Source organism: Chanodichthys erythropterus, chromosome 12 (assembly GCF_024489055.1).
Source record: "Chanodichthys erythropterus isolate Z2021 chromosome 12, ASM2448905v1, whole genome shotgun sequence".
In the NCBI taxonomy this organism is placed as follows: Eukaryota; Metazoa; Chordata; class Actinopteri; order Cypriniformes; family Xenocyprididae; genus Chanodichthys; species Chanodichthys erythropterus.
In genome coordinates, this window is record NC_090232.1 from 10,027,646 (window position 1) to 10,099,734 (window position 72,089).

The 72,089-nt window shown below is 38.8% G+C and overlaps 1 protein-coding gene and 4 pseudogenes across 2 annotated transcripts; all 5 read right to left on the minus strand.

Moving 5' to 3' along the window:
* Positions 1 to 5,164: 5,164 nt before the first annotated feature.
* On the minus strand, positions 5,165 to 8,640 carry LOC137031747 (UDP-glucuronosyltransferase 2A3-like; annotated as a pseudogene).
* Positions 8,641 to 10,200: 1,560 nt separating this feature from the next.
* LOC137031974 (UDP-glucuronosyltransferase 2A3 pseudogene) lies at positions 10,201 to 11,679 on the minus strand (annotated as a pseudogene).
* A 2,579-nt stretch (positions 11,680 to 14,258) lies between these two features.
* LOC137033109 (UDP-glucuronosyltransferase 2C1 pseudogene) lies at positions 14,259 to 31,485 on the minus strand (annotated as a pseudogene).
* LOC137033107 (UDP-glucuronosyltransferase 2A3 pseudogene) lies at positions 16,115 to 31,394 on the minus strand (annotated as a pseudogene).
* Positions 22,380 to 31,515, minus strand: LOC137033108 (UDP-glucuronosyltransferase 2C1-like). Of its 2 annotated transcripts, none has more exons than XM_067405222.1 (2): positions 31,380 to 31,515; positions 22,380 to 25,468 (listed from the first exon to the last, which is right to left on the minus strand). In XM_067405222.1, exon 2 carries the CDS (start codon positions 25,461 to 25,463, stop codon positions 23,868 to 23,870), a length of 1,596 nt encoding a protein of 531 aa, XP_067261323.1. In that variant the 5' UTR covers positions 25,464 to 25,468; positions 31,380 to 31,515; the 3' UTR covers positions 22,380 to 23,867. The 2 variants fall into 2 exon arrangements, with proteins under 2 accessions (XP_067261323.1, XP_067261322.1); XM_067405221.1 differs by lacking the exon at positions 31,380 to 31,515 and adding an exon at positions 25,890 to 26,015.
* Between the last annotated feature and the right edge of the window lie 40,574 nt (positions 31,516 to 72,089).

Below are 72,089 nucleotides of genomic sequence, written 5' to 3' on the forward strand. Positions count from 1 at the left end.
TGCTGACCAACAGATTTGCCATCTATGTGGTCGTGGTAAGCGGATATGGCAGCAGTATGGACTTTGAGGGTGGAGGGGGACAGCCTACGCTCCAACCCTTGCTGCAAGAAGGAAAGCACGACTCCGATCGAGCATCTTCGGGGGTCTTCTCGACGAGAAGAACACCACTCGACGAACAGGTTCCACTTCGAGGCGTAAGCACGTCTCGTAGACAGTGCACGTGCCGAAGTGATGGTGTTAAGTACCTCAGGGGGTAAGTCACCTAGAACCTCCGCGTCCCGTCCAGGGACCAGACATGGAGTTTCCAGAGGTCTGGACGCGGGTGCCAAAGAGTGCCCCATCTCTGAGAGAGGAGGTCCTTCCTCAGAGGGATGGGCCAGGGAGGGGCTGTCGCGAGGAGTGAGAGTTCTGGGAACCAGGTCCGGTTGGGCCAGTAAGGCGCAACTAACAAGACCTGCTCCTCGTCCTCCCTGACTTTGCACAGGGTCTGTGCAAGTAGGCTCACTGGGGGAAACGCATATTTGCGCAGGCCCCGGGGCCAGCTGTGAGCCAGTGCATCTGTCCCGAGTGTTCCCTCGGTCAGAGAGTAAAACAACTGGCAGTGGGAGGTTTCTGGTGAGGCAAACAGGTCTACCTGAGCCTCTCCGAACTCTCTCCAGATCAGCTGAACCACCTGGGGGTGGAGTCGCCACTCTCCGGGCAGCGCAGCTCGTGATAGCTCGTCGGCCACACGGTTGAGCACACCGGGGACATGAATGGCGCGAAGCGACCTCAGATGCTTCCGACTCCACAGGAGGAGATGGCGGGCGAGTTGCGACATGCAACGGGAGCGTAGACCACCTTGACGGTTGATGTACGCAACGGTCGCAGTGTTGTCCGTACGGACCAGTACATGCTTGCCCTGAAGCAGGCCTTTGAGGCGGCTCAGAGCAAGGCGTACTGCCAGCAACTCGAGGCAATTGATGTGCCAATGCAGATGGGGTCCCGTCCAAACCCCTGAGACTGCATGCCCGTAGTACGTGGCACCCCAGCCGGTGGCAGAAGCATCTGTGAAAACCACAGCATGCCGGGACACTTGTTCTAGGGGCACTCCTGCCCGAAGAAACAAAGGGTCCGACCACGGACTGAAGGTTCGGCGGCACTCCTGATTGATTGGCACCCGGAACGTGCCGCGTTGCCACGCCCATCTCGGGACTCGGCCGTGAAGCCAGTGCTGAAGCGGTCTCATATGAAGCAGACCGAGCGGTGTTACAGCCGCTGCAGCCGCCATATGCCCCAGGAGCCTCTGAAAGAACTTCAGTGGGACCGCTGTCCTGCCATTGAACGTATTCAGGCAGTTCAACACCGACCGAGCACGTTCCTCTGTGAGGCGTGCTATCTGTTCGACCGAATCCAACTCCATACCGAGAAAAGAGATCCTCTGCACTGGGGCGAGTTTGCTCTTTTCCCAGTTGACCCGAAGCCCCAACTGGCTGAGGTGACTGAGCACCAAATCCCTGTGTTCGCACAACTGATCCCGAGACTGTGCTAGGATAAGCCAGTCGTCTAGATAGTTGAGAATGCGAACACCCTGTTCTCTCATGGGAACAAGGGCTCCCTCCACGACTTTCGTGAAGACGCGGGGAGACAGGGCCAGCCCGAAGGGTAGGACTCTGTACTGATATGCTCGACCTTCGAACGCGAATCTCAGGAATGGCCTGTGTCGCGGAAGAATCGAAACATGGAAGTACGCGTCCTTCAGGTCGATCGCTGCAAACCAATCTCGGGGACGGATGCACTCGAAAATGCGTTTCTGCGTGAGCATTTTGAACGGTAGCTTGTGAAGGCTCCGATTCCAAACTCGCAGGTCCAAGATCGGTCGTAACCCGCCGCTTTTCTTGGGTACAATGAAGTAGGGGCTGTAGAACCCCGACCTTAAATCGGCTGGAGGGACCGGCTCTATCGCGTCCTTCGCCAGTAGGACTGCGATCTCCGCACGCAGAACAGGGGCATCGGCATCTTTCACTGTAGTGAAGAGGATGCCCCTGAACTTGGGGGGGGCGCCGGGCGAACTGAATCGCATAGCCGAGCCTGATGGTCCGAAGGAGCCAGCGAGACGGACTGGGGAGCGCTAGCCAGGCTCCCAGAGACCGCGCAAGCGGCACCAAGGGGACCACCAGCGTACCCGCCGCGGGGCAGCGAGGTGGAACGCAGGGACGCGGCCCGGGAGGCTCTCTGTGTAAGGCGGCCCGAAGCGGGGTCACAGTGTGCTGTGCAACACTTACCTGCTTCCACGGGTGGACAGAGGGAGCAGTCGAGGTTTTGCCTACCTGCTGCTCGCTGCTGTCCGCTGGCGACAGAAGAGGTGGATGAGAGTGGTGAGGTTCTAGCCCTCCCACTGCTCTCCGAGCCCTCTTCGGACCCGGAGATAGAGGAAACTGCTCTTTTATTGAAAATTTGGGAACAAAAAGGGGAAACAAAAGATTCTCCACCCGGCCCTCCTCCGGGGGAAGGAGCGGTGCGGTCACCACCTCCTGAAGAGCAGTCCCGTCCATCTCCGGGTCGCCCGTCCTAGGGCCGCTTGGACTTAGCCTTGCCACCCTTCTTCTTAGGGGGTGGCTGGACGGGCTGGGCACCCCGCCCGCGACCGGCTCCACGACGCCGCTTGGATGGAGGCTGCTGCTGCTGGGGCGTCGGAGCGGGGGCGGCTGCAGGGGGGCGCCCTCGGCGACGGGCAGTCTGAGGTGCCGCCGGCGGTGGAGGTGCAGCAGCTGACCGCCTCGGCAGGATGTGACTGATCGTCTCTGACTGCTTTTGTACAGCCGAGAACTGTTGGGCAAAGTTCTCGACCGCGTCGCCGAAGAGGCCGGTCTGGGACACGGGGGAATTAAGAAACCTGACTTTGTCGGTATCCCTCATGTCCGCAAGACACAGCCAGAGATGGCGTTCCTGGACCACCATGGTGGACATCGCACGACCCACTGACCGCGCCGTAACCTTCGTCGCTCGGAGCGCGAGGTCCGTCGCGGCACGAAGTTCTTGTAGAACTTGCGGATCGTGACCACCCTCGTGCAGGTCCTTCAGTGCCTTGGCCTGATGGACCTGCAACAACGCCATAGCGTGTAAGGCGGAAGCGGCTTCCCCACAAGCCTGATAAGCCTTGCCGGTAAGATCCAACGAGTACTTACAGGCCCGGGAAGGGAGAGACGGCTCCCCCCGCCAGGTGGAGTTAGGGCACAGTTGCATAGCAACGGCCCGTTCCACAGGGGGTATGCGCGTATAACCCTTAGCCGCTCCACCATCAAGGGTGGTGAGGGAGGAGGACCCACCGACACGGCTTCGGGCAGTAAAAGGTGCCGTCCACGTGCCAGTGAGCTCTTCATGCACCTCCGGGAAGAAAGGCACTGGGGTGGGGGGCTGAGAACCAGCCCTTGCCACCCCGAGATACCAATCATCCAACCTCGAGGGCTCGGGACACGGTGGAGAGTTCCACACGAGCCCGACCCTGTTGGCGGCCCGGGAAAGCATAGCCATCATTTCCGGGTCTGAATCGGGCACAGTCGTCACTCCCGAGGGAGGCAGCTGCGCCGAATCGTCATCCCCAGAAGCGTCAGGCTCACCCTCCGATGCAGCGATCGACATCCGGTCGTCTTGGGGAGCTCCGAAGGATACGGATGGTACACACCTCTGGGGTGGTCCACCGCGTTCCCCCGGCAGCTCTACTGGCTGCGGAGCGCAAGAGGGGTGAGGGTTCCTAGGGGGTTGGTTCCCCGAAGGAAACGCGCTCACCGTGATCCTCAAGTCACCAGCCCCGCCGCCCGAAGCAACCCTCTGAGGAGGATTGGAACGAGGCGTCGGGACCGGGACTCCACCCCTTTGCAGAAAGTGGAGTCTCGACCGCAGCTCCGCGACGGTCATCTTCCCACAATGGGTACATGACTCGTCCACAAACGCCGCCTCAGCGTGCCTTAAGCCCAAGCACGCGATACAGCGCTGGTGACCATCCCGAGGCGCCAGGTAACGACCGCATCCAGAAACACACAAGTAGAACGACATCTTTAAAAAGACGCGAACTACTCGTGTAAGCTCTTTCAAGGACTGACTCTTTTAGGTGCTGAAGCACGCAGGGGAAAAGCCGCTGCAGCACAGACAGGGAAATGTGCAGCCTGTCGTGTGCACTCTCCTTGAAGGCGCTCTCTTACCAGCTGTAATAACAGCTTTTTAGCGCTCTAGGCGCACCGTTTCACCAGCCGTGAGAACGGCCTTCACGCTGATTACAGCTTTTGCTCAAATAAAAAAGGCAAAGAAAAACAAAGGAGAAATCGGCCCCGCTGCTGCGCTGTCCGCCTGCACCGCAACCAAGAGACGTCTCGAAGAGCAGACTTGTTCACACTCGTGGTTTCAGTAGCTATCTTCTTCAGTGTTGAGAAGGTTTGGCTCCGAAGCGAAAAGCTGAAGATGCAACGCACCTGCTGCTCATTATATACCCGCGCTGCGAGGCAAGCAGCTGATGCATATGATTGCATGCCAATGTGCATTGGCTCGTTTAGTTACACTCGAAGTAGATTGGCCTCTCTAGTGAGATTCCTATTCGTCGGTCTGTCCGACGTACGTCGAACGTGACCGACTGAATGGGAACAGCATTTTGGTTCATTCCTAATCCTAAATAAATCAGCGCTTTGAATAAATCGGTTGAATGAATGATTCACTGTTAAAGACAGTCAATTGTTACCACCTAATGACATATCAATATGCAGCAGAAAGTGTTACAATTTTTCTCAATTGCTTTGGTTCATTTTTTTTTTTAACATTCTTAATATTCACTAAATGTAACTGTTTTATGGGACATCACAGCACAACTCTGTTGCATGTCTGTAAAATGTAGTACTCACTCAAAACATTTACAGGTTAGTAGAACCATTTCCTCAATACTTGTCACTGTTTCAAAACTCTTCACACAGTAAACAAAACATCATATGTGGGCTAAATTGTGGAATATCTTCCATTGCTTTGGCACAAAGTGCATTCAATGACTACATCATTCAAATGAGATGAATTATTTTCTCACTTAGACACAAACACAACCAAAACTCCATACCTTTAGGGCAGGCCAATTTGCACGTTTACATGATCATTTCAAAACTGTTAAACTTAAGTTTAAAACAACATGTTTTTGCTGTTCTTGTTGCATTTACATGGCTTTAACCAGCAGATGTCCTCAACATGCTATGTTTCGAGTGAAAAGCTAGTGTAATCGATCTAATCTAACAGTGAATTTAGCTGACAAAGTCAATATAGAAAAATATAAAACAACACCTAGCCTTTTCACTGCAACTTCAGAGGAAGCAAGAGCATGTTGTTGAAACTCTGGGGGTATGACCTATTGTTTTCCATATATCCATTTTTTAAAGTATCCTTGAAAAAGGGGTTTGCCTTGTCAAACGGTGGTGGCTTTTTCTGGACCTCGGCGATTAACTTCTCCACAATGTCATCTGCAATTTTAAATGTGCGAGATGTAGTAGAACTGTGTGAAGAGTTTTGAAAAAAGTGACCTTAGTCAGAGAAATGTCCTAGCAATTATAAAAAAACTGTAATTAATGGTTCAAAATCAAGTCAGTAAATTGTCCAATGAAAATAGAGCCAATGCATATGAGAAAAACTGTAATGAAAAATCCCACCACTTGTATACAGACAAACACAAACATGTGAAGTGATGTACTAGAAAAGCCTGCTTTAGGGGATCTAAAATTATATCCTAATCTGGGCTGCTTACACAAAGGTCATAGATGTGAATCATAAATTGGAGACATCTCCCACCACTATGCTCTTGAGCAATACATAATCACAATCACAGGTTGCCCCAATGGAACTGTCAGTACTGCTTGTGTCATTCTTCAGAATAAGACATGTTTATATGTCAAGTATTGAAATGTGTTTTTTGTTTACCATTGACAAAAATGCCTTTTGGGAAAGAAAAGGTATAACATACTGTAAAAATGCACATACTACAGCTAACTGAGCAGGTAGTAAAATATTTGTTATTTCCTAAATATATTTCCACATGGATGGATAGATAGATAGATAGATAGATAGATAGATAGATAGATAGATAGATAGATAGATAGATAGATAGATAGATAGATAGATAGATAGATAGATAGATAGATAGATAGATAGATAGATAGATCAAAAAATAAACCAAATGTTGTATAATGTTCATATAACACAATGCAAGGTTAAAAGATTTCATTGTATTTTCTGACAAAACGGAAAGTAGGAAAGTAACGCAAGAAACGCAAATGCTAATACATTGCACATTGCACTAACATTAACTTATGATCTGTTGTGTAAAAGCAAAATCACATTCGCAATCATGGTGTTTTTGTGAATATCAGAACGTATAGGCACAAGGCATACAGCGCTTTTGCAATTTGCTTGTGTAATATTGCTTGCTTATAACTTTAAAGGTTTAGTTCAAAAATGAAAATAATGTCATTTATTACTCACACTCATGTCGTTCTACACCCGTAAGACCTTCGTTCTTCTTCGGAACACAAATTAAGAAATTTTGGATAAAGTGAGGCCTTTATTGCCAGCAAGTTAATTTATACTTTCAGTAGCTTGTTTTTTGTTTTTCTCATGCATATTCTACAACAGAAATATCTGATAACTGCATATATAGTCATGATTATGAGTGCCACAGCAGAAAGCAGGAACAGTATGACATCAACAGAGTGATAAGAGTACCAGGGCATTTTGTACGACTCTGTGCGCAAGTGAGCGGCACCTTTGTGCCTCATTACAAACTCAATCCAGAAGATGGCTTTGTCCAGAGGCTTCACTGGGACGTCCTTGAGAGCCTCTGCATGTTCTCCCGATAAGAGGGCTCATAAAGGACCTCTTTGACAGTTTTAAGGAAGGAGTCCTTATCCACTGTGGCAAAGTCTACATTCTTGGCTACACCCTTTACTCTCATCTTTGCAAAATTATTAGGCTGGTCAAAAATCAGTCCAAATCCAATGATTGGTACTCCGTGGTAGATGGCTTCTTGAATTCCATTGGTTCCTCCGTGTGCCACAAAGGCTCTGGTCTTCGGATGACCCAGAAGATCATTCTGAGGCATCCAGTCCATCATTAAGGTGTTGTTCCCTAGTGCAGACGGTCTCTTTCCTTTGTACCTCCAGATGATCTTCTGTGGAAGTTCTGCAAAAGCTTCAGAAATTGCCTCTGCCACATCATCAGGAAGCTGACCAATGAGAGTGCCCAGAGACATGATGATGACACCATGCTCTCCAGAGCTCTGCACAAAGTCCTCCAGATCTTGTGGAAGAGGCTTTGATGGCTTGTACTGAAAACCTCCCATGTAGATGATGTTTGGCATAGTGGGACGTGGGAATTCAAAAACAAAATCAACTCTATGGAGCCACAGATCAGCACTCTGAACTAAGGTAAAGTAGGATGTTCCTGGGCCAATGAACCGTTCACAAAGTGCATTATAAGTTGGAGCAAACATAAAAGCAACTTGTGTTTCAGTTATGATGGACATCAAAACATTCTCACTCTTTCCAAGAAACTCATGCAGTCTGATAACTCCACCATTAGAGCAGGAACATAAGAAAGTGGAGAAGGAGCTATTGTAAAATGAGCCTCACTATAAACAGTCCAACGGACATTGTAGACAATGGGCAGTTTGAGATAATGACCCAACAGAACGCCTCCAAACTTGACTGGATCTGTAAGAATCAAATCATATTTGGCATCTTTTAAAGACTCCATTATCTGCTGGTCTTCAAACATGTTGATTATCATCTTGTTTTCTACTTCAAAAAAAAACTTTGCATCCCTAAAAAACTTTGCCACGAATCTATCTCTAGCTTCAGACGAGCCCAGATCGAACCAGATCTGGATGCAAACGTCTTTCAAACGTTCTTCACCAAATCCTCCCGCAGACTTGAGATTGATTGATGTGTAGTGAGGAGAGAATTCTTTGATGTACCAGCTGTCTGCCATCCGAATGACTGTAATATTGTGACCTTTGGCATGAAGTGCTTCAACCAAGATGTTTATGTTGACCCAATGACTGCCATCCACAGGAAAGACAAGAACCTTCCCGCTTTGAACAACAGGGACAGTCGTCAGCAGGAGGGTTAGCATGATTGACCCAAGCACCTGAAAATCCTGTCCATTCATAGTACCTATCGCAAAGGAAGGAAAGAAAATTTACAATTCTATATTAAGTAAAAATATGCTCACTGTGCTATATTACAGTATTTGTAAATTTAAATAGTTATGGTTAAGGTATATCATTCTTGTTTTCTTACTTTTAAAAGAAACGGTATTCAATGAAACTGAATCTATAGAGGAAATTTAGAGGCAAATTTCAGCATATGAAAATGTTAAATTAATTGTATTAACTCCAAAAACAAACAAACAACAACAACAAAATATCGACATCCTTAATTTACACAGGACCCATATTTATTTGCTTAAGGAAAATTCAAATATTTCACAGCAATATAAACATGAATTACAATACACACTCCATCCAAAATTATTCAATAATCACAAAGAGAGAGAGAAAAAATTTCTCACCCATCATTGTGTATAATGGAAAATCAACCAGGTTAACTTTGGTTGAAACGAGTCTGTCATCCAACGACAAGCACAGCCTTTGTCCTTGCTATTCATGCCAACAGCTATTTAAATGTACTGCATATGAGTGAAGGTTCATTTGAAAATCTTTAAAGGGCAAGGGACATTTACCTTGAAAAATCTAGTTAATGAGTTACTATTCAACATTATATTTATGGTACAAACTAGAACTCCCTTTACTGTTTGGGTTTTGGCACAACATGAAGTTTAGTAAATGATGACATTTAAATTTTTTGTTGGACTAACCCATTAATAATACTAATAATATAATATAATAAATAAATATATATATATACTTCCCTTTCTCTTGAATAATCTGCAAATGCATTAATCTAACAACGTCTGAGATCTACAAAGTATGAAGTTTTCAAGTATACCCTAAACAATGACCAATGTTGGAGAGTAACACACAGGCTTTTCACAGGTAACAGTAATTTTATTTATTCAGTAAATCACATCATCAGCTGTCATGTGACTCTCACTGAGGAAGGCTTATGCTGAAAAGTGTAGGAGAGATATCGTAACTTTTTGTATGTAGCTGTGAGACAAAAAAAATGCTTTTTAATTCATCAGTGTGCCATGGTTATCTAGCTTTTTGGACTAGTATCTCTTTAAACATTACTTCCATGAGTGCAACAACTAATATGCATATTTATATTCAATGCGATATAATAATATAGTTTTCCATTATAAACAAGGATGACATTGGGTTTTTTTAATGGCTTCTTGCATATGTAGTTGTTTTGCATTAAAGGTACCTTGAACACTTCCAACTCTTTAGAGCAGAGGTTCACAAACTTTTCTCATGTTAGGACTTTCCTAGAGAGGTACAGTATAATCCATATAGGGACCCTCTTATAATGTCCTGCTTAGTCAAGTTACAGAAATAAAAGATTAATTAGTTATTATTGTTATTACTAAATTCAACTGCAGTTCCTAATATATCACAATCATATGTATTTTTGTGCAATTTAGGCTTTAAATTGGCATTTTGTGTGTATGTGTTCTTGTATATATTGTTTATGAGGACACAAATGTTTGGGGTTTTTTTTATTAAAAAAATGTCAAAAGTGTTCTGTGATGGGTGGGTTTAGGGGTAGGGTTAGTGCAAGGGGACAGAATATACAGTTTGTACAGTATAAAAACCATTACGCCTATAGAGACTCCATGTAAACCAAAACCCTTAGCTTCTTTTATTGTTTATTGTAATCTGTATATACATAAATTCTGTGAATATTGATGAAATCTTCATCCTAAGAGAAAAGTAAGTTTGTTTAAGTGTATAGAACAGACACATAATTGTATAAAGAAAGGGTTTCACATACCCTCTAATGTACAGATTTGTTACAGGATTTTTAGCGTGTAACCCATCAAATAGAAATCATATTGTTGAATTAATTTAATTTACAAAAATTAAATAATAATAATAAAAACAACAACAACAACAACAACAATCATTCAAGTTTGTTTTTTGTTTTTCTCATGCATATTCTGCAGCAGAAATATCTGATAACTGCATATATGGTCATGATTATGAGTGCCACAGCAGAAAGCAGGAACAGTATGACATCAACAGAGTGATAAAGAGTACCAGGGCATTTTGTACGACTCTGTGCGCAAGTGAGCGGCACCTTTGTGCCTCATTACAAACTCAATCCAGAAGATGGCTTTGTCCAGAGGCTTCACTGGGACGTCCTTGTGAAGTCTTGAGAGCCTCTGCATGTTCTCCCGATAAGAGGGCTCATAAAGGACCTCTTTGACAGTTTTAAGGAAGGAGTCCTTATCCACTGTGGCAAAGTCTACATTCTTGGCTACACCCTTTACTCTCATCTTTGCAAGATTATCAGGCTGGTCAAAAATCAGTCCAAATCCAATGATTGGCACCCCGTGGTAGATGGCTTCTTGAATTCCATTGGTTCCTCCGTGTGCCACAAAGGCTCTGGTCTTAGGATGACCCAGAAGATCATTCTGAGGCATCCAGTCCATCATTAAGGTGTTGTTCCTTAGAGCAGACGGTCTCTTTCCTTTGTACCTCCAGATGATCTTCTGTGGAAGTTCTGCAAAAGCTTCAGCAATTGCCTCTGCCACATCATCAGGAAGCTGACCAATGAGAGTGCCCAGAGACATGATGATGACACCATGCTCTCCAGAGCTCTGCACAAAGTCCTCCAGATCTTGTGGAAGAGGCTTTGATGGCTTGCACTGAAAACCTCCCATGTAGATGATGTTTGGCATAGTGGGACGAGGGAATTCAAAAATAAAATCAACTCTATGGAGCCACAGATCAGCACTCTGAACTAAAGAAATGAAAGATCCAGGACCAACAAAGCGCTCACAAAGCGCATTATAATTTGGAGCAATCATAAAAGCAACTTGTGTTTCAGTTATGATGGACATCAAAACATTCTTCATTCTTTCCAAGAAACTCATGCGGTCTGATAACTCCAACATTGGTAAAGGAACATAAGAAAGTGGAGAAGGAGCTATTGTAAAATGAGCCTCACTATAAACAGTCCAACGGACATTGTAGACAATGGGCAGTTTGAGATAATGACCCAACAGAACGCCTCCAAACTTGACTGGATCTGTAAGAATCAAATCATATTTGGCATCTTTTAAGGTCTGCATTAGCTGCTGGTCTTCAAACATGCTGACTATCAGCTCACTTTCTGTTTTAAACATCTTTGAAATATTTTCCCACATCTCTATCTCCCACTTCAGACGAGCCCAGGTGGAACCTTCCCTCAGAATCTCCATAAGTCTGGATGCAAATGTTTCAATGAATTGTTCATCAAATCCTCCAGGGGAATTCAGAGTGATTGCTGTGTAGTGAGGAGAGAATTCTTTGATGTACCAGCTGTCTGCCATACGAATGACTGTAACATTGTGACCTTTGGCATGAAGTGCTTCAATCAAGATGTTCATGTTGACCCAATGACTGCCATCCACAGGAAAGACAAGAACCTTCCCGCTCAGAACAACTGGGACAGTCATCAGCAGAAGGGTTAATGTGATTTGACCACATATCAGAAAAATCTGTCTGTTCATGGTCCATGCGGTAAAGCAACAGAGTAACAATAATGTTCTGACAGACATTAAAGAACCAGTTGAATATGTCAAGTAATATTAGAAAAGTATAAATAATTCATAAAACTGTGACATTTTTTTAACATATTGTGAAGTGAAATGCTAGCAAGATTTGCAGCAGGGCAGTTGCACTGAAATAAGCCATTGCAAAAGAATCAGTACACAACTTTTGCTTATTTACCACGATTTGCAGTTTGGACACGTGAACGTCAAGTCAGAGCCAGATTTTGCAGAAAATGGTGTAGTATATGATGGACACAGATTTACATTTATTTTGTTGTTGTTTCAGACTATAATTGGACTACGACCGTAAAAAAAATGGTGAGCGTGAAATAGACACTTGGCGTCTCGTCGTGCTGCCGCCATTTTAAACTTAGTGTTCGGAATGTTTTGAAAGTCTGTGTGTAATACTCTGTCGTTTTGTATATGAAGCCCATATTTTGTAACCAAAGTTGGCAAGTGTATGATGTTTTAAAGTTTTAAAATCATTTTTTTGACCAGAGACAACATTTACGTCTAGTAACCAAAGACATATTCACCTGGTTTGTGTTAACTAGATGGCATTCAAACCTGCAATAAAGAAAGAAAAAAAAAAAAAAATCACCCATATGAACATGAAAAAAAAAAAAAAAAAAAGCTTTGGCAAGGCAAATGTCAGATAAAAATCTCCAACTTTCTAATTTTTCTAATTGGTGTGGAAACAGCAAACATGTCTTCTGGTAATATTAAGTAATATTGTTCCTTGTGATATGCTGTTCATATAAAAAATATATTCTTACCCATGAATATGTAGCAGGTCAGCCTTGAATGTAGCGTAACTAACAAAACTACAAGCACTTACTCTCTTTTGGCCTCGTTGTTCTTCGCTGATATTCATTTAACAGTCTTTAACAGGGCAAAGGGCATTTACCTGCACAACCCAGTTAATAAGCTACCATTTAAAACTGTGTAATTTTGCCTTGGTGTTGACTATGGTGCACTGAAGCTACTTAAATGGCCAAAACCTAATTCAAAAAAACAAAACAGACAAACAAACAAACAAACAAACAAACAAACAAACAAAACATGTAAAATGCCCCATAGGAAATTCAGATCAAACTGATTCAGCAAAATGAACTGAAAAACTCAAAGCTTTAAGAGTGAGGACATTCTAGAAAAGTGTGCTTGATACATCCATGTTACTGTGTCTCTGCTCGCTCAGTGCTATTTAATATTACAAAAACTTTAAAAATAAATTATTTTATCAATCTAAACAATCAAAAAGTATGGTGAAATATTTGTCGTTCATTTATTTTTTTTATATAAAAAAAAAACTATTGCTGGCAAAATTCATAACTCACAAGTTTTAATTTAATACTGTCATTCAAACAACATACAGTAACCTATTTAAACTTCATGCGTCTTGAGTACAACATAACACATTAGTCTAAGTAGCAAGCTTTATCTTCATTGTTCACTAAAAGGAAATGGCTCCAATGAGTCATTCATCTTACACTGGTCACAATGCATGTTACTGATTTACTTAAGAGAATCGACTCATTTGGGAATTTGTTAGACTCTGGCACTGTATGTGTTTTGATGAATTCCTGCCATAAAACTATATGGTAAAAATAGTAAGAGTACAAATGGTTACAAATTCAGCATTTGATTCACTAAACTGAAAAAGTGGGATACAGTGCTTTATGTTTTGATTCACTATGAAGAAACAGCTCATGAGAGTCATTCTTTTGATAATCCAGCTAAGCTGGTCATGCTGTATGTTTTGTGCTGTAAATCTGTGCTGTTGTAGTGAAGTTAGCAGTGTTGTTGCAAATAACAAGATTTTTAATTTTTTTACATTATTAAAACTATGTGAGTGGTGTTTGCTTGTACACATCATATACTTCAATATCTTATAAACTTAAAAATTCAAAGTTTCCATTTAATAGAAATGGGTGGTCCCAAGTCAGCATACTGTAAGGGGTCATTGTATTACTTGTTTTTGTTCTGATTAGTAACTAAGAAACAATTATGTACAGTTTTTAATAGTTATATATTAGTTATTAGTTATATATATATTATATATAATAGTTCAGAATTTCTGTTTCAATTCAAAATGTTGGTCACACTTTAATTTAGGGTTTGTTAACTATTAACTATGACTTTTGCCTCAATAAACTCCTAATTACTGCTTATTAATAGTTAGTAAGTTAGTTGTTAAATATACTTATTGAGATTAAGGGATGTACAATATGGTCATGCAGAATAAAGAATTAATATGTGCTTTAGAAGTACTAATAAACTGCCAATATCTTAGTCATATTCACGTTAATAAGTAAGTTAATAGTGAGAACTGGACCCTAAAGTTTAATAAATTTATATTCAACACATAAATATGAAACAGAAACACTAACAAACAATATTACAATCAAATGCATGGAGATGGTAAAATAATAACAAACAGAAAAAAAAAGGAAAACTTAAAAAAAAAAAAAAACTTAAATGATAACAAAATCACAAGTTTATTCAAGAGTTCAAGATATTTATTTTTATATGTAGCAGGTACAATGAAATTCTTATTTTGTTATTTTGTATTTGTTATAGAAATAAAAAGCATTTTTGAGCTGACATAATTCAAATATGAAATATAGAATATGTTCTAAAACAATATAACAACTAAAAACATGCACAAACCAAAAAAATCAACATCTATAGATCACCATTTGAAATGAATATCATATTGATTGAAAGCTTTGGTCATTAATACACAGGAAATGTCTGACCTGAGTAAAAATAAAAAAGAAAAGTCATTCAAGTTTGTTTTTTGTTTTTCTCATGCATATTCTGCAGCAGAAATATCTGATAACTGCATATATGGTCATGATTATGAGTGCCACAGCAGAAAGCAGGAACAGTATGACATCAACAGAGTGATAAGAGTACCAGGGCATTTTGTACGACTCTGTGCGCAAGTGAGCGGCACCTTTGTGCCTCATTACAAACTCAATCCAGAAGATGGCTTTGTCCAGAGGCTTCACTGGGACGTCCTTGTGAAGTCTTGAGAGCCTCTGCATGTTCTCCCGATAAGAGGGCTCATAAAGGACCTCTTTGACAGTTTTAAGGAAGGAGTCCTTATCCACTGTGGCAAAGTCTACATTCTTGGCTACACCCTTTACTCTCATTTTAGAAAGATTATCAGGCTGGTCAAAAATCAGTCCAAATCCAATGATTGGCACCCCGTGGTAGATGGCTTCTTGAATTCCATTGGTTCCTCCGTGTGCCACAAAGGCTCTGGTCTTAGGATGACCCAGAAGATCATTCTGAGGCATCCAGTCCATCATTAAGGTGTTGGTCCCTAGAGCAGACGGTCTCTTTCCTTTGTACCTCCAGATGATCTTCTGTGGAAGTTCTGCAAAAGCTTCAGCAATTGCCTCTGCCACATCATCAGGAAGCTGACCAATGAGAGTGCCCAGAGACATGATGATGACACCATGCTCTCCAGAGCTCTGCACAAAGTCCTCCAGATCTTGTGGAAGAGGCTTTGATGGCTTGCACTGAAAACCTCCCATGTAGATGATGTTTGGCATAGTGGGACGAGGGAATTCAAAAATAAAATCAACTCTATGGAGCCACAGATCAGCACTCTGAACTAAAGAAAAGTAGGATGTTCCTGGGCCAATGAAGCGTTCACAAAGTGCATTATAATTTGGAGCAAACAGGAAAGCAACTTGTGTTTCAGTTATGATGTACATTAAAATATTCTTCACTCTTTGAAAAAAGCTCATGCGGTCTGATAACTCCAGCACAGGAAAAGGAACATAAGAAAGTGGAGAAGGAGCTATTGTAAAATGAGCCTCACTATACATTGTCCAACGGACATTGTAGACAATGGGCAGTTTGAGATAATGACCCAATATGACCCCTCCATACATGGCTGGATCTGTAAGAATCAAATCATATTTGGCATCTTTTAAGGACTGCATTAGCTGCTGGTCTTCAAACATGTTAACTATCATCTCACTTTCCGTTTTAAGAATCTTCAAAGAACTTTTCCACATCTCTATCTCCAGATTCAGGCGAGCCCAGATTGAACCCTCCCTCAGAATCTCCATAAGTCTGGATGCAAACGTCTCCAGGAATTCTTCACCAAATCCTCCCGCAGACTTGAGATTGATTGATGTGTAGTGAGGAGAGAATTCCTTGATGTACCAGCTGTCTGCCATCCGAATGACTGTAATATTGTGACCTTTGGCATGAAGTGCTTCAACCAAGATGTTCATGTTGACCCAGTGACTGCCATCCACAGGAAAGACAAGAACCTTCCCGCTCTGAACAACTGGGACAGTCGTCAGCAGGAGGGTTAGCATGATTGACCCAAGCACCTGAAAATCCTGTCCATTCATAGTTCCTGTTGCAAAGCAAGAGAACAAGCACATTTTAAAATTAGTTGCATATGTCTAACATCTAATCTAATATTTATTTTTGTTGCCTATATATAAAAATACACTCTTCTGTAACCCTAATATTTTGACTGTAAGTGATGCCATACTAGGCTACAAAGTGTTCTCTTCAATTGAACTTGCTTAGTTAACTATGCTGTTTGTACAGTAGTAAAAGCATGTTTCTTTTAGTACTTCAGTAAGAACAAAGAAGTGGATATTGCATTCAGTAAATTTATTACAATGAGACTAATAGTAGAACTAAAGTCACAATCATATGATCTATTTAAACAATGATTTTATCAAGTTGCAACAAAAAATGAAAGCAATAAAACCTCCAACTATTTAGATATTAGAAACTTAACAATTTTTCACAATGTTAAGTCCAGGTAGGTCAAAAACAAAAAAACAATGCATCAATAACAACTTTGGGAGACATTTTTGCTTCAATCGTGTCTGTTTATAAAACTGCTAAATGCACCACAGATCTGGCCAAGACAGAGTTTGCACTACAAATAATCCTGATCCTCTACTTTGATAGACTGGACAGTAAATTTCCTGTCATGCTGTTTTTATCCTTTAGTAAACCACTTTAATGCTTAGAAATTTTAATGTGACACTGATATAATAAGAACTCTTTTGACAAGAGCTCTTTTTTGTTCTATCAAGTGCTGGATTATGGGTACTTGGCCTTTTCTTTCTACTCTGCTCTCACAACATAATGTGAAAGGGACAACAGGCACTGTGCTCTTCTGGTCACCCAGTTTAATGAACAATATACTATTAATTAATCCACTGCACTATAATCGGAACCTATAAATTACAGTTCAAGCATCTGTGGTCAGTACTATTTAAAGAAATTAATACTTTTATTCAGCAAAGTGACAGTCAAGAAATGTATTATGTTACAAAGATAACTATTTCAAATAATTGCTGTTCTTTTAAACTTTCTATTCATCAAATAACCCTGAAATATATATCATGGTTTCCACAAAAACATATTAAGCAGCACAACTGTTATCAACATTGATAATAATAAGAAATACACGGTAATAAATTACATTTTAAAATAGAAAATATGTCAATGCTTTTGCATTCTCTCTTAAATGTTTTTCTTTGTGTTCCCTCGTAAAGCTTTTCATTTCTTTGCGATAGAATGCAAAGTTTCTCAGAGGAACGCAAAAAGTTTTGAAATATATTTTTTCCTCCCGTCTCATATATTTTCCCACCATCATATCCCCTTTAGGGGCTCTGTATATAATGTAAATTAGGATTACTATACGTTCAGCTGTTTTTTATTACAAAATAAATGATGACAGGGTGATCAGTAGCAGAGAAGAACACTAAGACATTAGAGTAATATTAACAGTGAAAACCTCTGAGGTCAGTATCACTACAGTCAATAACTGAGACACATGATGGTGAATATTAGGAAATATCTGACCACTGAATGCTGTGATATACTGTATACAATAAATGACAGATATGTTTGTACAAGATTTGTACCTATAGAGAGTAAATATTATAGTGTAATGCATAAAATTATAATGATTAGAATTAATCAAAATGTAGTCAATCACCATATAAAAATGTAATTTTATTTAAATGGATAGTTCACCCAAAAATTAAAATTCTGTCATGATTTACTCACCCTCATGTTGTTCCAAAATCGTAAGTATGGCTGTGACGGTATGGGATTGTTTTTTACTGCGGTGAATAAGCAACAAATCACGCAGTTTGGCGGTTAACTGCTTAATATTATAATAAATATGACCTGCAATAATTTCATAGCGCATCACTGCTGACGTGCTGTGAGGATTATAAAAGATTAGGCTATTAGCTCCTCTTAGAAAATATTTAAACATTTTTTAGGTCTATTATACAATGAATTGCAGGCCTATAATTAAAATTATAAACAGTCTATAATATTAAGTGCAGTCATCAATGGAAATTAAGAGCAGCTTTACTTCAAGCACCGACTTTAAAAAACAACCTTTTTAACACGAAATACTATTATTAGTATAAATTACGATAGTTAGGATAGCCTACTGTTATCAGGTCTATGCCATAGACTGGTCTATGCGGCAAAATTAACCAGTGGAATGTTTTGAAATGTCTCTTGGCACAGCAGAGCAGCAGTTTTAATAAAAGGATATGTTTAAGCCCAGTCACTATTTTGCATACTTTAAAATTTTTGCAGATGTTCAACAAATCATTCCTTTCGCTGTTACTACAAACAAGCTGCAGCCACATAAAGCTGGTGAGTTCAGGAGCCCTTGGTTACCACAGCAAGGTGCGGTGATGACGGTGATGGATTTAACATTAGGTAGGAATCTCATTACTGTGATATTGCGGTAATGCAGTTATCGTCACAGCCCTACCCCTAAAACTTTCGTTCATCTTTTGAACACAAATTAAAGATGATAGAGAGGATTTTTTCTTTGACTGAGAAACCAAAGACTGTTACTGAATTTTTTAAATGAGCGCATGCGTAAGAACAGCCCCCCTCCTTCACAGCTCATTTCGAGGGAACGCCTCCCAAAACTCGTGCACGAGTATTGGAACACGAGTGTTTACCACACTGTGTCGTGTTCGTGGATTCATTATGTCGGACTCACTGCAGGTAACTCATAATCTGCAGTTGTTACTCCTGTCTCCTGACAAAAACATTGCATGTGGCGCCTGTGGAGTGTGGAAAGTTACTGGAGCGCGCAGCTGCGCTTGTCTCTCACAAGGAACATCACGGCAGTGATTGACAAGCCAGAGGGCCAATCGTTTACGCGATGATCGCGTAAAAAATTGGCTGTTGTTTTTAAGGCCTTACCTTGTGCAAAGATGATGTATATTAATATTATTACTTTCAGTGCACCTAATAAATAGTCTTTTATCAGTTAGTAAAGACAGTTTCAAGTAATATTGCAAAAATGTATAAAACAAAACATCCTCTTTAGCACCTTTAAGACTTTTGCTTTTGGCACTGTAATGAAATCTGAGAGGTTTCTGTCCCCCCATAGACAGCTATGCGACTACTACTTTGACGCTTCAAAAAGTTCATAAAGAGATCATAAATTTTTTTATTAAAAACAGGTTTGAATATAGTCTAACAGAAACAGATACAGCTACAGAGATTTTAATCCTAAATAAAAACACATTTTGTCAATTTATTTAAAAATCATTCTCTTTTGTTTTTTTGTTTTTCTCATGCATATTCTGCAGCAGAAATATCTGATAACTGCATATATGGTCATGATTATGAGTGCCACAGCAGAAAGCAGGAACAGTATGACATCAACAGAGTGATAAGAGTACCAGGGCATTTTGTACGACTCTGTGCGCAAGTGAGCGGCACCTTTGTGCCTCATTACAAACTCAATCCAGAAGATGGCTTTGTCCAGAGGCTTCACTGGGACGTCCTTGTGAAGTCTTGAAAGCCTCTGCATGTTCTCCCGATAAGAGGGCTCATAAAGGACCTCTTTGACAGTTTTAAGGAAGGAGTCCTTATCCACTGTGGCAAAGTCTACATTCTTGGCTACACCCTTTACTCTCATTTTAGAAAGATTATCAGGCTGGTCAAAAATCAGTCCAAATCCAATGATTGGTACTCCGTGGTAGATGGCTTCTTGAATTCCATTGGTTCCTCCGTGTGCCACAAAGGCTCTGGTCTTCGGATGACCCAGAAGATCATTCTGAGGCATCCAGTCCATCATTAAGGTGTTGTTCCTTAGAGCAGACGGTCTCTTTCCTTTGTACCTCCAGATGATCTTCTGTGGAAGTTCTGCAAAAGCTTCAGCAATTGCCTCTGCCACATCATCAGGAAGCTGACCAATGAGAGTGCCCAGAGACATGATGATGACACCATGCTCTCCAGAGCTCTGCACAAAGTCCTCCAGATCTTGTGGAAGAGGCTTTGATGGCTTGCACTGAAAACCTCCCATGTAGACGATGTTTGGCATAGTGGGACGAGGGAATTCAAAAATAAAATCAACTCTATGGAGCCACAGATCAGCACTCTGAACTAAAGAAATGAAAGATCCAGGACCAACAAAGCGCTCACAAAGCGCATTATAATTTGGAGCAATCATAAAAGCAACTTGTGTTTCAGTTATGATGGACATCAAAACATTCTTCATTCTTTCCAAGAAACTCATGCGGTCTGATAACTCCAACATTGGTAAAGGAACATAAGAAAGTGGAGAAGGAGCTATTGTAAAATGAGCCTCACTATAAACAGTCCAACGGACATTGTAGACAATGGGCAGTTTGAGATAATGACCCAACAGAACGCCTCCAAACTTGACTGGATCTGTAAGAATCAAATCATATTTGGCATCTTTTAAGGACTGCATTAGCTGCTGGTCTTCAAACATGTTGACTATCATCTCACTTTCCGTTTTAAACATCTTTGCAATATTTTCCCACATCTCTATCTCCAGCTTCAGACGAGCCCAGGTGGAACCTTCCCTCAAAATCTCCATAAGTCTGGATGCAAATGTCTCAATGAATTGTTCATCAAATCCTCCAGGGGAATTCAGAGTGATTGCTGTGTAGTGAGGAGAGAATTCTTTGATGTACCAGCTGTCTGCCATACGAATGACTGTAACATTGTGACCTTTGGCATGAAGTGCTTCAACCAAGATGTTCATGTTGACCCAATGACTGCCATCCACAGGAAAGACAAGAACCTTCCCGCTCTGAACAACTGGGACAGTCATCAGCAGAAGGGTTAATGTGATTTGACCACATATCTGAAAAATCTCTCTGTTCATGGCACCTGCTGTAAAGCAACAGAGTAACAATAATGTTCTGACCGACTTTAAAGAACCAGTTGAATATGTCAAGTAATATTAGAAAAGTATAAATAATTCATAAAACTGTGACATTTTTTTAACAGATTGTGAAGTGAAATGCTAGCAAGCTTTGCGGCAGGGCACTGCACTAAAAGAAGCCATAGCAAAGGATCCAGTACTCAACCTTTGCTGAATTTTTTACCACGATTTCCAGTCTGGACGCGTCAACGTCAAGTCAGAGCCAGATTTTGCAGAAAATGGTGTAGTATATGATGGGCACAGATTTACATTTATTTTGTTGTTGTTTCAGACATCTATATACTATAACTACGACCGTAAAAAATGGTGAGCGTGAAACATCACGCTGCTGCTGGTTTAAAAAACACACGGCTCATACTGAAAAAACAGACTTAGTGTTTGGAACCTTTTGAAAGTCTGTGTGTGTGTGTATGAAGCCTATATTTTGTAACCAAAGTTGGCAAGTGTATGATGCCTATAGAGTTTTAAAATCTGTTCAGATTTGAAGTCATGTAGTGTATTCCAGCCTTAAGGTGATTTTCTTATGAAAAAGTATTATTGATTAAATATTTTGACCAGACACAACATTTACTTCTAGTAACCAAGAACATACTCACCTGGTTTGTGTTAACTAGATGGCATTCAAACCTGCAATAAAGAAAGAAAAAGAAAAAAAATCACCCATATGAACATTAAAAAAAATAGCTTTGGCAAGGCAAATGTCAAATAAAAAACTTCAACTTGCTAATTTTTCTAATGGGTGTGGAAACAGCAAACATGTCTACTAGTAATATTAAGTAATATTGTTCCTTGTGATATGCTGTTCATATAAAAAATATATTCTTACCCATGAATATGTAGCAGGTCAGCCTTGAATGTAGCGTAACTAACAAAACTACAAGCACTTACTCTCTTTTGGCCCCGTTGTGCTTGCTTATATTCATTTAAAAGTTTTTAAAAGGGCAAAGGGCATTTACCTGCACAACCCTAGTTAATAAGCTACCATTTAAAACTGTGTGTAATTTTTCCTTGGTGTTGACTATGGTGCACTGAATCTACTTAAATGGCCAAAACTTAATTAAAAGCAAAAACAAAAACAAAACAAAAACATGTAAATGCCCCAAATTCAGATCAAACTGATTCAGCAAAATGAACTGAAAAACTCAAAGCTTAAAGAGTGAGGACATTCTACAAGAGTGTGCTTGATACAACCATGTTGCTGTGTCTCTGCTCGCTCAGTGCTATTTAATATTACAAAAAAATTAGAAATAAATTATTTTATCAATCTAAACAATCAAAAAATATGGTGAAATATTTGTCGTTCATTTATTTTTTTTTATTAAAAAACAATATTGCTGGCAAAATTCATAACTCACAAGTTTTAATTTAATACTGTCATTCAAATAACATACAGTAACCTATTTAAACTTCATGCGTCTTGAGTACAACATAACACATTAGTCTAAGTAGCAAGCTTTATCTTCATTGTTCACTAAAAGGAAATGGCTCCAATGAGTCATTCATCTTACACTGGTCACAATGCATGTTACTGATTTACTTAAGAGAATCGACTCATTTGGGAATTGGTTAAAATGTGGCACTGTATTTGTTTTGATGAATTCCTGCCATAAAACTATATGGTAAAAATAGTTTTATGGCAGGAAAACTATCCTTTTCCAATAGTTTTCCACCATTGGAAAAGGAATATAAGAAAGTGGAGAAGGAGCTATTGCAAAGTCATTTGTTCAAAAAGTGGGATACAGTGCTTTATGTTTTGATTCACTATGAAAAAACAGCTCATAAGAGTCATTCTTTTGATAATCCAGCTAAGCTTGTCATGCTGTATGTTTTGTGCTGTAAATCTGTGCTGTTGTAGTGAAGTTAGCAGTGTTGTTGCAAAAATGGTATAAAATTCTTACAACAGTAAAGTAAAAACTAGATTTTTACATTTTTTACATTATTAAAACTATGTGTGTGGTGTTTGCTTGTACACATCATATACTTCAATATCTTATAAACTTAAAAATTCAAAGTTATCATTTAATAGAAATGGGTGGTCCCAAGTCAGCAGTACTGTAAGGGGTCATTGTATTACTTGTTTTTGTTCTGATTAGTAACTAAGAAACAATTATGTTCAGTTTTTAAAAGTTTTGGTTATATGTAATTGTTCAGAATTTCTGTTTCAATTCAAAACTTTGGTCACACTTTAATTTAGGGTCCAATTCTCACTGATAACTATTAACTATGACTTTTGCCTCAATAAACTCCTAATTACTGCTTATTAATAGTTAGTAAGTTAGTTGTTAAATATAGATATTGAGATTAAGGGATGCACAATATGGTCATGCAGAATAAAAAATTAATATGTGCTTTATAAGTACTAATAAACTGCCAATATCCTAATATGGACGCTAATAAGTAAGTACTGGACCCTATAGTAAATTGTGAGAACTGGACCCTAAAGTTTAATACATTTATATTCAGCACATAAATATGAAACAGAAACACTAACACACAACATTACAATCAAATGCATGGAGATGGTAAAATAATAACAAACAGAAAAAAAAGAGGAAAACTTAAAAAAAACTTAAATGATAATAAAATCACAAGTTTATTCAAGAGTTAAAGATATGTATTATCATATGTACCAGGCACAATGAAATTCTAATTTTGTATTTGTTATAGAAATAAAACGCATTTTAGAGTTGACATAATTAATATAATTATACAGTACATAATTATCATAATTAATACAATATAAAATATAGAATATGTTCTAAAACAATATAACAACTAAAAACATGCACAAACCAAAAAATCAACATCTATAGATCACCATTTGAAATGAATATCATATTGATTGAAAGCTTTGGTCATTAATACACAGGAAATGTCTGATCTGAGTAAAAATAAAAAAGTAAAGTCATTCAAGTTTGTTTTTTGTTTTTCTCATGCATATTCTGCAGCAGAAATATCTGATAACTGCATATATGGTCATGATTATGAGTGCCACAGCAGAAAGCAGGAACAGTATGACATCAACAGAGTGATAAGAGTACCAGGGCATTTTGTACGACTCTGTGCGCAAGTGAGCGGCACCTTTGTGCCTCATTACAAACTCAATCCAGAAGATGGCTTTGTCCAGAGGCTTCACTGGGACGTCCTTGTGAAGCCTTGAAAGCCTCTGCATGTTCTCCCGATAAGAGGGCTCATAAAGGACCTCTTTGACAGTTTTAAGGAAGGAGTCCTTATCCACTGTGGCAAAGTCTACATTCTTGGCTACACCCTTTACTCTCATTCTTGCAAGATTATCAGGCTGGTCAAAAATCAGTCCAAATCCAATGATTGGCACCCCGTGGTAGATGGCTTCTTGAATTCCATTGGTTCCTCCGTGTGCCACAAAGGCTCTGGTCTTAGGATGACCCAGAAGATCATTCTGAGGCATCCAGTCCATCATTAAGGTGTTGTTCCCTAGAGCAGACGGTCTCTTTCCTTTGTACCTCCAGATGATCTTCTGTGGAAGTTCTGCAAAAGCTTCAGCAATTGCCTCTGCCACATCATCAGGAAGCTGACCAATGAGAGTGCCCAGAGACATGATGATGACACCATGCTCTCCAGAGCTCTGCACAAAGTCCTCCAGATCTTGTGGAAGAGGCTTTGATGGCTTGCACTGAAAACCTCCCATGTAGATGATGTTTGGCATAGTGGGACGTGGGAATTCAAAAGTAAAATCAACTCTATGGAGCAAAAGATCAGCACTCTGAACTAAGGTAAAGTAGGATGTTCCTGGGCCTATGAACCGTTCACAAAGTGCATTATAATGTGGAGCAAACATGAAAGCACCTTGTGCTTCAGCTACAGTGTATATCACTACATTCTTCACTCTTTGAAAAAAGCTCATGCGGTCTGATAACTCCACCATTGGAAAAGGAATATAAGAAAGTGGAGAAGGAGCTATTGCAAAATGACCTTCACTATACATTGTCCAACGGACATTGTAGACAATGGGCAGCTTCAGGTAGTGGCCCAGAATAACGCCTCCAAACAAGAGTGGATCTGTAAGGAGCAAGTCATACTTGGCATCCCTAAAGGACTGCATTAGCTGCTGGTCTTCCATCATACTGTTTATCATCTTATTCTCTGTTTTTGTCATCTCAAAACAACTTTCCCACATCTCTATCTCCAGCTTTAGACGAGCCCAGGTGGAACCTTGCCTCAGAATTGTCATGAGTCTGAATGCAAACATCTCAAAGAATTCTTCATCGAATCCTCCATCAGACTTGAGATTGATTGATGTGTAGTGAGGAGAGAATTCTTTGATGTACCAGCTGTCTGCCATCCGAATGACTGTAACATTGTGACCTTTGGCATGAAGTGCTTCAACCAAGATGTTCATGTTGACCCAATGACTGCCATCCACAGGAAAGACAAGAACCTTCCCGCTCAGAACAACTGGGACAGTCGTCAGCAGAAGGACTGACAAGATTTGGCCACATGACTGAAAAATCTGTCTGTTCATGGCACCTGTGGTAAAGCAAGGGAACAAGAGTGATCCACTGAAAAGACCTCAAAACAAGTTGATCATGTCAATCATCTACATTATAAACACCATTTTCATCAACATTTTCATTCAACTGTCAATGAACTTTTCAACACTGCTTCGGAAATGCACTTTGTGGACAAAGTGATCAGAAGATAAAATGCTAATGCTGGGGCAGAATAGAGGATGCATGAGTGATCATCTCATTTAAAAATCAATTAATAAAAAGACTGTTTACTCAAGATAACAAATATGTACACAAAAATGCATTTATTTATTTTTTTAGAAATAGTTTAAAGAAAGACTTAACTATTTGATATCTGACAGTCAAATAAGTCTGGTCAACATTAAGAGTTATTGTTACTTTATTCTATAAGCTGATAATACCAATAAACATGTTCTTACCCATGAAAATGTAGACTACAAAATCATTACCAGAATACCTCTGTTGAGTGTAAGTCAAGGTGGAAGCACAGCTTACTCTCCTTCAGCCTCAATGTATATGATAAGACACATACATACTATAGTATGTGAGTGAAGGGTCATTCAGTCTTTAAAGGGGAAAAGAGCATTTCCATGTAGAGGTCTAGTTAATGAGCTTCAATTCAATGTGGTACAGAATTAGATTCAGAACTCCTTCATCTCCACCTCTGCCCAAGTTCAATCAAATTAAAGTATTTTTACTTAAAATTTACATTTATGCATTTGGCAGAAGCTTTTATTCAAAGCAACTTGTATACATTTCACACTCTCCTGTTGCTCAACTCTACTTCACATTTAAACGGATGTAATAAATAAATAAAGCAGTACAAAATTAAATACTTTTACACTATGAAACTAATACACAAGCAGAAAGTATAACCAGTAGTAGCAAAGTCAAAATTATTGCTTATGAGTTCATTAAACTATCTGCAATAAAATGCATTAAATTCCCTAATTTTTGATGATGAGCGTAAAGGATTGGTATCCCATGGTAGATGACATGGTAGAAAAAAAAAAGTACTGTATGGAACCAATAAGCAGAACAACAAAGTGGATTTCAGCTATTGCACTGATTCATGAAAGTATGAGTCTATGAGAGTATCAGAAGTGATATTTACATGGAAATATGAATTAAATCAATTCAATTCTTTTTGCCCTTACTGGAAGCCTGTCCTGTTTTATTATATGAGCTTGCAACATTTTCTCTCAGAAAACACCCATAAAAACATGACATGCTAAATCATGGTCAAGTTGTAACATAAGTCAAAGTTTACTCTTCTTTGGCCCTTTTGTTCACTCCCACAACAGTACTGATGCACATATATACTACAGTGTGTGAAAGTTCATGTTTTCCAACGACCAAAGGGTATTTTACTAGAGAGATTGAGTTATATTTCAACATACTCTTTAATGTATTCAGTGTGCCCAATCTAAGAAAAACAGCCAAGGGAGTAAAGCATCAGTTTTTGTCTCTGAAGTCAGATCTTTAGTTTATAATTTTGTCTTTTACCTTGAGCATTTTTAAAACTGAAAATACACAGCTTTGTCAAGTTCACTGGTATGTAGTAGCCTTGATAGTTGGACATCTGCTTTGGAGGAACATTATTGTGTACACTTGAATATAATTAGCTAGATAATTGATAGATATTCTTTGAACAGCACAATATTGGTGGGGATTTGGATTAATTCCCATGAATACAATCCCTTGATTCTTTTCGCTAAAAAGATTAATTCCATTTTGTTCAATGAAATAAATCAGCCTGAATACACCAGTAACCAGCGGTACACCAGTAGGTCGTGTCGTGGCACATCTTTTTGAGTGTTATTAGTGAGTTTAAAACAAATGAATGAAAGAGTAAGTCATCATTTTGAGACTCCAGATTAAGTATATTTAAGCATCATATAGTGTTTTCTACAGAGCCCCGCACATGACATGCAGGAAAAAAATTGTAGGCTAAATTGTGCACACAATTTACTAATTAATACCCTCAATTTGCTAAATCATGCACACAATGTATAAATCGAGGGAACAAATTAGTAAATCGTGTGCACGATTTAGCAAATCGAGGAAATGAAATAGTAAATCGCATGCACGATTTAGTAAATCGAGGTGTACAGAGAACCTGAAAACCATGCTTGAATAACAGTACAGATACCTTACAGCGAAAATTGCTCCAATACAAGTTACAAATCACCAATTCTAATACGAATTGATTAAAAGTCTTAGAGTATCTGATTTTAACAGTAATTAAGTATTTTACTCGTACTGAATGTAGTAGGCTCAAAGATGCACTAATCCTCAACACCTAAGAGACATGCCAGTGAAAATAAGAAAAAGTTGATTTGTAAGATTAGAAATCATGCTTATTTTCTAAAATCAAAATAAAACTGAACACCTAAAAATTGCTATAAATCAAGGTCGACACAACAGCCTCTTAAACGTCTACAAACAAGTCTCAGATAAGCTCAAATGCACAAATAGGCCATAAGGAAACCGATATCCTTCAAAAAGGTCTCATAAATATAGCGGATAAATAAAATAATGTTAAAGGGGCTCTATGTAGGAATGACAGTGGTTGAAATAGGTACTGCAGTCCAAATTCAAAATATTGTTTGCCCCACCCCCTCGTTCATGCAGGTGGCCAGCTTGAGGACATGCAACAATAGGGAGCGCAATTGACAATGAAAGCTGAGGAGACTTACAGTACGCATTGTAAGCTGATGAGTTCATTTATCTGTGTTTTAATATGCTGTCCTTCATAGAGATCTTTAGATGGATGCAGAGGCTTTTTCGGTCAGGTAGAATCTGTGATTCTCTGACCCAGTTTGTTTTCTGGTTTCCATGGCTGCAATACGCAGTGTTTTCCACCAACTGGCAACCTGTGATGTCGAAATACTATTGTATAAACTGGCAGCACATGGTTTCGCACAGATCAAAACAAAGACAGACATTACGACACGGAACACACATTTCAAAGTAGAATATCTGGCTGTGGCATTGTTTTTCTGAGAAACAAGTAAGTGAACTTAGCATGTTTCCTAAATATCTGCAAACATATTGGGGAATTTTTATGCTATATTAACTCCCTCGGGTCGCCGGTCACGCCGGCGTGATCACAGCGTTTTTTTTTCTAACCAGTGAGACTCAAAATACTCTGTCAATGTTGCACATACAATTAAGAGTTATACACCATTTTAATCTGTGGAATATCTTCTTTTATTTGTGTACACTAAGAGTAAAAACAAAATGTTGTGCTTTTTGCAAAATAAAAAAACCTAACATGATGCGTGATCTCTCGTCTCCCTCTGAACGAACTCCAATATTATAGTTCTCAGAAAAAATTAACTGTAACTTAGTGAATACTAATCACAAAAAAAATTAGACATGTCTAAAAAAAACGTTGAAATGTCAGGTTTTAAATCGTGTAAGTCAAATTGAAAACAAATATTCTGTGTTTATGTAATCTGTATGAAAAGAGAGCCATGTCAAAGTCCGTGATTCAGCTCATTATTCGCTAATGCGGCCACGCCCACGGAGCCAGCGCTATTCAGACGTAAATTCAGTCAACACATGCATACATCGTCTTAATTGTGTATTTATTGTCTTGAAAAGTGTTTTGAATAGCCATAGTTAGCGATCTCTGGCCTCTGTTAGTTCAGTTAGTTCCTGGATTGCCTATTCTTCTTTAGCAGGCATTTGTGGACAAAAGGGGCAGAGCGCCCTCCGGCTGCAAGTATCAATTGAAAACAGTGTCCAGCGCTCATAGTAATGACAATAAATCCTGAATAAATATTACTCCTCTGTATAGAAAATTGACAAACATATGAGAATCACTTTGCATCACAGAAATACATTATATTTTAAAGAAAATAGTAGAATACCATTTTTTTAAATTGTAATAATATTTCACAGCATTGCTGTTTTTTCTGTATATTTGATTTACACCATGATGAGATTTGAGACATGATCAACAGAGGGTTTTTTCACAGCCTACCTGACTGAAAGAGCTCATTATTTATGCAGGTCATTAGAGCTCTTTATGCGATTCTTTTGTCTTCTCAGGTGAGAATCACCCATTATTCATGATGATTCACATCTCCACGCATACTGTGTTTCTTGACCAAAGATGTTTTAGAAAATTTAAATCTCTCTATTGTTTTATATGAACAAGCAGGCAGCATAATCTTTACCTCATTTTGAAGCAAAAACTCTAGTCTACAACCTCCAATACCCAGAAGTCTTCTGAACACAAATTTAATATATATATTTTTGGCTTTATTTCAGTGACTTAAGTTTTTTTTGTTTTTTTCAATAACTACGCATAAACGTTATTCCTTAAAAAACACAAACATGTACATACATGTTCCTCACATATTATGGTAGCCTAGTTTGTGCTGAATACAGTGTAATGACACTTTTGTCATTTATATGTTTATGAACAACTGAAAAAAGCACAAATGTCAGGGCATGTCAAAACTTCTCCAAGGCCCCAAAATTCCTCAGACCCCTGAGGGTTAACGTAAAAATCTTACATATAGCCCCTTTAAGTAAAATTAAATAGTCAAAATCTACTTGCACTAGATGTGCTGGTTTCAGCCCCATCACTGGCTGCTGTCATGACCTCATCTCCTAAAACACCTGCGATTCAGCAACCTTAGGTGCCAATTTATGTTTCTACCGGGTGGGTGCCCACACAATAAATACATGTTTGTAATGAGCACTTAACTCAAGAAAAGTTTTGCAAATGCACAGGACAACGTTTGAGCATGCACACGCAATATCTGAACGAGAGCAGAGCAATGAGACCACTGTATAATGTGCGCGTCCAGTTTTGTGCAAGAGTTCGGACATTAGTACATGGATGCACTCCCACGTTACAATCATGCGCTCTACACATTTGTCATTAAAATAACACCATTGAAACTGCCTGAAATTAACTATAAAAACAAGAAGAAAGTTGTGTCTGAAAGACGCAATTGATATTTTATTGGTTAAAAAGAATAAAGAATATCTCATATTTGTCTGCGGGTGCTCGACCATTTCGGTGCCTATGTCTCTAACTATTAATGCACTCACATTCACGTAAAGTAGCTTTGCTGGCAAGTTTGGGTGAGTAAAGGGAAAATGCACAAGACATAGTACCTTCAGTAGCCTTAGATGGCGATATGGCTTGTTCATAGCAGAAACAAACTGCTGCAGAAAAAGTTTGTAATGTGTTTGCATACTCATCACAAATGTATTGGGGTAGAAAGTACATTTACTTGTTCAAAAATGTAGTCAAGTAGAGAGTAAAAATTGTTAATATCAATTGTTAATATCATTGATACTCAGTACAACTAGTAACAAAGTGCAGTAACAAATTACATTTACTCAAATACTTTACACCACTGGTAAATCGTGCGTACGATTTTAGTTTTTATCCCCTGCATGTCATGTGCGGGGCACCGTAGTTTTTCCCACAAATGACAACAGAGAATTCAACTATACAATATAATTTGTTACTTTTGCACATGCATAATTCTTCCTTCAGTTTGCACACATATGTGAACGTGACATTCGATCAGCACAGTTTTGTCCTAACGTTAAGTGAAGCGAGTATCACCACAGCCCGCACAGAATGCATTAGTTCCTGTCATTCTTTTGAAACCGAACAGGAAAGGAGAGGCTGCGGCAAACTAAAGGTACGAGCGAGTGCATGAAAGTACACAAAAATGATTTGCTCAAATCAAAGATTCATTCAGAAACATCGATGCTTATCACAAACTGAAGCAGCGCAATTTGAAATAACTATAACACCTTGCGCGACCCCAAACAATGAAAAAAACTATTGTTTCCACATACCACCACTGACCAGCACACAAAGTTGCATTAACGCAGTCACTATGTAAAGACTTTATACGTAAAACACTTACTCTCATGTATGTAGCCTACAGCATGCGTAAGAAGAAAGTCACCAAATCACCGGAGGCGCGATGTCAGATACCCACACGTCCACAACGTCCAAACAACTCCGTCCTGCAGCTTTTTACTTAGACACGTTTCTTTTTTCTCCCACTTCAGCCAGTAACATAATATTTTCTTTTTGTTACTTAAAGTGCTTGGGGCACCTCCTCTGTTGGGTTTGAGTGATATGACAGATGTACAGGATATGTTCTGGTTACATAGAGGGTTATGGGAGGGACTGATAAAAGTCCATTCACTATTTGTCTTCAGATCAGAAGTTATTACATGCATTTACATGCATATCGGTAGTTTGAATTAAACTTTACACATACAAAGTCTGATCTGAAAAACAAATATGACAAGTTTGAACAGCTCCATTATTCAGCTCAGCACTGATTCATGCAGGTTCGTAAAGTGAATGAGATTATTTCATGGAAAGTCTGACACATCTTTGTAAATGTGGTACACAGAAAATACATTTATATATAAACCTCAAATTTGCACTCTGCACTTCTGAACTGTCCATTTCATTGATTATTATAAACTTATGTGGTAATGTTTGTACTTCTATATCAGCAACTATCCTTTGAAAAGGTTTCCATTTTTGCCATATGCTATGATTATTATTTTTGACTTTGCCCCTTGACAGATGAAAAATTATGTTGTGGTTTTGATGACAGATGCTCTGGAATTTTGGACACTATTTTGCCTTGTTGGAGCTCATTCAATTTGTTGGTTGTGGTATGTTGCTTTTTAAACCTCACATACAAAGTTTCAGACCCCTGTGATATCTTATACTAATTATTATAACCTATTACTGTAATCTAGATTTAGTTATTTTTTAATGTAATGTCATGTCATGCCATTTTTATTTTTGTCTGATTCCTCATTCCTCATGGATTTATATATGGTCAAAGATAAAATTTCATTTTTTTTTTCTTTCTTTCTTCTCACTCACATACAAATTCAGTAAGCATATCAGGCTGCATTATTTATGATTAGAAAAATCGGTCACAATGCACTTTTCAAACACACAGTGAAAGCTTTACTTGTCGCTTATTTTCAGCCCTAGTTTCACACAGTTTAGTGGAACTGCCATACGCCACAAGAGTAATTTAAATCAGTTCATTTAAATCAGACTGCAATAGTATGGATGCCTTGTGGAAGTTGTGAGTGCATGTGAAATCATCAATATATTACTAATTCTGATTACCAGTGTTGGTGATAACTCATTACAAGTGAGTTATGTAATCAGATTACTTTTTAAAGTAACTAGTAGCTAAAGTAATGCATTACTTTTTCAATTTACAACAAAATATCTAAGTTACTTTTTCACATTTATTGACTGACATTTCTCCTGTCCTCATGTTGAGAGAAATAAAGTCCATCGGCGTTGTGTGCCCTGTGTGTGAACATGATGGTTATTGTAGTTCTAGACTACATGTGAGCAGGCATTTAGGCATTGTAATTGTATCATTTCAGTAATAAATGCACAAGATTAAATGATATAGACCCCATGTTTAATATGGTAGTTTCTTTACAACTACTATAATTATTAATTTTGAGAGTATTTACATTGGTCAGTAAATACGTGGATCTGCATTAAATATTACATTGTCTTAATGGACTAGTGGTAGAATTTTTGTTCAGCATGCCAGAGGTTCTGGGTTCTATTTCACCCTCGTATAATGTATTTCATTTTTTCTCATTAAAACCAATGATGTTCATCAGTTAATGTATATCAAGAGCAGGGACAAGATTTTGTGCAGTTTGTTTTCTGATTTCACCGGAGTGAATTGAGAGTCTCCGCAACAGCGTAATAGATTGAAGCACTCGTCCACGTGAAGACTGCACACTGTGCATGAGCGCCAAGAGAACACTGTTGCTCCACTGATAACAGGGGCAACAAGCAGTCAACATGATTTCACAAATGAATGAATTGCTAATCAACTAGAGATGTTTCTTTTGTATTAGATAAATCCAAGCCGCGAGATGTTTCAAAAAGTGGTAGTGGACAATGTTGACCCTGGCAAAAAGTGGTGGGGATATGTCCCACCTGTCCCATCCGCAAATTATGCCTATGCGCAAAAGTAATGTAACTCATTAGTTTTCATAAAAAGTAACTTAGTCATGCAATTACTTACTTTTTTTTTAGGGAGTAACGCAATATTGTAATGCATTGCTTTTAAAAGTAACTTTCCCCAACACTGCTGATTACTGATTGACTCCTTGTGAGCATTTGCCCCATTGAAGCACCTTAGGCCGCAAAGTGGCATATTCATTTTGGTTAAGTTATGATTACTTGAACACTGAAAACTTTGAAATAAATAAATAAAGATAATTTCCTTAATCAGTATTTATGCTTTGTATTCCAGTAAGACAACATCTGAACATCCTTTAGGAAAAAAAAGAAAGAAAAAAATGTCATTTACTTGAGAGGAAAAATTGCATAAGACATTAAGGTTTGTTTTCATGTAATATATCTTGAATTTAGGCAAATTACCTTCCCATCCTTGCTTTAAGCATAAATCTGACCGAGTTTATTGAAATGTATGCTTTAAAAAAGCAGTCTGAGAGTGGGGTAAAATAAATAAATTTAATATAAGATATATTTTCTGAAAACAAGTCTTAATATCCTATGCTGTTTTGTTTCTCATTTACATATATCTTGTTTTAAGGATTTTTTAATGGGAAAACAAGTCAAAAATACTGATTAAGAAACTGATTTTTTCACTGAGTATATTATTTATGTAATTCTCTTTGGGAGAACCCTCTGCATGCCATCATTAATTTTGCATTTCATGTTAATCTCTTTTCTGTACTTCTACTTTCTCCTTCTGATATGTCAAAATAATGAGGTATCACTCATTTCCGATGATGTGATACTATCACCTACTAAGCTTGAAATTCAGCTGGCATCCCTAGCTATCAATTAAAACGGCATGATCTGCAGTAACCTCCGTTGATTAAGATTCTGCTGGTGTGTGGAGGGTTCCAAATGGCGTAAAATTGGTTGGGGGCAGGTGGTGGATGCTTCATTTGAGTATTCAACAGATCTGATGCTTCTCCATGTGCTGTTTACCAGAACACTGTGTCATCTTTTTTGTGCCATGCAGTCGAAACGAGTGGGCAGATTTCACATAAATGATATTAGATGCATTTTCGTATATATATATATATATATATATATATATATATATATATATATATATATATATATATATATATATATATATGTATATATTTGCAAATATAAAGCAAATCAGAAATGCACAGACTGTAGAACATTTTAACTAACAAAGAAAACCAACAAAATTTATAACAATTAAAACAACCCAGTATTTTCTTGCTGAAGTATTTCCTCCCCCGCTACCCCAAAGGGTGGTGCTCACTGTACCGAATGCCTGCTTCTTCCTACTGTGACTGGAATACAAATGAATATATAAGTGTTTGGTTATTCACCCATTGATTTCTGAAACAGGTGATGCAACCAGGAGGTCCTTGAAAGAAATTGTAGAACACTCCGTGAAGTATCGCTCACACAAAACAAACATGTACACACACTGTCGGCACGATTATAGCACCTGTTCTACCAAACGTGTGCTATCCCTGTTTTCTGCTAGGTTATTGAAACTGGATTTGATGATTTGTGGCTTACTGATGCAATTTTATGCTTTTCTGGGTCACTGCAATGTAATGGCCAGGAGACGAATACATATGAGTGTATGAGAGAACATAAGAGCAAAAATACAGTAAGAAGCTTACACAGACTGTATACCTCTCACAAACGACCCACAAATGTGGAATCAATGCATCCATATTTTATACTGATTCAGACATGCTGCTCTGCTTAGAAATGTAAATGCATCCACTCCTGTCCTTGCCAATTCCTTAAATCCTCATATTCTGTCATTCCCCTTTCTTTCCTCTTTCCCCTTGCTATCTCCAAAAAGAAACATTAAATGAATAGTCTACCAAAATTACTTACTCAAGCTATTTCCCAACCCATATGACTTTCTTCGTACACATAAGAATCTTTCAACACAAAAGACTCAGGCTCATTGGAAAGGTGGCAACATTTCTGCATAATGATATTATGTTGCTTATTGCACATTTCGTGATGCTTTCAAAGTGAAATGTCCAGTGAGTGGTACTAAAAGCGCTTTCAGTTTTATCCAAAACAGATGAATGTGATTCTGGCAACATTTTATTGTTTGTCCATTGAGTAGCACTAAAAGGTTAATGCTCCATAACATATGAAAATAACATACCAGGTACACTAAAGCAGATGTGAGGTAAAAGCACATTTGCTGAAGCAACCATGCCAGTAAGCTGGCTTCTTCAAGTATTTGAACTCTTTGTGACTCACGTTTCAAGGGACTCATACCAAAGCATGCAGTGCTGTACCAGGTGAGCTACAGAGCAAGTTTACTAGGCAAATTCGGGTTAATTTTTGCTTATCAAGATGACTGGATTAACCTGAATTAACCCCTATGTCAGAAAAGCCATACATATGGAGCTGGTTAGGTGATGCAGAAGTCAAAATTTATTTGTTTACAAACAGTGTTGGGCAAAGTTACTTTTAAAAGTAATGCATTACAATATTGCGTTACTTGCTAAAAAGTAAATAATTGCATTACTTAGTTACTTTTTATGAAAAATAATGCGCTACTTTTTCTCACCTGGGCTGGGCTTGCTTGTTTGTTTTTTAATAACATCAAAAAAGTTCTGTTTTTGGCAAATATAAAGGCCCTTTCACACCAAAAGTGAAATGAACAAGCCTCAGACTGAAAGAAATGCATATTTACACCTGTACAGTAGAGGGCGCATCTCAAACAAACCTTTCAGCTGTGCTGCTGTTCTGGATTAAAGAAGAATAGGATACATTAGAAGGAACGGTGCGTTCCAAACGGGATATATCGCCCTCTGAAGGGCACTTTGGAGTGCAAACAATCATGGCCGCCATGTTGAAGGGTCGTTCCAAACCAAATTGCTCAAAACTGGCCACTTCAAAGGGCCCTTCGGAATGAAGGATTTTGAAGGGTACAACTGATGGACACTTCGGGCCCCCATGATTCTTTGCACAGGGAAGATGTTTGACGTCACAGAATGGGTACAGGGGGCTCGGAGTTCGATTTTACCTATAAATACTACTATACTGTAATATTTATTTGAGTTAGATTTAGTACATTATTATGGTGAAAATGATATTGTACTTCAACAAAAATAGTGAACAGCTCCCTTTATGAGTCCATTCAAATGTTTCAAATACATAGACACAATATACATTATATTTAAATAAATAAACTAATGTTAAACAAAATGCATGTTTTTTGGATTAACCAACATACAAAATGTGCGACAAAGGAGCTTCCTTTATTGTCTCCTTAGAAGTGCATTCCAAAAGAATAGTTTTTTGACCCTACACCCTTCATCCTTTCGAAGCTCTCACTCCGGAGGGTAAACCCTTTGAAGGGATCAGGGCATAGAGATGAGCCCTTCCGAAAGGAACGCAGTGAACACTCTTATTTATAAATATAATCTAAAGTAATTTTTGCTTATTAGTATGGTTGAATTAGATAATTGAAGGTCAGCAGAAAAGACATAAAGTGAGAATAAATACATAGTATATTTGTGTAATTTAATATAATTAATTGTTACATGTTTGCGTAAAATTCTGAGATTGCATTTCACTGTTTTAATTCATTATGAGGAATACTGAATGTTTTTGTGCAAGTGAGATGAGTAAATCAATTTTCACATTTAGTCTAGAACTACAATAAACGTCATGTTCACACAGCACATACAAGCACTTTATTTCTCTCAACATGAGGACAGGAGAGCTGTCAGTCAATAAATGTGAAAAAGTAACTTGCATTATTTATTTGAAAAAGTAACTTTTGTTGTAAATTGAAAAAAGTAAAGCATTACTTTACTAGTAATCTGATTACATAACTCAAGTTACTTGTAATGCGTTACCCCCAACACTGTTTACAAATCATGCTAAAAGTGTTTTCAGGTCATAACATAGTATTGTGAAAGGAACTATGCAAAAATAAGTCTTTATTTATCGATCATCTGCCTTGTAAAATTTGGGTGAACAGGAATAAGTTGGTGTATTATTGCCACTAGTGTTCATTCCAGCTTGAAACTGCAGTGAATTGTATTTATATTTTATTAGTTTGCAAAAATGTACATAGAGGCATGTTTTTCCAATCAGCCAACCTTCACATTGATCTTTTCTATACAATGACCACAGGCTGTCAAGATCCAAAAAGCACATAAAACACCAAATTAGTTTATACGACTTGTACACTATGAAGCCACACGATAGATTTACATGATCCTTGGAAAGGATTTATCTGAACATTCTTCAAAATGTGAAAAATTTATCACTTAAAAATGGGGCCAAATGCAATAATGTAATGTGAACACAAAGTTAAAACCTTTCTTTTCCCAGCAAATAGACATTCCCTTCCTGCTGGCACTCTAGAAACCATTTGCTGAAATGCACAAACCGCTGTGAACTCATTAACCTGGCAATTAATTTGAAGAAAGTTTATCTACACTATATAAGGTCACCGCAAAGATGGCAATAATGTACCACAGTATGTCAAGTTAATTGTATTGAAAGACACCTCTCCATAAGCACCCTGTTCATTTAATTACCACCAGTTAAAAGGACAAAAGAACAGTCAGTGAATGGGAAAACAGAGAGAGAGAGAGAGAGAGAGTAGTGCGAAAGTGAGACGACTCTCGATAATACGATACTACATATTTCACTGATCTGAATCTGACACCCAATAATCTCTCTATTTCATTTGGATGAATGGATGGTTGGAATGAAAGACTGCAAAATATCAAATTCCTAATCATAATCAATCCGTTCCATAGTTCCCTTGCACGGAGTCAGACTTTTCTAGGGCTGCCTCATTGTCAAAACCATGCAGTGCACTGAAACATTTACTCCCTCGAATTTCCCAGAATGCACCATCACTTTTCGGCCTTTAAAAGAAAGATTCTGTTTGTAATCATGTTTTATCTCTAATGTGCATAAAAGAAAACAATCCTGCAAATTTATAATACGTATTATACAGAAATTAGATTAGAAGAAGAAATTAGAAAAAGATTGAAGATTGAAAAAGACTCACTTTTTTATTTTTATTAAATTTGTTAATGCAAGCATGCCATTATGTACAATATCTGTTTTGTTTAATAATAATAATAATAATAATAATAATAAAAAAACACAAAACAAGCTCATATTTCATAATGGCACATTTTTAAAGGTGCCATCGAATGTTTTTTTTACAAGATGTAATATAAGTCTAAGGTGTCCCCTGAATGTGTCTGAAGTTTCAGCTCAAAATACCCCATAGATTTTTTTTAATAAATTTTTTTAACGGCCTATTTTGGGGCATCATTAACTATGCACCGATTCAGGGGCTGCTGGCCCTTTAAATCTCATGTTCCCTGCCCATCGAGCTTGCGACTCTATAATACAGTGCATTTACAAAGTTCACACAGCTAATATAACCCTCAAATGGATCTTTACAAGATGTTCGCATGTATGCTGCATGCGGGTCATGTGAGTATAGCATTTATTTGGATGTTTATATTTGATTCTGAACGAGTTTGATAGTGCTCCGTGGCTAAAGCTAACATTACACACTGTTGGAGAGATTTATAAAGAATGAAGTTGTGTTTATGAATTATACAGACTGCAAGTGTTTAAAAATTAAAACAGCGACGGCTCTTGTCTCCGTGAATACAGTAAGAAACGATGGTAACTTTAACCAACAGTAGCCTACATTAGCAACATGCTAACGAAACATTTAGAAAGACAATTTACAAATATCACTAAAAATATCATGATATCATGGATCATGTCAGTTATTATCGCTCCATCTGCCATTTTTCGCTGTTGTTCTTGCTTGCTTACCTAGTCTGATGATTCAGCTGTGCAGATCCAGACGTTACTGGCTGCCCTTGTCTAATGCCTTTCATAATGTTGGGAACATGGGCTGGCATATGCAAATATTGGGGGCGTACATATTAATGATCCCGACTGTTACGTAACAGTCTTTGTTATGTTGAGATTCGCCTGATCTTCAGAGGTCTTTTAAACAAATGAGATTTATATAAGAAGGAGGAAACAATGGAGTTTGAGACTCACTGTATGTCATTTCCATGTACTGAACTCTTGTTATTCAGCTATGCCAAGATAAATTCAATTTTTAATTCTAGGGCACCTTTAACAGCTACAAAGATGCAGGTTTTTGTATCATAATACAGCAATGTCATTGATCAGTTTTAATCCAGCGTTAGCGTCAGTTCCGGCAGGTCACGTCAGTCAAGCTTGCGTCAGCTGACTCCCAGGTGACACACGACAACCTATACGACGCCTATCACAGAATCCTTATATAAGCTCCTCAGTATTATCAGTACCTATCACATTTCTCAGGAGCCAATTACCCTTCTCCATCCCCAGCTCATCCTCTCGTCAGTCAGGATTTGGCCTTATGATTCCCCTGAATCACACTAATTCTTGAAATATGTGTACGTTAAATTATTGACATTAATGCTAGGCTGCATGGATGTGCAGGGAGTTTTTGCCCAGAACAGAACCATACCGCCAACACAAACTCTATGCATTATCAATCATATTTGACGATAGTGGTCCTGACAAAACCATAATATGTTTGCAGATATTTACGAAACATGCTAAGTTCATATGCTTGTTTCTCCGCAAAAACAAAGCTACAGCCAGTTGTTCTAGTTCGAAATGTACGTTCCGTCTCATAATGTCTATTTTTGTTTTGGTCTGTCTGATCTTGCCCACTGCCAATTTACCCAATAGTATTTGACACCCCTGGGTTGCCATTTGTTGGAAAACACAGCTTATCGCAGCCTTGGATGCAAGCAAACAAACTGGGTCAGATATCGCAGATTCTACCCAACTTAAAAAGCCTCAGCATCCATCTGTCCAGTATGTCCAGAGACATTAATTGCGAATAAATCAACTCATCGCCTTCCACTGACAGTTGTGCTCATTTATGTTGTGTGTCCACAATCTGGCAACCCACATGAGTGTCCATTCTGTAGAGGAGGGGGCGGGAGAAACAAGTCTCTCTCCAATAATTTGAATTTGGACTGCAGTATGCATTTCAACCGCTAGCTGTCAATACATACCGTGCCTTTAAAACCTGACTTGTTTTAGTAAAGTAAAATAATCTAAACCTCCTTTAATGCATTAATTTACTTCAGAATTGAAATTTCCTGATAATTTACTCACCCCCATATCATCCAAGATGTTCATGTCTTTCTTCAGTCGAAAAGAAAATAAGGTTTTTGAGGAAAACATTCCAGGATTCTTCTCCATATAGTGGACTTCAACAGTTACCAATGGGTTGTAGGTCTGAATTGCAGCTTCAAAGGGCTCTACACGATTCCAGACAAGGAATAAGTCCTGGAATGTTTTCCTCAAAAACTTTAATTTCTTTTCGACTGAAGAAAGAAAGACACAAACATCTTGGATGACATGGGGGTGAGTAAATTAGCAGAAAATTTTAATTCAGAAGTGAACTAATCCTTTAACAAGTTTCATTTTCATAAAAAGGAAAATAAGACAGACATTCTTCATTCATTTGTATAGCTCAGATGTTGTCAGATATTCGATACAAATAAGCAAAGATGTGAATGCTTGGCCAATGCATTGGAAGCATATAGTTAAACAATACACGATAGAATTTCCTTTACATGTCTGTGCCATTAAACCAGATGTTTTGCTAACCCTACATGTTGGCAGTGACTAAGTTGCTCAGCAAGATTCTAGAGACTTGAGTATTAAAAATTACCTATCAATCACACAGAACATTCTTGCAAATGCATAAATATACAAACAGCCACCTAGAAAGACAAATGGTCTAGTTTCCCATCAACAAAGTCTGCTGTGATTCTGTCAAAGACAGGCTATTGAAATCTATTGAAATGGTTGCTATCGCAGATTTGTGATATCTCTGATGCCTATTTTGTGTGTGTATGACTGTAAAGGTGTCAGGTTGTGGAGACGGAGAGAGAGATTGCCACAGGGCATATTCCTTGGAGGCCTCTCAATCCCGGGTCAGTGTGACTTAATAGAGCAGATTTCAGGAACAGGAGGATCTGTATGTAGGCCACACAAATGGGTGGATCAGAGCAAGAGAGTTTTTCCTTTTTAAAAAGCGAATAAATACATAAATTAATGTCAACTACATGTTTCTTAGAAGAAGCTACAGTAAGTTACCGCTATAGTAAGTCGTTACCCAATTATTCCACCTTGAACAGCGATTAGAGGAACAAGAATATTCAATTGTAATGTTGCTGCTGTACAAGATCTAAATTGGAAAAGATTTGCTTCCAAAACTTTGATGAATGAGGTGAAAAGTTTCTTGGCACAATGTCTTTTTGAACTCATTTTAGAGGCAATGTAATATTTAGATCTAGGGTCCATGGAAAGCATCCTAGTGCACATAACCTCTCTTGAATTTGTTAAATACTGCACATGGAGTATTATCATCTCATAAAATGTGGACATAATGAAGGAACAGTGTCTGCTCCACAGCATGCAGTAGATTTTCTACAAAGCCATTTAAACAAGCGTGCCGAGGAACTTATTTCTGTTATATGTCTGTTCATTACATCAGAAATCCACAGTGATGGCGGATAGTTGGTTATAGACATTGTGGGTGTACTGTAAGATCTCCGGCCACCACTTCAAATGAATCCATATGTAGGAAATAAATAAAAAGCATCCATTATGATGGAATCCAATGCATTTATATATGCCAAACTTTGTTCAACGCCCAATTCTTTTCATGTCAAGTAATTCTATCAGTGATATCCTTATTGTCTAGAAAATTATAAGGAAATGAGTTTGGATAAAAGCCCTTTTGAAGACGCTTTAATCCTTGTGATACATCCAAACCCGTGTATCAATGTCAGATTACATTTTTACGATATCTGAAGAAAAGCATACAGTACATAATTCAGCCATACATTTGGTTAAGAAACAAGTAAGATTTCCATAATAGTTCTAATAAACTGGATGTCTTTTAAATACACAATAACCACGTTTGTATATTTATATATATGAATGACAAGTATGCAACACATTAGGTTTATTAGTTTATGATAAATTTTATATGCAATCCGAATACATAAATCTTAAATTTAGGCCTAAATATTTTTGAGTGTATACTGGCATACAGTACATGCCTCTATGATATTCTCATAGATATGGCTCAGGTACCTGCTTCAATACAGGTTTATAGTATTTTATTCTGCCTGATGGTTGTCTGCCAGACAAAAACCAACAAACAAAAAGATTGGGGTTAATAATTTTGTAATACATGTTTTATATCATGTGTAATGTCTCAAACTTATGACTCAAGTCTTATATCTGTGTGTTTGCAGATTTTCTCAAAGGGCCTCTGATTGGATACTTGAGAACCCGGGAGCACCAATCAGATCTCGGCAGCTGTGTAGGTAAGACATCCACATCTACACAGATACACGATTTAGACCTCTAGTCATGGCCTAATGATAGTGAGCACATTTGATAAATGATGACCAAAGGAGTAATACAATAAATAGGGTGCAAAAGAGACTTATTATTCAGTTTCATCTCATTTGCTGTAGACACTGCAAATGAGGAATGCTGCTGGAGGAAAATGAAATATATTTTCATTTTCTTTCTTTGTTAACAAGTATACACTGGTATTATGCTAAATCTGCTTTTATAAACTGAAAACACATAAAGAAAGTAATGCAACCAAATCCAAACACACGTAGTCAATAGTGCTGATCAGCCGAGAGCCAAGGCCAAAGGGTCAGATGTACAGTAATTTCCCTTAGTTTTGCTGTGATGATACAGCTGACACCGAGGTCAGAGCTAAACGTTTGTAGCTTCATTCTGTACTGCACCTCTGGGTGATGTGGTCTTTAACTTTAAGCTTTGATTTCAGGACAGAATGTTCTGGCACTGAAAACATTTACTTTATCTTACAGTCAGGCTTTTGATGTTCAAACACTCCACAGCGCTGGACTGTCCTTCACAGACAAATTATACACCCCCTGGTGATTGTTTTAGATGCCATGTGAAAACAGGAAACAGCAGTACAAGAACTGTTGTAAAGACTGTCAGGAATACTGCAGAAACTGAGTAAAACTTGAAGTAAAAAACTAAAGTGAAAAGGATTGCTAAAAGAAATTCTGTCATAACTGGAATCAAATAAGAATTACTATGGAATAAATGATAATAAATTAAATAAAATTTCAGGGTATCCTGTTCAATGTTACATGCTTATAATTTACATACTAATCACAATTAGTTCTATATTATAAGACCAAACCCACTAGCGATTCTGTATACATCTTATAGAAGTTTCAGACAATGAAAATGTAAATAAAAATTACCACAAAACAATTTTAAAACTTAATAGGATAGTTCACCCAAAAATTTAAATTCTCACCCTAATGTCGTTCCAAAACTTTAAGACTTTCATTCATCTTCGGAACACAAATGAAGATCTATTTAATGAAATCTGAGAGCTTTCTGTCCCTCCACTGACAGCTACGAACTTACAATTTCAAACCCCAGAAGGATAGTAAAGACATCTTCAAAGTACTCCATGTGACTCCAGTGGTTTAACCTCAGTTTAAAGGTGCCCTAGAATCAAAAATTTAATTTACCTTGGCATAGTTTAATAACAAGAGTTCAGAACATGGAAATGACATACAGTGAGTCTCAAACTCCATTGTTTCCTCCTTCTTATATAAATCTCATTTGTTTAAAAGACCTCCGAAGAACAGGCAAATCTCAACATAACGCTGACTGTTACGTAACAGTCGGGATCATTAATATGTACGTCCCCAATATTTGCATATGCCAGCCCATGTTCAAGGCATTAGACAACGGCAGGCAGTAGCTATTAACGTCTGGATCTGTGCACAGCTGAATCATCAGACTAGGTAAGCAAGCAAGGAAAATAGCGAAAAATGGCAGATGAAGCAATAATAACTGACATGATAACATGATATTTTTAGTGATATTTGTAAATTCTAAATGTTTCATTAGCATGTTGCTAATGTACTGTTAAATGTGGTTAAAGTTACCATTGTTTCATGGAGACAAGAGAGCTGTCACTATTTTCATTATTAAACACTTGCAGTCTGTATAATTCATAAACACAACTTCATTCTTTATAAATCTCTCCAACAGTGTGTAATGTTAGCTTTAGCCACGGAGCACTATCAAACTCATACAGAATCAAATGTAAACATCCAAATAAATACTATACTCACATGACCCGAAGCATGCATGCAGCATACATGACGAACATCTTGTAAAGATCCATTTGAGGGTTATATTAGCTGTGTGAACTTTGTAAATGCACTGTATTATAGTCGAGAGCTCGGGGGGCAGGGAGCGCAAGATTTAAAGGGGCCGCAGCCTGAATCAGTGCATATTTAATTATGCCCCAAAATAGGCATTTAAAAAAAATTATAAAAAAAAATCTATGGGTATTTTGAGCTGAAACTTCACATACACATTCAGGGGACACCTTAGACTTATATTACATCTGGTAAAAACTGGTTCTAGGGCACCTTTAATGAAGTGACGCACGTGCTTTGTTTGTGTAAAAACACAATTTATCACTTTAAAAAATATTAAAGGTGCAATTTGTGATATTTTTTTCCGCTAGAGGTCGCTAGAAGCCTATTCAAAACAAAGGCGTAGTTTGATGACGTAAAGTTTTAGAGTGGAAACTTGGGACATGTGGTCTCCATCTCAACGGACGGTGCAAAAGAATAGGGATTGGAGTCTGGAAGAACTCATGTTCGTGGATGCGATTATTAACGTTACTGTAGTATGAAGTAGCGCAGGACCGAGTGTTGCGGGAGCTGAACGAGGAGCTGGAGCGATTGATCAACACACGCCTCACGAGCAGCGGGACTTTTATTATGACACAGCCGCCGGCGCCGCTTCCGCTTTTCCGGTCATGAGTTTACGGGAGCTGTCCTTGTCGACAGAACGTCTCGGTTACGTATGTAACCCTCGTTCCCTGAAGGAGGGAACGGAGACGTACGTCAGTAGTGACCGACGAATTGGGATATCGCTTAGAGAGCCCTATCATCTTCGTGTAAACTAAAACAAGCCAATGGAATTGGCGTGCGATATTTGCATAATGCGCACCGCCCCCGACAGGTGTATATAAATAGGAAGCAGATGCAATCGCACTCTGTTTTTCGCTGAGGAGACAACTGGTGTCCGCACTACAGCGAGGGTACAGAAACTGTGGCGACGGGACGTACGTCTCCGTTCCCTCCTTCAGGGAACGAGGGTTACATACGTAACCGAGACGTTCCCTTTCAGTCGGTCACATTCGACGTACGTCAGTAGTGACCGACGAATTGGGATCCCAACTAAAGCGCCACAGTTACGAAACCCCTTCCAGTGCCCAGCACAAGCTCAGCCGCCCATAGCACCGGCTGGCGGTGAAGGGGGCGAGCTTACACCGAGAGAGTCTACTGCTGTCTAACCACTACCCACTAAGTAAACTAGACACACTGGGGAAGCGAACCCGTAAGGGACGCTGCGGAAACCACTACCTACCCAATGGGGGAGGAGTTTACGTGGGAATACACACATGGACTGGCCCGGGGGGGCAGTGCGCATATGGAGTCCCTGGGATGGCTCCACCTGGTTAGGGGGAGACTCATCTGACAGGTGACAGCAGAGCTGGCTCTGCTAAGGGAAAGACACGGACTCGGCCCGTAGGGAGTTTTAAACCGTGGAAAATACACATATGGGACCGCTCACGTAGAGGGGTCACGACATATGGGCCCCAGCCAACAGACAGCGTCAGCGACGGATGTAGGCCTGGCATCAGACACTCCGCAATGTCCGAGCCGAAGGGGGTGAAAGTATGCACGTATCCGGCCAGTGGCGGGAATGGCATTGCAAGCCGACACTTAGAGTGGGTACAACACGTGTACCGACTAGTGGATGCGAGTACACGCGAGGATACCGGCTCTACACGTAGGCTATAAAACCTAGCGAACGTGTTAGGTGTCGCCCAGCCCGCAGCTCTACAGATATCTGTCAGCGAGGCGTCATGAGCCAGCGCCCAGGAAGAGGCCACCCCTCTGGTGGAGTGGGCTCTCAACCCGAGCGGGCAAGGCACGCCCTGGGATTCGTACGCCAAGGTGATGGCATCCACTATCCAGTGGGCCATCCTCTGCTTGGAGACAGCCTTTCCCTTCTGCTGGCCTCCGTAACAGATGAAGAGCTGATCTGAGGTCCTGAAGCTTCGCGTTCTGTCCACGTAAACGCGCAGAGCGCGGACGGGACAGAGCAAAGCTAGGGCTGGGTCTGCCTCCTCCGAGGGCAGCGCTTGCAGGTTCACTACCTGATCTCTGAAGGGAGTGGTAGGAACCTTGGGCACGTATCCAGGCCGGGGTCTCAGGATGACGTGAGAAGCACCGGGCCCGAATTCTAGGCACGTTTCGTCGACCGAAAATGCATGCAGATCCCCTACCCTCTTCAGGGAAGCCAATGCAACCAGAAGAACCGTCTTAAGAGACATTAGTTTCAGGTCGACTGATTGCAAAAGTTCGAAGGGATGACCCCGGAGAGCTGTGAGAACCAGGGTCAAATCCCAAGAGGGTACGGAGGAAGGGCGAGGAGGATTCAGTCTCCTGGCCCCCCTCAGGAATCTGACGATCAGATCGTGTTTCCCCAGGGACTTACCCTCAACTGCATGGTGATGTGCGGCAATGGCGGCAACATACACCTTGAGGGTGGAGGGAGACAGCCTTCGCTCCAACCCATCTTGCAGAAAGGAAAGCACGGATCCGACCGAACATGATCGGGGGTCCTCTCGGCGAGAGGCGCACCATTCGACGAACAGGTTCCACTTCAGCGCGTAGAGATTCCTAGTGGAAGGAGCTCTAGCGGAAGTGATGGTGTCTACGACCGCTTGCGGGAGATCACTCAGAACCTCCGCATCCCGTCCAGGGACCACACGTGGAGGTTCCACAGATCGGGACGCGGGTGCCACAGGGTGCCCCGTCTCTGAGTCAGGGGGTCCTTCCTCAGAGGAATCGGCCAGGGAGGTGCTGTCACGAGGAGAATGAGGTCTGAGAATCAGGTCCGAGTGGGCCAGTACGGAGCCACTAACAGAACCTGCTCCCCGTCCTCCCTGACCTTGCACATGAGTTGTGCGAGAAGGCTCACTGGGGGAAACGCATGTTTGCGCAGACCCGGGGGCCAGTTGTGTGCCAGGGCATCCGTGCCGAGCGTGCCGCCGGTCAGGGAATAAAACCACTGGCGGAGGGCAGTTTCCGGGGAGGCAAGCAGGACTACCTGGGCCTCGCCGAAACGCTGCCAAATCAGCTGGACCGCCTGGGGGTGGAGCCGCCACTCGCCCGCAAGTAGATGCTGCCGTGACAGCTCGTCGGCTGCACGGTTGAGCACACCTGAGACACGAGTGGCCCGAAGGGACCTCAGATCCTTCTGACTCCACAACAAGAGATGGCGGGCGAGTTGCAACATGCGACGGAAGCGTAGACCACCTTGACGGTAGGTGTACGCAACGGCCGCAGTGCTTAGTGAGCGGACTAGAACGTGCTTGCCTGACAACAGCTCCTTGAAGCGGGCCAGCGCAAGACGAACCGCTAGCAACTCGAGGCAATTGGTATGCCAATGCAGCTGAGGCCCCGTCCAAAGACCTGTCACTGCATGCCCGTTGTACGTGGCCCCCCATCCCGTGGCAGAGACATCTGTGGAGACCACAGCGTGCCTGGACACTCGTTCGAGGGGTACTCCGGCCCGCAGGAACGAAGGGTCCAACCACCGGACAAGGGTGACCCTCGAACGCAGACCGACCTAGGAAGGGTCTGTGTCGAGGCAGAATCGAGACATGAAAGTATGCGTCCTTCAGGTCTATTGCTGCAAACCAATCCTGGGGACGGTCCAGGATTGGCCATAGCCCACCGCCCTTTTACGGTACAATGAAGTAGGGGCTGTAAAACCCCGACTTCATATCGGCTTGATTGTACCCTTCGCCAGGAGGACAGCAATCTCCACCCGGAGAACAGGAGCACTGTCCAACGACACCTGAGTGAAGTGGACAGCCCTGAAGACCGGGGGACGCCGGGCGAACTGAATCGCATAGCCGAGTCTGATAGTACGAATGAGCCAACTGGACAGGCTGGGGAGCGCTATCCACGCTTCCAGACACTGAGCCAGCGGGACCAAAGGCACCACAGACGCACCGGGGGTGGGGCAGCAAGGCAGAGAGGGACCCGACTCGGACGGCTTGAGGGCGGCCCGGAGTGGGGTCGGACTCTGCGAAGCAGCAGTGTGCATGGGAGACGGCGCATGGGACGCGGTCTGCCCCATCACACTGCCACCTGCTGGCGAATGGGGAGGGAGCTGACAGCAGCGAGGCGGAGCCTGGCACACTGGCAGACACCCCCTGTTGTGACCTGGAGTTTGAGGAAACTGCTCTTTTTGTGGCAAAGTGGGCGGTAGATGGACAGCCGCCACAAAATCCCCCCCGGCCCTCCTCCGGGGGTGGGAGAGCAGATGGAATACTCTCCCAAAGGGCAGGAACCTTCCGCTCCAGGTCGCCCGTCTCAGGGCCGAGTTTTCCCCGACCGCTTGCCACCTGGCTGGCAGAGACGGGCTGGGCACCACGTCCGCGCCCGGCACCTTGCTGTTTGGCTGGTGTAGGCTGCTGCTTTGCCAACTTAGCAGGGGCGGAGGAAGACGCAGGCGGGCGCCCTCGGCGACGAGCGGGCTGAGGCTGAGCCACGGGCGGCTGGGTGGAGGCAGCAGCGGACCGCCGTGGCATGACATGTCTGATAGCCTCAGCCTGCTTCTGTGCAGCGGAGGACTGTTGGGCACAGCTCTCCACCGCGTCGCCGAAAAGGCCGACCGGAGACACGGGGGAATCCAGGAACCGATGTTTGTCGGTCTCCCTCATGTCTGCCAAGGTCAGCCAGAGGTGGCGTTGCTGGGCTACCAGAGTAGACATCGCCTGGCCAACAAAACGCGCTGTCACCTTCGTTGCCCGGAGGGCAAGGTCAGTGGCAGCGCGCAGCTCCCCAAGCAGCTGTTGGTCAGGACCTTCCTGGGGCATCTGCGACAGCGCTTTTGCCTGATAGACCTGCAAAAGGGCCATCGCGTGCAGGGCAGAGGCAGCCTGCCCACAGGCACTGTAAGCTTTCTCAGTCAGACCGGCTGAGAATTCACAGGCCTGGGACGGGAGACGCGGCTCACCGCGCCAGCCAGCGGCCGTTGGACACAACTGCGTCGCAACAGACCACTCGACTGGTGGGATCTTCGCGTACCCCCTGGCTAGCCCGCCGTCCAGGGAGGTGAAGGCGGACGAGGGACCAGGCCCTGTACGAGCCCCATGCGGAGCTTGCCAAGACCTGGTCACCTCATCGTGTACTTCCGGGAAGAAAGGCATTGGGGCGGGACGCTGGATTTGACCAGCGCGACCCCCCGCCAAGTACCAATCGTCCAACCGAGATGGGCCGGGACAGGGTGGAGGGTTCCACTCAAGCCCGACGCACAAGGCGGCCCGGGAGAGCACAGCCGTGAGCTCGGGATCCGACTCGGGCAACGCTACCGTCCCGGGCGGCAGCGCGTCCGAATCCTCCCCCGAGGACTCAGGCTCACCTTCCGATGCAGCGATCGACATCCGATCCGCCGCCAGCACACCAAAGGTAACGGCTGGACAGTCCGTAGAGGGCCCAGCGGAAACCAACGGTGGCACGATGGGTTGCGGTGCTGATGAGGCGGCAGGGGCCCGAGGAGCGTTTCCGCTCGGCGGGGAAGCCCTGACCGTAATCCTCCGGTCACCCTTCCTATACAGCGCCGTACCGTCATTCCGGTTCCCGGGGCCGGAAAAAACGGTCGTACGCGGCATAGGAGAGGGGACCCCCGCTTCCTGAGACTTCAGGAAGGAGAGTCTCGACCTCAGCATCGCGATAGTCATGTTCCCGCAATGGGAACATGAACCATCCACAAAAGCTGCTTCAGCGTGCAGAATGCCCAAACACGAGATGCAACGATTGTGCCCATCAGCAGGGACCAGGGAACGACCGCACCCATTAACGCACAGACGAAATGACATACTGTCAGGGTTCGTCTGTAAAGCTCTTTTAGAAGGGGAAGTCAACTCACTCGTGCTGAAGCACCCAGGGAGCGACGCGATGTGTCAGGTACACCACTCCCTGACACACCGAGGAACCGGCCCAAATCGCTACACACGCACACACTCTTTGTGTTGCTGTGAAAACAGCAGTTTTCGAGCTTATAGCTCAGCTCCTCGGAGACTCGCGACCTCGCTGAACGTGCCCTTTCACCAGCACTGAAAGCTCGCTGTAAATCCTCTTCTGAGGCAATGTTTTAGAATAAAACAAACGAAGAAAGGAGTCTTCTAAAACAGGACACCAGTGAATGGCTCCGAAGCGAAAGACAGAGTGCGATTGCATCTGCTTCCTATTTATATACACCTGTCGGGGGCGGTGCGCATTATGCAAATATTGCACGCCAATTCCATTGGCTTGTTTTAGTTTACACGAAGATGATAGGGCTCTCTAAGCGATATCCCAATTCGTCGGTCACTACTGACGTACGTCGAACGTGACCGACTGAAAGGGAACCAGCGCCAGATGGTAAACAGTAATTATGTTCCATAAATAATTAACACAATCCACCATAAAACGTGCAAGAAGTAAATAAGGAACTGCTTGAAGCAAGCTAGTGGTTTGCTGGACGCTAGACTCTACTTCCACATTTGTCCACGGCACTGTTGTCATGTGGTTTCTACGTCAGTAAAGGCGGTAACAAAGGTAACTGCGTCATTGACAGGCGACTGCACTGCCCCGTGTCACTGTTTAGAATGGGGATTTTCTCATGATTTACAAGTAGTTGAAAACATTAGAGATATTGTTAGTAATCAGCTGAACAAAATATATAACACTAGCCTAGTGGTTTTTGGATATTTTACTGCAAAAATTTTACAAACTGTACCTTTAATCTCTAATACACATTTACTCAACAGCATCTGCTCTTGTGTCAACATAACACTCATGCCTTGTGGTGCTCTCGTGAACATGCGTTGGATATTTCTATTTTGTAAATAAAGTAGTTGCATAGGCTGTCAACGGAGGGACAGAAAGCTCTCAAATTTCACTAAAAAGATCTTCATTTGTGTTTTGATGATGAACGAATGTCATACGTTTTTGGAATGAAATGAGCGTGAGTAATTAATGACAGAATTTTCATTCTTGGGTGAACTAACAGTTTAAGAATTAATCAATTACTGAAATTTTCTTGTAAATAGTCAATAAGGGGCATTTAAACTTGGGCACATACAAAAGTGAAAAGTCAATGCTGTTTATGGTCAGTATTTTATTTGAAAACATAAAACATTAGTAACATTAAAACATCAAGAAAGATTTACTGTCACTATTTAAGCAATTTATTTACTATATTTACTGTTACTTTTGAGCAGTTGAATGCATCCTTGCAGAATAAAATCATTATTATTGTTATTATTATTATTAACAAAAAACAAAACAAACCTTTGCGTTACATATAATTTTCTCCAAAATATAATGCCATATTTTAACACTGGAAAAATACCCACTGTAAATTTCCACATCACATCACAACAAAATTTCTTTTGACACATTCACTGTAATGAAAATCCCTCATATATAATGAATGTTGACATGTACCCCATAGATCAGAATGTAAGTTATACTTATTTTCTTGCTAAACTATTGAGAGTTAATGTCGAGCAGATATCTTGAAATGCTCAAAAAAAAAAAAAAACACCTTGAAACTGATCAAAGAGCAAGATGGCCAATCACAATGGGCCTGGCAGGCTTGTGTAATTGTTGCGTCACTCTGTCTCAGATGACCTTGCTAGCTTGCTCTTTCCTGGTCCCAGCTGAATAAAGTTAGATTGAGATTCATGGGCTTTCTCCTGCACTCCTGTCCTCTGACTAATGCATATCTTTATCCATTCCTCTTTCCTCCTCCCCTCCAACCAGCCTGCTTCTCCTTCGCCAATAAAAGTTTATTTTATTTTTATTTTTTCTACAGAACAGCGGATTCATTTCGTGGTTGGAGAAAGAAAAATGGACAGAAAAAGAAATAGAGAAAGAAAGCTCATTTCTTTTCATTGGTCTCTTTTCCTCGTCTATAAACACACACAGATAAACACACTTTCGCAAGTAACATACAGTGGGTCCAAATGTCTGAGCATAATAGTGGAAATGCTTGCCTTTTGCATGGTTTTAATTTATTACAAAATGTAACAGGTTTTCAATGTGGTCTCAGACTTTTATACTCCACTACATACAGTCAAATCAAAATGTATTCAGACATCTTGAACATTTCATTTATTAATACAGTTTATTAAATACATTTTAAAAAATGGTAATAAAATATGACAAGATCTCACATAATTAAACTGTGTCAGAAAAAATAATATTAATTATGTCAGATAACGCTTAAGCAAAACATGGTCAGGTCAAAGTGTCTGAATAATTTTTGGTTACAAATTTGTATCAGTTGGTAGTCCACTGTATGAAGAAGTTTTGTGTATAATGTGCCACGGTTTACTTTATTTTGCTATCCTCACTTACATAAATTAACTATAGTGTCCTGCACCCACTACTGAAATATATAAAAAATATCAAAAATGTCTGAATATTTTGGTTTGACTGTGTATGATGTTCTGTTGTGTGTTTACTTCTAAAAAGTCTAACCAATTGGGAATAGGTTATATAGAGCATTAGGTTTATAAAATTACATTTAAAACATCACAAAAACTATGAAAACATATGAAAAAAAAATAAAAAAAATGAGAAAAAAAAATGCTTGAGGCATTTACTTATATGATAATGGCGGAAAAATTGAATAATGCAGGCAAATCAGACTAATATTTGTGAAAAGATAAAGTGTAAAATGGAAGGGTTAAACTTTATTTTAAGGTGTCCATATTACAGTGTAATTATACATTTGAGTACTGAGTAATAATAATTAACTACTCACTATAGGGTTAGGGTTAGGATGAGGGTTTGGTATTAATTGCATGTAATTATGCATAATTTCTAGTTATTGAAAAATGTGCACTGATGTTCAATAGTTTTATTTTTTTTTTTTAAGAATTTTTTTTTTTTTTTATTTAGCAAGGACACATTTAAAGTGACAGTAAAACGTTGTATATTTAAAATAAATGCCCTTTTAACTCTCTGTTAATTTAAATTTCTATTAATCAGCATTGATAAGAAATTTTCTTGAGCACCAAATCAGCATATTAGAAATATTTCTGAAGAATCATGTGAGACTGAAGACTGGAGTAATGATGTTGAAAATTCAGTTTTGATCACAGGAATAAATTACATTTTAAAATATATCAAAACAGATATTTTAAATTGCCCCGTTTTACTGTATTTTTGATCAAATAAATGCAGCACATAATTTCTAATTCCACTTAAGAAATTAAAAAGCAAGGATAAAGTGACTATTCTTAGTAGAAACTGAGTCATGTTGGGGAAAAAAAGCACACAAACCGCCGACAGTGAAGTAAATATCTATGCTGTCTTCAAAAACCGACTAGAATTCAAACATTGAATTCAGACGTGTCTCGAAGACTTCCTACTGCCTGTGACGACAGAATATGTTTCAGATTAGAGAGATGGAGAAAGTGGAGTGAAAGGAACATTTAAAGGCAACAAAACAGTTATGAATCAGGTTTATAGAGACCTCAGACTTTGACAATTTCTATTATGCTGGGCTGCGTTTGTTGTGCTGAAAGAGAGAGGACAAACAGATGCAATAAAACACAATTGTGCGTCTGTCAGTCTTAAGGTTAAGCCACGGCTCTGTGTTCCCTCACCTCTGTATGCAGCTAATAGGATTTAGAGGTTTGGGATTCATTCGCTTACAAAGCTTTGACTCCCTCAAGACAACATAATCCCTCCTTAGCACAGCTAATAGAAACCTAGCAAGAATTTACTCACCTCCGTCGAGGGGTGTATAGTTTGCCTGTCAATTTTTCATTCAAAAGTAAATACGATATATCAAAAGGTCCTGTTGAACACTGATGTCATGAGATGGGAAACAACAGGTCGGTTACAACGGCTGTATGTTATTCAAGTGAACGATGGCTGCCCATATCAGTGAAGCCGCATAATGAGGGGGATCAGCTGCTGATAGATGTTTAAGCTTAAGGCTTAAGGTTTGCTTTGGCTCTATCCCAACATAAATCTATGCAGATCCAAGGGAAAAATACATCCAATATATCTAAAGCATTTATTTAAGTAAAGGGCTTAATTTGTGTAAGAACAAGATCCAGAACCTGTGGATTTGGATCTGGAAGCTGTTATTGCATCATTCTCACCCACTTCAGTTACATTTGAACAACATTAACTATGTTCTTTGCCAGTGTTTCATGAAAATAAAAGTAATATTGTAAGTAATGTTGTCTATCAACCAAACTCAGAGTGTTTTCCATTTCCACTGAGTGCATTTACATGTTCGGTCGACAACATAGATATGAAATCAAGAGAGTTTGAAATCACATATTTTCTAATGTCAAAATGTGAACACACATGGACATGTTGAATAAGCCATGAGAATGATAGTAAAATTGTTCATATATAGAGCAAGATCATGGGCAAAAAGCACAAGTTTTGCTTAACTTGTTTACCTGATTAAGAAAAATAATAATAATACAGTTTAAAGCGTTTTAATGACCTACACATTAAATAATATTTTACTTTAATAAGTCTCTTATGCTCACCAAGGCTACATTTATTTAATCTAAAATGCAGTAAAATGCATTACAATTTAAATTTTAATAATTATTAGATCCCAGATGGCAGTATATACACTGCCCAGCCAAAAAAAAAAAGTCGCTGTTTCGATTTTAATTGGCAAATACTTAAGAATCTATAAATGGATCATTATTACAGTGATTATTATGTTTTTAGCATGTTATATGTTTGGCAATGGTTCTTTTAACCCTTGAAGATGGAGTGTGTAGCTTTTCATTTCTTAAACAACCGTAGGAAGACACATCATGGCCATATTCCAGGATGACAATGTCAAGATTCACCAGGGTTAAAATTGTGAAAGGATGGTTCAGAGAGCATGAAGAATCATTTTCACACATGAATTGGCACCTCGGAGTCCATACCTTAATTTCATTGAAAGTCTTTGGGATGTGCTGGATGAGACTTTACAGAGTGCTCACCTCTTGCATTGTCAATACAAGATATTGACCAAAAACTGATGCACTTCACTATGGAAATAATGTTTTGATGCTATTTCCATCATTTCCTATTTTATATTTTATATATGCTGGCAAAATGAGTTGTCGGAATGCGCATGGACTTATTTTAAAAAAAAATAGTTCATTAAGCCATCATTTAGCGATCCAAATGCTTCAAATAGCAACTAAACATCTAAAATTATCTTTATTTGTATGTTTTCTGAGAGGAGTACCTTTTCTTTGTCCATGAAAAATACAGTTTTTCTCTGCTCGCTTCACCACTCTTGCTTCCTCATTAGTCCAATATTGGTATCGTTTTAAAGCACAGCATTCCAACTTTGTGAATATTCATAGCAAATTTTTGATGGCATGAGTCTGAACCAATGAAATGTGATTTTTAAACTCATGCTGATATAAACAAAACTATCTTACTCGCGCTGAAAACCAGCACGATCCCGATATACACATAAACAGAATTACAGTAATTGAAAATATTGAAAAAAAAAGTTGAATATATGTATTTTCCTATAGCTATTTGGTTTTGACGAGGTGTGTGCCAAATTAGGTGTTATTAACAAGGATTTTACGGTATGGTTGCTAGGTGATTTTGTTTTAAAACCCACAGAAAACTGTTACCTCGATTTTTTTCAAAATTGACTTTGCTGACTATCAAATTCAAATAGGTGTAGCTCAGTCATTTTTTGTCAGATTTCAACAAATCATACATCATTTTGAATGTTTAAAAGAGATTGTGAAAAATAGAATTTGCACACATTACACACACACACACACACATATATATATATATACACACATATATATATATATATTTGTCAATTTATCTGCCAAAATGGGCGGTCTTGGCCAGGATAAGGACTTTTGATAGGACTTTTAGCACTTGACTTGTATTTCATTCAAACGGAGCGGATTTTTGCATTTGTACACTCCAGCATTCTTCTCCACTGTTGAGGTCTAGCCTTGACTTTTATCTGCATGACGTACACACTTTCTTTGAGATGTGAATTGCAGTGCCAAAAATACTCAGGTGTGAGACCTGGAAGCAGGGTCAAGAAGGAGACCCTCTGTTCAGGAGTAGAAACAAATATTAAACTGAGCTTATTCCCTGCGTTCCTAACAGGTGGCGGATTGTGCCTTCAGATCACGCTGTGCTGTACGAAAGCCTTAAGCACAGCACAGCGGACGGCATCTCTCCTCATCTATTCAGCTCATGTATTTACTGCTGAATTTGCTGTAATTATATGTTCTCACGATGTTGGCAGTGAGGTCATGGGTATAGTTTGAATAGCAGCATTATGATGGACAATATCACATTGAGACTAACATGAAGATTAACCCATGAGGTCTCTGCCCAGAGCACAATAACAATAAAAGTGCAAAAAGAAATAATAGCATTGTTATGGCCTGCATTGTGGTTGCTCAAGCAGGCAATAATAATAAGAGAAGATAAAGAAATCCAATATAAAAACCCAAAACCATAACAGCCTGAGAGGAGTCAAATTACACTCAACAAGAAAACAAAATAAATAAAAACACACAAAAAGGTGAAAATATATTACACAATGTACCACAGGGAGGAAAAAAGAGAAACTAACGGGCACAAGATCAAGAGAAGATCATAACCTGATATCAGATACTTCAACAACACAAACACTGAGCTTCATACTGCTGCTTACAATTACTGGATCAAACTATGTAATATTCAAATAATATTATGTTATTTTAAAAATCAAACAGAATGTTTAAACACAAAAACGTAATGTTCAGCTGAGATTATTCATTATTAATATCCATGATATAGGGTTAGTAAGTTTTTGAAAGAAGCTGCATTTATTTGATTAAAAATACAGTAAAAACAGTAATATTGTGAAATATTATTACAATTTAAAGTTACACCTTTTAATATATTTCAAAATGTAATTTATTCCTCTGATGCAAAGCTGAATTTTCAGTCTTCGGTGTCACATGATCCTTCAGAAATCATTCTAATATGCTGATTTGCTACTATTATTAAACATTTACTACTATTTTTAATGTTGAAAAAAGTTGTTCTGCTTGATATTTTTGTGATAAATTATTTTCAGGAATCTTTGATGAATAATACAATGCATTTTTTGTAACAACGTGAAAGGTCTTCACTGTCACTTTTGATCAATTAAATGCATCCTTGCATACTTTCAGAAAATATATGTACATTTAACTGCCCCCAAATGTTTGACCAGTAGTGTATACATATCCATTATATTATTATTAACTCTTTTTCTGCCATAGACAGAATTTTCCGTAATTTATGTTTTCACTGTTATACGGTAGGGGGCGCTATTAATCATCTCCTGAAAGAGTCCAGAATCTCTGGATCAAAACACAGGTGAAGAAGAAGCAGAAACAAGTGATAGAAGCACTGCTTATGCAAAAGTATAATAAAACAGCATATAAATCAAAACTAACATTACCAAATAAAATTTTGACCCAGGTTGAGCTATAGGACTGTGAAGCTTTAGGGGTGTTGATGGACAAGATCTACTTCTAGGGATGTCCAGATCCGATCACGCGATCGGAAATCGGGCCCGATCACGTGGTTTCAGACTCGATCGGAATCGGACGTTACCTCCCGATCAGGACTCGGATATATATGTATTAGGGGTGCACAGTTCTCAGTAAAAAATTATAGAACCATACGGTTCTCCACTTACGGTTCGGTACGCACTTGCACCGCGGTCCATCTCGAATGTCGACGCATCTATTGGTTAATATGGTTTGTTTAAAATAGCAACGTGGAAAACAGACAGAGTTCAGATAATGTATGTTTCAGTCGATGGATGCACAAAACGTTACAACAACGATAATCAGAAAGCATGGACAAAACAGTCAATGTTAACTGCGAGTGCCGTCTGCTCTAATGTCCAGTCATTTACACCGTCATCACACGGGTGTTGATAGCGCGCGAGCGCAGGTGAGACCTTAACAGCACACGTTGCTGTCTGTGTTTAAACTAACTCATTTAAGCCTTGCTGATTTAAACCTTCAAGAACAAGACGCGAAAGAGAGCTCGCGCGCTGTGAGAAGATTTGTGTGCGCTCATTCGAAGCGCGCACACGCTTATTCCAGTCAGCGCACAAATACTGAGTTCTCTTTCAAGTCTTGCGCTTCAGCGGACAAATTCATACAAAAAATGTGTCAACATGCCCGTCCTAGCGAGTATCCTAGCAAACATAGTCGGTTATGTCTTAAGTGAACGTAGGCTATAGCCTATTAGTCGAGAAAGACAGCACATGTGTAACAGTATAGGCTATGTACTGGATCGTGCATATCTTAAAGGGGAAAAAAAACTATTCCTGCTGCCTGTTTTTAATGTTAAATCAAACAACAAATAACAAAGGAATCACTCACTGCTCTTGACTGAATAGCTTTTGTAACTTCAATAATGATTAATCTTTATTTATTTTATACAGGAAAGATAATATGCAGTGATATTTTATATTTGATTACTATTTGATTACTGTTAGATACCTGAAAAACCTGAAAAGCACTGTTCCTGGATCTGTTTTTTCGCTCTTCTTTATTCTTTTTTATGTAGGCTATTATAGAAGTATCGGATCGGGACTCGGTATCGGCAGATACTCAAAATCAAATGACTCGGACTCTGACTCGATGGCAAAAAAACGTGATCGGGACATCCCTATCTACTTCATCTGTTTTGATCATCTTTCTGAATCCGATTCCGGACATAGTCTTTGACAAAAACGTGATCTTCAGCTTTTTGTTCAAAATGTTACTTTTTTTTAAAATGAAACTTACACACACACACACACACACAAAAAAGAATGCATGAAGCTAAAATTGTCATTTTAAACTATTTATTTATTTTTAATCAGAGGCTCTGCTTCTACTTTTGACATTTTGCATGTTCAGATATTCATAGAAAAAATATTCAGAGGGCCATGAAAGTTTTGTGAAAATGATCAAAAAGGCTTGCGCTGGCTGGATACTTTTTTCAATAATGCTGGTGGGGAAAGAGTTAATATTCAGCATTAAAGGGGTGGTTGATTATGATTTCACTTTTTTAAGTTTAGTTAGTGTGTAATGTTACTGTTTGAGCATAAACAACACACTGTAAAAAATGACAGTGATTTTAACAGTAAAAGACTGTAAAAATGCTGCGGTGAAAAACTGTCAATTGGTTTACAAAAAGTTTCCGTACTATATACGGTGAATAACTGTAATAGATCTAACGGTACATTTAATGTAATTTTACGGTAAAATACTGTTGTAAAATTTACAGTGAAAAAAACGTAAATTGACATTCCCACAATTCCCTGCGTGACACTTCACATTTGATATATTTTCATTGAAATAACTCTGTTTCTTCTTAGTTTTTCTCATTTTTTTTCTAATCAGTTATGTACATTAGGGTTTTATGTTACATCTAATGTTGTTAAATTAATGTTTATTGCATTTTTAAAATTTCATGCATGTTACCATGATGGTGTTTAGTGTGTGTGTGAATGACACTGTGTGCACCTTCTATATATTAGTATTGTCCTTCTCAGCTTGTGGAAAATCTGCTTGTGATGAACTTTGATTCATTATGTGACTCTTATCACCACTGTGTTTGGTGACTGTCAGTGTATTATAAAGGTACAAAACAGATATTAGTACTTCACTAGGTTGGTAAATTAACATTATATCAGTTAATGAAATATGTTATTTTACCGGCAATTTAACAGTTTTTTTTTTTACATTGCTACTGTATTTTTTACGGTAAAGTTCTGGCAACCACAGCTGCCGTTTTTTTACTGTAAATTTTACTGGGATTTTTTTTACAGTGCATCTGCAAAGTTACGACGTTCAAAGTTCAATGCAAAGGGAGATTGTCTTTGTTAAAATCGCTGTTTAAGGACTACAACGAGCTTCTTCCTGGGTTACTGACATCACTAACTCTAAAATTTACATAAACCCTGCCCCCGAGAACTCACTACAAACGGGGTGAGGCCATGTTGGGCTGTTTTCGAGAAAAGGAAGAGTTATTGTAGTAGAGTTTTGTTACTATGCCGTCATTTTACACCGGCCTGCTTCACAAATGATGGATTTGCTCAAAAGATTAACATGACGGCACATGAATCAACTCCACAGTAACTACATAAATTTATTCAATAACCATTCAGAAACATCCAGATGCATTCTAAAAGTTGGAACTTCTTCCTGAGTCTCTCCATCAGTGTCGACTCCGGTTTGAACAATGTAAGGCTGAACACCGTTACTGACTTCATTTTGGCTGCGCGAGATTGTCCGGCTTTGTTGTTGTTGAGCGACCGAAGTGTAAAAATCTTCACAAAATTTTCTAGGTTTTCATAAGAAAAAATGATCTAAATTTTAGTGTGACTTCAGAAGACCCCCCTCCCCCTCATTTAAATTACAGAAGTTTCATTTAAATGTCCCCCTCAGCTGTCTCTGCATTTTTCTTTATTAAAACACACCCTTTTAAAACTTCTAAGCTTTAAAAAGTCTAACACAGCAGAGAACTGAAATGAAGGGCATTAAAGAGACAGAGCCTGCATGTGTTTGCGCATGTGATTTTACAAAACCCTCATCTATTCTCTGCACATCCTTTTATCTTGTCAGTTAGCCTCTTTTATACACATTCTCATCTGGCTTGTGATGCTGAGCAGCTAAATGGTGAATGTCATGATGACCAGGTGTCAAGAGCATGGCAGACCCCAGAGGAAAAGGGGAGGAGGTTGATACCATCTGTGTCTTGAGCTGGTTGGTTAATTCCTTCTATGCTTATGTGAGAAATCCTTTCGTTTGCAGGTTTTGTGCATGTATATAAAGAGAGATATTGTCAGCTCTTATGCTTTAGATGTGTGTCTTTGAGTAAAAATGAAAAGCGGAAGAGAAGATTTGAAAGGAAGGTGTTTGAGCACTTCTTCTTAAACCTTGACGTCTTGTACTTTTCCTTTTAGACCATGTTTGGTCCTTGTTCCTAAGAGCAGTATTTCTCAGTCTCTCAGTGTCACGGTACACAAAAATGGATTCATTAGGCAGCTGAGGATAAAGGACTGTGTTTTCTTATTAGGGTTCTTAAATAACATACATGTTCCTCCATCTTCCTAAAATGTGTGAATGCAAAGATGTCTCGCTGAAAGAGTTTAAATAGACTTTCTGAAATAAATGTGAGCTCTTGCTTGTGCAAAACATGCTGCCAAGCCCAATTAATTTTAAAATGCTATTTTTTTTCTGGGTGGCTTCATGAAAAGTCAGGCTTTATAATATTTAGACTTAATTATTTTGGTCTGTCTGAATTGAATTAACACTGATTAAAAAGTTTTTGTTCATATTTTTGTGCTCATTTAAAATGAACATATTTATATTTCATTCATTTATTTATACACTACTGTTCAAAAATAGGAAATAAGAAATAATACTTTCATTCAGAAACTTGATCAGTGAAGATTAATATTTCAAATAAATGCTGTTCTTTTGAAATTTATATTAATCAAAAAATACTGAAAAAAAAAATCTTAAGCACCACAAACGTTTTCAAAATTGATAATAATGAGAAATGTTTCTTGAGCAGCAAATCAGAATATTAGAATGATTTCTTAAGGATCATGTGACTGAAGACTGGAGTAATGAAGCTGAAAACTTAAAATTTAAATTGTGATAATATTTCACAATATTACTGTTATTTTTGATCAAATTAATGCTGCCTTGGTGAGCATTAAAGACTTTATTCAAAAACATGAAAAAATCTTACCGATGTATATAACTATTTTTACAGTGCTCACTATCATATTTTTGTTATTGCTTTATCAATAACTGTGCTCCGTACATATCCTGAACAAAGGGGAAAAAACTATAGGTCACACTTTTTGTTTAGTGTCCAATTCTCACTATTAACTATCTATTAACTTTGACTTTTGTCTCAATAAACTCCTAATTACTGCTTATTAATAGTTAGCAATGTAGTTGTTAAGTTTAGGTAGGATTAAAGGGTTAGTTCACACAAAAATGAAATTTCTGTCATTAATTACTCACCTTCATGTCATTCCACACCCGTAAGACCTTCCTTCATCTTCGGAACACAAATTAAGATATCTTTGATAAAATCTGATGGCTCACTGAGGCCTGCATTGACAGTAAGATCATTAACACTTTTAATGCCCAGAAAGCTACTAAAGACGCATTTAAAACAGTTCATGTGACTACAGTGGTTCAACCTTAATGTTATGAAGCGACGAGAATACTTTATGTGCGCCAAAAAAACAAAATAACAACTTTATGACAATATAGTGATGGGTGATTTCAAAACACTGCTTCATGAAGCTTTACAAATCTTTTGTTTTGAATCAGGGATTCAGAGCACCAAAGTCACGTGATTTCAGTAAACTAGGCTTCATTATGTTATAAGTGTTTCGAAATTTCAATGGTTCACCACTGGGGGCGTAATTTTGGCAGTTTGATCGAACTCTGAACCACTGAATCGAAACAAAAGATTTATAAAGCTTCGAAGCTTAATGAAGCAGTGTTTTGAAATCACCCATCACTAGATATTGTCATAAAGTCGTTGTTTTTTTTGTTTTTATTTGTCGTCGCACAAAAAGTATTCTCGTCACTTTGTAATGTTAAGGTTGAACCACTGTAGTCACATGAACTATTTTAAATATGTCTTGGTAGCTTTCTGGGCAGTGTTGATTGAAAGTGTTAATTGTTTTGCTGGCAATAAAGGCCTCACTGAGCCATTGGATTTTATCAAAAAGATTTTAACTTGTGTTCCGAATAGGAACAAAGGTCTTACGGGTGTGGAACGACATGAGGGTGAGTAATTGACAGAATTTTCATTTTGGGCTGAACTAACCCTTTAATCCTAAAGTTAACAACTACATTGCTAATTATTAATAAGCAGTATTTAGGAGTTTATTGAGGCAAAAGTCGTATTTAATAGTTAGCTAATAGTGACAATTGAACCCTAAACTAAAGTGTTACCAAGCTATGTATTGCCTGACAAATTATTACACTTAAAAACATAATATTAATCTGTCTAAGATAGTGGAGAGATAAAAAGCTAGGGGAGAGAGAAAAAAAATGTTTGTGAGTGCGATGCATCTTTAACAATTATTATTTATTTTTATTTTTTTATCAGGCAGCAAACACATTATCTATATAATTCACATCCCACTTTTGAAAAGTGAGAAACAAAAGATTTTAGAGACAATGAGCATCCAACATGCATCTACAATCCTTGTGTGTTTGTTAATGAAATACTTTGGTTAATTTGATGTTTCAGATACCAATAAGAATAAGTTCAACACATTGTTTTGTGTTTATATATTGATTCTGCAGAATTAAGCAGATTTTCTCCTTAAAACAGCACAGTAAATATGAAGAAAATCCATCTGGGCCTATCAATGCAGACAGCAAGAATACAGACGGTATTAACAGACAGCAAATGCAGTCAGCTTGTAACAACAGTTGAGATTTACACAAAAGCCAAATTACAGCAAGCATTCATATCCTTCAGTAAATATATCCACACTGCCAAAACATCAAGCGGTAAGCTACGCTACTCTCTCCTGCGCGCGAACACAATTTAACTCTGTACCTCTACTGCAGCGTTTCCTACTGATTATCTTCTTCAAACACTAATACTGTATTCTGAGACAGCATCTTTATACACATCCTTAAACTGTCAAACACAAACTTTTAATATACACTTATGCATGCAGTCTAAAGTCTCCATGATAAAACAAACACACACACTTTCTTACTCATTATAGGTAATGTATTCTGCTTTAATTAGATGCTGACGGGGGGGGGAGCTGCCATCACTGTGAGGTCCAGCTGAGAAAGAGTCAGTGGGGAATCTAAACAGCATCAGCATGCAATATCAGCACACACCAAGAAAACTTTACTTCAGGTATTACGCAGCGCCCTAAACACGCTCCACTCATCATTATAAAATGCATTGTTCCGGCTCTCAACTCTGATTGAATGTGTTGAGAGAAATAGAGGGTTCATTCAGGCTGTGCAAATATGATTGTTTTCCATGTTTTTTAGCGACGTACAAAGTGCAACAAAGTTTTCTTCCAATTCACCCTGAGATTTATTTTTAAAAAGCTTCAATATGGCTGATGAACTAAAATTCAGTGGAATCCATAAATGATAACTCAAAATAACGTGGCTTGTTGTGGAGAGGTGTGCTGCTTTAAAATATTTTCAGCTGATTAAACTTAGAAATGAAAGTTCACCTGCTGCCTTAAAAATGTGAGCGAACTCAACTGAACATAAGTTGAAGCCAACCTTTGTTTCATCTCACAAACAGTCAAGACAATGGATTAATTTATGTTTAATCTTTGAACTTCTATAATTTTTTAAAAATTAAACTTAAAGTAATCCATTGTCTTGACTATTTGTGAGTTGAAACAAAGGTTATGTTCAAGTTGAGTTAACTTATGTTTAGTTGAGTTCACTCACATTTTTAAGGCAGCAGGTGAACTTTCATTTCTTAGTTTAACCAGCTGAAAATGTTTTACAGGGAATCGAGCCATATCACATTAAAAAATAATTGTTGGTTTAACTTAAAAAAGTAAGTTACATGGTTGCCTTAAAATTTTGAGTTCATTTAAATTAAAAATTTGAGTTAATACAATGAAGGCAATTGGTGTAATCAACAGAAAATCTAAATATTATGATATCTGAACCACATTAATTATCTAAGTTGATTTAACAAAAGAAAAAATGTTGTGATAACAAATCATGAAAATAATTTTTTTACAAGTGTACAAACCAAAAAAAACAAAAAAACAAGTAAACACTGTAACCAAAAGGGCACTCTGTATCTGGTAAATTTGCGCCCACTGGAATGGTAATATTAATAGCGCAGAATAGTTCGAAATCGAGGGTCCAAGGATTTTGACTGGCGTTCTCAGCGTTGTCAAAATAAAATTCCCACTTCCGTCACTTCCTAACAGCAAAACATACTGGCCAATGTGATATGTAAAAAAATACCAAATATCGGCCAATATATCGGTCGACCACTAATCACAACCACTGAAAACACCTTAGCAACCATAAAACCCTAGCTGCATAGCTACTGCATACATGACTCTTGTTATTGTTAACTAAAACTATTAAATATTGATTTTTGGTAACTGAAGAAAAAAAAAAAAATTAGATGAAAAACTTAAACTTTAAAAACTTAATTGAAAATTGACTTGACACCAAGTACTAAAATTGTTAAAAAACTAAAACTGAAATAAAAAGTAATTAAAATGTATTTAAAAAATTTATAAAAACCACAAAATTACTAAAATTAAAGAGAAAACTGAAAATATAAAAATAAAAGCTAATTCAAAATATTAATAAATACAATAATATAGAAATTATACTAAAATAACAATGCTAAATAGTAGCAAAAAATACAAATTATTATTAAAAAAAAATTATTAAAAAAATATATTATAAAATACTAGCTCAGTTTCACACGTCTTCAAATATTAATCAGATTCCCCTGCCTTGCAGCTTCAGTTACCCATTTGTAGCAGGATGTTTTTGAAATGTAATAGTATTAGTTTTTTTCCTGTGTTCATGATCTGTACTCTGCAAAAGCAATGGAACAGATTTCTGGAGTGTGAAGGAACGTCATTAAGCATCAAAATTTCCCAGGGCCAAATTCATGCTTAAGCACCCTCACTCTCACACAGATTCACAAACACATCTACAATGAAGTGACGCTTTAATCCAGTGCGCTTCACATCACTAATCTGCAGGGCAATACATGCTACATATTAATGAATCAGACAACGTTTACACAATATTTGACTTCACATGAAGTGAAACAATCTGCCCTACATAGTACATCATCCGTGTTAATTAATGCAAATTTATAAATAAATGACATATTGCACATTGCATACTGAGAATTGCAAAAGACAACAACACTCATTTATTACCAATCCAAAAATATTACAGCATAGCAAGTAAATGATGACAAATTTCAGAACTATCTCTTTGATGTTGTATGGTAAGTCTTTAGCGCACTGTGCAGAGGGAATCCTTGGTGGTCTCATCAGGGAAGATCTTTGGTCTTGCACAATCTTCACTTTATATGTCATGGCTTCTGTTTCCCCCTCTCTTGTTCCAGGATAAACTCTATATCAATGGCTGCCAAGTTCAAAAATAGCTGCATGCTGTGGAGAGACGTGCAAATTTATGCAGCTTTCTCAAAGTTGGCAGTGAAAAGACCTGACACTTTCACTCTGAGCCAATGTACAGTCTAATCTCCTAGTATGAGCGCATAACCACACCACACACGGCATACAGACGAAAGCACAGAAAAAAACCATTCACACCCAAATAATGGCAGTTATTCTCACAATGACGTTCTTCATCTGCAGCATGAGAAAAGCATGCATCTTAAAGTCAACAATTACAATGGATTCAAGCCACCTCCAATTCAGTGTTGCGTGCAGCAGGTCAATTGTTTTTTTTTTTTTTTAGCAATTTCATCTTTGACCCTGAAAGCACAGCAAATGAATATCAGACAAGCCACATTACATGGGTGGTGCTGCATAAAAATCAGAAGATGGAAGAGAGACTGATCTTGTGCTTAGAGATGCATGAAATTTTACCAGACAGAAAGCAACCAAAATTCTTTTCATATCTTTTTGGGTAATCATTACAAAAATTTTATTTTTTGGACACAATGAGATGAAAATAAATGCAGCATACTGTGTGAAAAGGTGACTCTAAGAAGAATTTTTGGGTGAACTAACCCTTTGGGTGAACTAACCCTTTTTTTTAACATAAAAAATGCAATTTTTTTGCTGTGAAAACACAAATAATAGCCATTTCCACAAGGGTGTTGCACAAAGGATTTGATTTGTAAATCCATAACTTGTCTTGTACTTTTTCTTTGTCAAGTTACATTATAAGTGAAATTAAAATCAAAAACTATTTCACACTTATTCCCATTCCAGACAGACTGTCTAGCACCAACCTTTTCCTCTTATTCTTCTTCAAAAAACTGTTACGTATACGTAACACATATAAAAGTACTCAAAGTCATGTGATACAACACAAATAACACAAAATATACATTTATCGGAAAACATAATCACTCTTAATAAAAAAAACCCAAAATATTACAGAATTCTTAATGTTGTTATGGCTCTAACACTCATGCACAACCAACATACAGTATACCCCAATTTCTTTCAACATAAATAAGGGAAAGGTTTTCAATTTTACTTTTTAATTTCCATAATATTTATATCATGTTCTGACTGCTTAAAATGTGAGCTGATAGAATGTATACCTTTAATGCAATATAAATAGCTTTGGATAAAAGTGTCAAGTCACCTTTATACAGATTGTTTTAAAGCAGCTTTACAGTGATAAACAAGAAAATAATGATTAAATGATGCAAACAGAATAAAAGACAAAAGTTAATGATCATTATTCATTTGAAATCAGTTTAGTGTTCATTCAGTTCAGTTCATTAACAGTTCTCATGCAGTCAAATCAATAATATTACTGAATATTAAGTGCTTAAAGGTACAATTTGTGATATTTTTTTCCGCTAGAGGTCGCTAGAAGCCTATTCAAAACAAAGGCGTAGTTTGATGACGCCAAGTTTTAGAGCGGAAACTTGGGACATGTGGTCTCCATCTCAACGGTCGGTGCAAAAGAATAGGGATTGGAGTCTGGAAGAACTCATGTTCGTGGATGCGATTATTAACGTTACTGTAGTATGAAGCAGAGCAGGACCGAGTGTTGCAGGAGCTGAACGAGGAGCTGGAGCGATTGATCAACACACGCCTCACGAGCAGCGGGACTTTTATTATGACACAGCCGCCGGCGCCGCTTCCGCTTTTCCGGTCATGAGTTTACGGGAGCTGTCCTTGTCGACAGAACCAGCGGCAGATGGTAAACAGTAATTATTTTCCATAAATAAGTAACACAATCCACCATAAAACGTGCAAGAAGTAAATAAGGAACTGCTTGAAGCAAGCTAGTGGTTTGCTGGACGTTAACTCTACTTCCGCTTTTGTCCATGGCACTGTTGTCATGTGGTTTCTACGTCAGTAAAGGCGGTAACAAAGGGTAACTGACGTCCTTGACAGGCGACTGCACTGCCCCGTGTCACTGTTTACAATGGGAATTTTCTCATGATTTACAAGTAGTTGAAAACATTAGAGATATTGTTAATAATCAGCTGGACAAAATATATAACACTAGCCTAGTGGTTTTTGGATATTTTACTGCAAAAATTTTACATATTGTACCTTTAATAGTCCAAAAGTTTGGGGTTGGTAAGATTTTATTTTGCATTTATTTGTCCAGATTGTCACATGATCCTTCAGAAATCATTCTAATAGGCTGCTCTGGTGCTCAAGAAACAGTTGTGATGTTAATATATTTTTTTTTGTGGAAACCACATGAATTTTTTTTTCAAGATTGTGTGATGAATAGAAGGTTCAAAAGAACAATATTTATTTTAAATAAAATAAATCTCTTTTTATTAGAGATGCATCGATGTATCACCGATGTATTTTGATCAATTTATAATCATCGGCATATTGGCTATAGCATGAAAAAGGCAGAAATAAGTGCTACATCTTAGGCAACAGTTTCTCCTTTGAATGTGGTTTTAAGCCTTGCAAATTTAAATATTTAAGTGCAAAGTTTGCACACATCCATAGCACATGCCTGGAAAGCTATGCCTCAGACAGCGTGCAAATACTGAATGAAGTCGTCTTTCGCTTCTAATTCACACAAAATATCAAAATGGTCGTCTTGGTGAGTATCCTTGTAAACATAGTCTGTTATGTCTTAAATTAACGTAAACAGCTGAGAAATAAAATGCCTGTGTAACAGTGTATTGGATCAGTGCAGCTCTTAAACCTAATATTCCTGCTGCGCTGCTGTCTGCCTTTTAATGTTAATCAAACAACAAAAGACTAAAAAATAAATCACTCATTATTCTTGACAAAATAACTTTTGTAACTTTAATAAGGATTAATATGTATTTAATTTATACAGTGAAGAATATGCAGTATTATTTTACATTTGTTTACTTTCTGTACCTGAAAACTGCCGTTAAACCTAACTAAAAAGCAATGTTTAAAGTTCTTAGACTATGGGCACTTTCATGTCATTTGATCATATTTTATAAAAAAAAAACATTTAATTTTGAAAAATCCACACTTTCATAGGTAAATTTACAATGAAAGTACTTTAGGAACTTTTTACCGGTAATCTATAATGATTTTTTTTCACCTTTTTAAACATCATTATACATGCAAATATTGCTGTTTTGTGCTTGTCCCCCACCCAGACTTCTGATCTTCAATAATAAAAAAAAGGAGTGTAAAAAAATTATTTATCTATTTTTTTTTAATATGACTGAATAAAGTATCAGTAAAAGAATCAAAACATAATTGAGGTTTTTAAGGTCAGACAACTATTAATGTGATTTTATATACAAAATGTAGTTGTCCCACAGTATTGCCATCATTTCCACCACAACGTTGTAATGTCCCTTTAAAAAGTTTTTTTGAAAGATTGTTTGGGTAGTTTCTATGGAGATGAACAATGACATCACAGCACATGTCTGACATGGAGGAGATTTTAAATTTCTTCAGCAACTTAGAGAAGAAAACTCAAGATAAATATTGCTTGAAATGAAAATATTTTTATTGTATGTCATTTCCAAACATGGCGTAACATCAAATGAGTTTGTAAATAAATAGATTTTTTTAACACAAATGTATTTTGCATGCATGCAATGCTTGCTACCAATTCATAGCTAATCTGTAATACTAGCTTGGATTTTTTTACAAAATACTGTAGGATTGTCATTTCCACCACCGTCATTTCCACCACATTACCTTCTTGGGTGGAAATGACAATGGTGAGGTGGAAATGACATTTATGCTTACAAGGTGCAATTCATAGATTGAGTGGCTACAAATCTATGGTAATTGCAATATAGGTATAAATTGGTAAAACTATGTGTGAAAGTGGTCTTACACTGTTAAGAAATTATGTATATCATAATAAAATTTTAAATAATAATCAAATATTTACATGTGATGGAAATGACATTTGTTCAGTACGGATCGGAAAATAAGTTTTTGAACTTTGCTAATTTAAAACATGATCAAAACACTCTCTATTTTAATGACAAATATCGGTATTGTCCAATAATTGTTTGTTAAAGGTGCTCTATATAAGAATGACAGCTAGACTTTAAGACTCGACGCTCTCACGGGTTGCCAATTCGAAGACACGCAACAGGACTGAGTTCACTTGACATTGGAAGGCGAGGAGACTTACACACTGTAAGATTGTTAGTTGATTTATTTATTTATTTATGATGAGTTGATATCGCGTTTTAATATGCTCCTGTTCATAGAGATTTTTAGATGCATGCTGAGGCTTTTTAGGTCAGGTGGAATCTGCGATCTCTGACCCAGTTTGTTCGCTGGCTTCCATGGCTTCAATTCGCTGCATGTGTTTTCCGCTAACTGGCAACTCGGGGTGGCAAAATACTATTGGGTAAATTGGCAATGTGCGGTCTTGCACAGACCGAAACATATATTCCAACATGGAACGCACATTTCAAAGTAAAATTTAAATTTGCGTTCCGTGTTGTTTCAAAGTAAAATTGTTTAGTTAGGTTAACCATGGCTGTAGCAATGGTTTTCAGAGAAACGAGTATGTGAACTCAGCATGTTTAATAAATATCTGCAAACATATTATGGTATTTTTATGCTTTAGTAGTCAAAAGCTTACATAGAGCACCTTTAACATCTGTATAGACCAAAAAGTGCATTCCGAGTGTGTACTGTCACTTTTGATTAATTTAATAATCCTTGCAGAATAAAAGTATTAATTTCTTACCATTAACTTTTAAACAGTATAGTTTAAATGTCAGTAATGAAACTAAATTAATAGAAAAGTATCTTGTATATTCGGGTTTAAATTTAACAAGCACCACTGATTCTAAAATGACCTTCTTCTGTTCTAAGCTCAGATGTCTTACCGTTCTCTTGTGCTTGTACTATTGTGTATAATTCCCGCTTTCTCGCTACCTAGCAACCTTGTAAAATCACCCTTCCATGACACTTTTCATGTGGAGGTCAAAGACAGTGCTTGTATTGTGAGGTGCAAACGAGCCTAAAGAGTGCCACATCAGTCCATAAACCTGTTTTTCCTTCCCACGGCTCATACATGCTACATACAAGACGCCCAATCACGTCTACACGCGCCACTGCTTCACGTTTGTCTCCTGTCTGCAGCGCAGAC